Source organism: Dipteris shenzhenensis, chromosome 33, assembly GCF_047967505.1.
Source record: "Dipteris shenzhenensis isolate YYH24624 ecotype China chromosome 33, Dip_SZ_1.0, whole genome shotgun sequence".
NCBI classification, from domain to species: domain Eukaryota; kingdom Viridiplantae; phylum Streptophyta; class Polypodiopsida; order Gleicheniales; family Dipteridaceae; genus Dipteris; species Dipteris shenzhenensis.
Window position 1 is genome coordinate 33,934,736 of NC_141628.1, and position 72,089 is coordinate 34,006,824.

The 72,089-nt window shown below is 41.9% G+C and overlaps 1 protein-coding gene across 1 annotated transcript; it reads left to right on the plus strand.

Annotated features, from left to right (window-relative positions):
• The first annotated feature begins 2,502 nt into the window (after positions 1–2,502).
• On the plus strand, positions 2,503–34,225 carry LOC147880010 (B3 domain-containing protein Os11g0197600-like). Its single transcript, XM_087371638.1, has 5 exons — positions 2,503–2,568; positions 2,812–3,597; positions 3,681–3,926; positions 33,534–33,695; positions 34,127–34,225. Exons 1-5 carry the CDS (start codon positions 2,503–2,505, stop codon positions 34,223–34,225), a joined length of 1,359 nt encoding a protein of 452 aa, XP_087227764.1.
• Positions 34,226–72,089: the final 37,864 nt, after the last annotated feature.

Below are 72,089 nucleotides of genomic sequence, written 5' to 3' on the forward strand. Positions count from 1 at the left end.
AAAAACTAAAATTACTAAGTACCGTAGAATAAATGAACTCCAAAAATAAAAACAAACCTAAGAGCTAGAAAGACAATATGTATGGATGTAGCTTGCAAACCAAATCCAAAGGTGTTAGAGTTTCTTCCTCACCTTGCTCAAGTTGATTTCGATTGTTGATGCATAATAAATAGTAGTCGCTCAAATTTCTACAGGGATGTGAACTATATCTTGATGCATTTCTAAAGCATGGTGGGTAGGATTAATCTTACATATTTTAATATATGGGACATATAATTTATTTCAAGAGTCCAAGGACTCCCAAAGATGAAGTGGTCATTCTAATAGCCCAAAACCTAAGAGATTGTTCCCTGGTACAATGCTCCAAAAATGCCTAAAGGGATAATTCACATTCCTAATAGGAGGCGAGAAAGAGGGTAATCGTTGAGAGAGTGTTCATTGTGGTTGTCGAAGTAGTCAACTACTCCAATATCTAGCATATTGGGTAAGGGTGAACCACAACTACAAGCTAATGAATATGATAGAGATTATGGGAGGAGAGTGAGATTAGGAGATCTCGAAGAGATTTTCCCACCTCCTCCCATCTCTCCCACAACCCTTCCTTTTTTTTGGAATCTGAATCTTGGTACAACCTACATGTTGGCCATGCTTTATATTCATGTGAGGTGCTAGTTTTGTGGTTGTTATAATCCACCATGTGGACCTTTCGATGCCCTTGGCATTGCATCTCTAATGCTCCCATAACTAATTGTGGTCCATGTTATTTGACTATGGTAGGTGCATGAGCGATGGATTAAATCTTGCCAAATGAAGAGCACTCATGACACAAGCTGGGAAACCTAGTAAAATTATTATGTCGATACGTGTAGCCATAATACTACCAATAGTTATCATAATACCAATAATGTATAGGCTAGCATCATTGGTAATGATCAATGGCTCGCTAGTATCATAGCTATTACCACCCATATCATTTCCAATACTAATAGTAATAAACCCCAATATGTATAGACTATTAAGATCAATAATGATTAAGGGCCCATCATATCATAAGTATTACCATCGATATTATGTGATTACCTACTGATATCATGTCTATTAGCAATGGTGTACCTTATAAATTTTGCAGGTTGTTGACTTCGTGATGATATTTTGGACCAAAAGGGATGATGTGAATAAATCATTAATGCAAACATGAAAACATCAACAAAATCACTCTCAATAAAATGTACCCTTTTTCTATACAAATCTGTAACTTTTTTCCAAAACTAGTTTAAATATTCCCTTATGTAAATTATTATTTTTTAAATTAGGAATTAAAAATAACCTTTTGTTGAAATCACATGATAGGATTGCATATGTTGAGTGACAGCCCCGAGAGAGAAGAGTGAGTGAGAATAATGTTAATTATATATAGTATAAATAGATATAGATATGATATACACACACACACACAAGAGAGAGAGAGAGAGGGACATGGACGCAAGAACGAGTAAAAGTGTAAGTGCATGGGATTATCTCTTGGTCTTCACTCGGACGGGGAGCTAAGCTCAAATTGGTCGTCACTCAAATTGGGAGCTAAGCTCACTCATCACCCTCACCAAGTCCCTTGGATATCTTTGTATGTATGAGCTCTCCCACAACCTCCAAGACTCATGCAAACCAAGGACGAGAGAGCTAAGGAGGAGTAAGAGTGTGAGTGGATGGAATGATCTTTTGGTCGTGACTCAAATTGAGAGCTAAAGCTCAAATTGGTCTTCACTCAAATTGGGAGCTAAGCTCACTCCACGTAAGCTTCACTCATCACCCTCACTCTCACAAAGTCCTTCGCTATCTTTGTATGTATGAGCTCTCCCACAACCTCCAACACTCGAGGACGAGAGGGCTAAGAAGGAGTAAAAGTGTGACTGGATGGAATTATCTCTTCGTTTTATCTCAAATTGGGATCTAAGCTCAAATTGTCCTCACTCAAGTTGGGAGCTAAGCTCACTCCACTTGAGCGTCACTCATCACCCTCACTCTCACAAGTTAGTCTCTAGATATCTTTGTATTCTATGAGCTCTCTCACAACCTCGTGTATATTCCTGCATGTCTCCTCCCATGACCTCCGATATCCTCCACCTTCAATACATCGCCTGCCTCAAATGTACCCACCAATGCTTCTCTTCCTCCCATGCTCTCTCCTCCTCCCGCCCCAACATCGCTCCCAGCTTCTCCAAGCTCACATCCCACCTTATGCTTCCTTCCCACCCTGCATGCTCCTTGGTAAGTTTCTCAATCTTCGAATTCAGATAGAAATTGTTGATGCGTTGGCACACAAATTTTCGTAGATCGTAGATTGATTCAGATAGATAAGCTAATGGGTTGGCAAACAAATTTTCGTACTAGATCGTAGATTGATTCAGATAGATTTGTTAATGGGTTGGCAAACAAATTTTCGTAGATCGTAGATTGATTCAAGAGGGCTGGCAAACAAATTTTCGTAGATCGTCTCTCAGTCGGATGGATCCAAAACAATCCACTGGACTTCGTGCTAGATCAGTAGCGTATGCTCTGCAGTACATTCAAGTAATTACCGCATAGTTTGAAGTCCTGCCTCTTTCGGATTTGGAACAAAATTCAAAGATGGTCTTTGAGGGATTGTTTGAGCTCGCTGCTCATAATCCCTGGCTGTTCCAGGAGCATATGCACTCTTGTTTCGATTCGATGAAGCTGATAATTTGTCTCCGCTTGTGCGCAGGAAAATGTCTTATAATTTCCCCTTCTTAAACGAAATAGCAGAGCTCATACTTTACCTTGGCTTGTGCGCAGAAAATCCCACGTCGCTTTGCTCATCTTTTTCTCGGTAAGTGCGTTGGAGAAGTCCAACTGCAAGGGCCGAGCGGTTGGGTGTGGTACGCAGATATCCAACGTGACCGGACGACAATGCTTTTGGCGAGTCCAGGATGGAGCCAATTTTCTAAGGATCATCATCTCCAGATAGGCGACGTGCTGGTGCTCACCTACCTCGGGAGGAACCGATTCAAAGTTTCCTTATACGAAGCAAACGGGGGCTGTGAAAAGGGACAGCATTGCCTTCCCACCGTCACGAGGGTCGTCCATCCAAGTACAAAATCAATATCTAAGGATGACGAAGGCTTAGCCTTGGAGGACTCTGCTTCGTTTGGCAGCTCTCGGAGAAAGAGAATAGGGGAAAAGGAAACAATGGAAGCTGATAATTCATGCCAGGACTTAGTTCCGATAGATACTATCAGTCCAAGCTCTAGAACGAAGGATGCTGATCAGCAAGAGAACGCAGATAATGGAACGCAGGAGACAACACATCGGCCACGAGATTCTGAAGAAGCAGACTCTGAGGTAGAAATTACAGTAGAGAAGGAATATACAGGTCACAGGCCATCATCGTGCCTGCACACAGATTTCCATACGACCTACACAGCCGATCACCATTGTTACAATATTGAAGATCGAAGGCAGGCTTTTGCATTAAAGTTAGAAAGAGAACGACTCGCACGTGAGGCCAATGCCTTTAAAAGCGAATATCCTATTGCCAGAAAGATGATCACTCCTTCAAGCTTGTACAAAGATCTCAAGCTGGTAAGCTATCATCTGTATGCTGGGGTGCAGCGTGTGATAAATTCCTTCTAATCCCTCGTTTCTTTGTATTTGAGTGAGTCCAGGTCTTACCACACAACTTCGTAAAGCGTTATCTCCCAGGGAGGACCGTTATCGCTACGTTCGTGGATCCTCTTGGGAGACACTGGAATTGTAAGTGGTTGGGAGGTCTCCGGAAGTCTCGTGCCTTCTTCAGTGCCGGATGGTCTCCTTTCGCCAAAGCGCAAGGGCTGAAGCCGGATGACATTTGCATATTCGAGCTTGTTGATCCAGACATGGTGCAATTCAACGTCCACATCTTCAGGGCACGGGTGAATACTACAAATTCCTACTAACTTGCTAAAGAATCATGGCGCCTTTATTCTTGAAGAAGCTGAAAGGTATTTTTTGCTCACTAGAGAATTGACTGCGGGGTACTGTTGCTGAACAATATTATGAGCCGCAAAGCAAATGAAGCACAATATTAACCAAATGGAACATATGTATAACGACTGTCATCATCAGAAAGAACCTGCTACATAGACCACCATATGCGCTAGCTATTTCTTTTCTGCAGCCTGCTGGTACTCTCAGATTGTAGGAATCGCAGACTTCTGAAGTCACATTTTGTTTGCGAGGAGGACAGGCTTCTTATTTATCATGATTCTCCATCTACGATTGCTCGGATAACTGTCATAAAATCACAGGAAATAGAGTAGCTCTTGTTGAGGCTTTTGGAGGCCATTTTCGAAGGGTCGTTTGTTAATAATTACATTGATCACGCATCATTTTTGCTACCACTCTCCGAAAGTTAATAAGTCCATCAGATCTACGTAGAAGGGCACAACTACCACTTTTGATGGAGAGAGGGAGAGAGAGAGAGAGAGATGTTTGTGATGGTTGCCTTGAGACTCTTGATCTATGGATCCCTATCAATAAATAGTGATCTTTTACATCCCATGAAGTAAAATACTATAGACTTACTATGTAGGTAGTACTGATGTGCTAGCTTGTGTGCTAGCCCAAGAATCTTGTTGCAGTGTTCCAAATCTTCTTTTCGGTAGCTCCCTAGCTTTGTAGCTGGTTGCTCTAATAGAATTCTCAAGTTGCCTTGACATCTTTCTCTGATTTGAGCATAGGCTCGCCATCTTAGGAGTACATGCGGCTCATTTTCCACCTCCCCTGCAGGGCAAATTGTACATATTCTTTCTACTCTTGAGACTCTAGGTCTTGCCCATCTTCCTTTCTGCAATTCCACATCATGTGAAATGGTTCTCATTTTACATATGAGAGAGAGAGAGAGAGAGAGAATTGGGACCCTCATGTTAAATCATAGAGAGAGAGAGAGAGAGAGAGAGAGAGAGAGAAAATTGGGACCCTCATGTTAAATCATACACATTGCAAGTGCAATTGTGTTTCAGGAGTTCTTCAGCAGCCCTAGCTCCTGCATGTACTATCCTGTCATGGACACAGTTCCCTATGGTTAGCCTCAGACCCAAAGCAGGCAGTATGGGCTCAACCATGAACAGATTGCTTCATAGCCTCATCCTAGCCCTTCAGTGGGGACCAACATGTATGCCTTCATCGAGGGGTCGACATTTATACGAAAGGGTAATTCTGGCCATTGTCGGCGGGTCCCAACCTGAAGAGTAAAGATAGTAGTTATCATAACCCTAAGCTTTCATGATGTCTTTATGCATGACCACAATCTCTCTCTCTCTCTCTCTCTCTCTCTCTCACTCTCTCTCTCTCTCTCTCCACATAGCATTCCATGCTTCCACGCTCAGTAGTTAAGATGAGCATGGTTAATGAGAGAGTATTCCAAGCACCTTGCCCATTATGCATGTTGAGTACGAGCATTCATGTCCCATCTTCTAGCCAATTGTTATCGATTGGCCTCATTCAATCTCAACCTTGATGAGGTGGTCATGCATCGATGCCCCTTCCTTCCTCATCATGGCCAGCAACTAATTTTAGAAATTGAGAATCCTTGAAGAGTTACCTTGTCATCATTGAATGATCATGAACTCCTTTGGTGTCTTGACTTTGAATCCTTAACTTCATCTAGATCCTAGCAAGTATACTAATTCCTTGCAACTAGGTGGCTCTAGATCTTGACCTTCCATTATGGATAGTCAGTCCCATCCACCTTATTCCCTTCATCAAAGTTGGAGAGAAACCTGAAACTTGAAATGAAATATACACTGCCCAAACTGATAGAGCATGCACTACTACAAATAGGTGTTATTCCAACGGTTAAGCACCGAAGTTTAGTGTGTGCGGTGTGCTAATCATCGGTATTAAGGTGGGTTTAAAAATGTATCGCACGTTGGTATATAGCGACCTTTACCAGACTTGTAAAAAGGTCATTATATAATGACTCTAAGACACTTTCCTATGGCGACATTTTACAGAGAGTGTTTCTTCCCATACCGACCTTTAGAGATAGTTTTTCCCAATGACAAAAAAAAAAAAATCATTTCATGCTTGTTTGATCCTTTAAAAGAATAGAAGTACAAGAGCATGTACATTAAGTTTGAAGCTCATATATTCATGTCCAAGTTTGAGATGAAAAAAATCAATGAAGAGCATTTACATCAACGGCTTCATCATGAGCCAAGTCCAGCATGCTAAACAAGTCTATCTCCAACTCTATACCGAGTTGATCTCCTATATCGTACTCTAGCATTGTATGTTCACCTAAGATGATCTTCTTCAATAAAGTCAGGTGATTCTTGATGATCGTCATCTTCTTCCTCAATATAGTGATCTCCATCTTCCTCCCATATGATGTCATTATGCACATCTTCCTCTTGGCTCATATTATGATCTTCATCTTCTTCGCTAGATCCATCTAGATCCTCTCTAGATCAATTGGATCTGGAATTGGTAGTGGCATTTCTATATCCACATCTCTATCTTCAAAAATTTGCTTACTTTGTGATGCAACTTGGATCATGTACCACCATCTTGGATCAGAACGATCCAGATGAAAAACCACCTATATTGAAGATGGGTGCCAAATGCCATCAATTATATGAAATTATGTTTAAGTGCATGTACTAATTGATCTTTAAATGAAATCTTTGATTAATTAAATCATTAGTATGCACTTGCTCACAATGCTCGGGAAAATAAAAGTATCACTTTCATCGGTCCAAAGTTTGGTAGAGTCTATCTCAAAGAAACCACTGCTATCTTTTCTCATTATCACATGGGGACCATTGTAAATAGTTCTAAACCATTTTACATCAGGAATGAAAATACTAAATCGTCTAAAATCAATTTCATAGATTCCACGTATGGTCCCACAATAATCAAACTGTGAGGAGAGAAGATTGGTATCCGAAGCACTTGCTCGGCTATCTTGTGTGAAGTTAGCCATGACTCCACAATCATACGTGACTCTCTTTGAATCGATGCGTTCCATGCAAAAATGTCGTCCATATGACCATAATGCACTATACTTTTTGTACTATAAAAGAGCATTATTAAAACAATGAGGATGCATCTATTTTATAGCATATATTGCCACAAATAATTACTTAATTATGTCAAGAGGTAAGAAATGTACATGCATCATACATCCGGATGATAACTCTCGCTCATGCTCGTTTATTGTCTCTCCATCATTTCGACTTTACATAGAGCCAGTTGTAGCCAATCAAGTGACATGTGAGTGGGGAGAAGGGCAAGATCCTATGGATATGATTGCGCTTGCTTGTACATTACTCTGAATCTCCTCCTTGCATTTATTCTTTCTGCTTTGGTTGTTTCATATCTCTCGATCTACTTCTACATCTCCTTGCTATACAAAACTTATTAAATTTCTCCATTTGATGTTTGCTCATCTTTCTTTCAATACCTTTTCCTTAGGGAACCTTGCCAACGATGCAGAGAGAGGAGCTGTAGCAAGCAGACCAGAGCAAGAGGGAGCATTAAAAGTGGGGGAAGAGAAAAAATGCATGCGATTTGGTTCAAACGGAGTGATTTGGTAGGCTAGACCAGAACAGTGGGGAGCAGAGGCCCTAGAAAGAGGGAGGGGAGAAGAAAATTTTGCTAGAAGGACCCTACCATCCCATTGAAGGCAGTTTTGGGCTCGTGGGGGAGGTGCACCTGGTAGGAGGGTCAAACATGGGTTAAGAGGAGGGAGGGATCGTTTGGGTGGTCCCTAGTGTAAGGGGAGCAACCAATAGGGGCTCTCTACAAGCCTGCCCTATCACGTGCATTCAAGCCCTATATTTAAAGTCCCTTTTCTGTAAAAAATTTAATTAATAAAATGTACCCCTTTTTTATACAAATCTATAAATTTTTTCCAAAACTATTTTAAATAGTCCCTTATGTATATTTATTTTTGTAAATTTTAGAAATAAAAAAAATCCTTCTGTTGAACTCACGTGATAGGGTTACATATGATGAGTGACCCCCCCGAGGTCATTGGTACACCTTAAATCATTCTCTAATCCCTTGAAATTAGGAAACACTGATTGGAGGCCCTTTTGAGACCCCAATTCTCCCCTAATGCATAAATTGCAAAGTGTTGTTAGTCAGGCCAATGTGGTTGCGCTCCAACCAGCACGGTGGTCAGCACAACAAAAGATTTTGTTGTACAGTGGCAGATGCGAATCTGCGCAACGATAGATGGCAAGGCAAAGGCTGTGTGATATAGTCAGGCTAGAGGGAGAGAAACATTCTCTATGCTCATGAGTAATTGCACATAGTGCCATGTGTCCAGCCCTACGCTATTGAGAATGATAAGATTATGTCTCATTATTACACTAGTGCGGCAATCATGATGCTAGAAAAACTTCCAACGAGAGTGTGGGTCCATGTAAAATTCAAAATCTCACCCACCAACTCGTTGCATCGCGGCCTCAAAATGGCCCCGAAAATAGTTTCATGATTAACTACACCCAAGCAAACGTTGACCCAAGAGCTACACATCACTCATCCTCTCATGGGTTTCACATCGCAAGTTCATATGTTCAATCCTAGATATATAGTCTCTTAAGGACTCAGTGTCCTTATTCTTCACCTCATAAAGCTAGCTAATGAGGCTCCACTTGGGACCATTTGGGGCAAACCTCAAAATTAAAGATTTATGCAATCTATCCCAGTTTATTTTCTCCTCATAGTTTAAGGCTCTAAACCATTGTCTATCCTTGTCATCAAGGCTTAAGCCTTGCATTGGTCTTATCTAAACACTATTGTAGATGAAGTGAGAACTATTTCATATAAATGAGAACTAAATGGAATATTCTTTTTTATACTGTCAAAAATTGCCATTTTTTACTCATCTCTAAAAAAATGGCTTCTATTATATATCCCCAAAAGAAAAACATTGGAAAAATGGAGTTCTTGACTTAACTGGATTTGCATGAATACATAAAATTGAGCACATTCTCCATTAAACCGATGTACACACAAGGAAGAAAGTTAGCATGATTGCAATTTTATCATATGAAAATAAAAGAAGAATCTACCCATCATATACTTTGCATATTTTTTCTCCTCATCAAGCATGTATTTTGTAATTCCCAAATGATGCCAACATATATTGCATCCTCATCTATTTGTGGAAGTTTAAATTTGATATCCATCCTAGTATCTATAGGTCACGAGGAAAGTTGATACTATTATGACTCATAGCTTATGATAGAAGTTGATCATGTTATCAAGTTATGTCATAAGTTGAACCAAAATATCAATTAGCCATAATATGATTTTAATGTGGGCAATTAGAGCTATATCTATGCTAGGATTATTGTTTGGTGCTAGTAGGGTATATGTGTTGGTTAGATGAAATTTCTTTCTATAAGCAATTTTGTAGTAGATAATCACCCCCTTACATTGCACCCAATTTTTGAGGAAATTCAAATGCAATTTTGAAAAAAGTGCTAAAACATAATTGTAGAGCCACTCTTGCTCTAAATTTTGAGCCAGAAAGCTCCTAAAACGGAGTCCTGGTTCAAAAGTTATAGCTGTTTTACTATTTCTGTCATTGTTATGACAAAATTCGATGATGTTATCGGATTCTATCTCATAAATTATGACCAAATTCGATGATATCATGAATTTTTGTCATAACTTATGATAAAAATCGATGTTGTTATTGAGTTTTATCACAATCATGCCAAAATTTGATATTATCATCGACATCATTACCTTTGCTATAACTCAATGCCGTCATCGAATTTAGGGTTAGCTTTATGACATGGCTCGATGATCAATATCATCAAATTATGTCCTAATTTGTGATTTTTTAAAGGGTTTAGGGTACTTTGACATATGGAAGTATTTTAAGATATTTAAATGATGTGGTTTTCTATTTGTCATATGGATTTTCCATTTGGTACATATTTCACATGTACTTCATTTGGCTTCTTGGTTATAATATAAATAATAATATCTTTCATGCTCATTTGGTTTGAATTACATTTCTATACCATGAGTGATGATTAAATCTTAGCGTGACTTTGTGGATGTAAAATATTTCTTTCAACCATTAAGATAAAATTAATAATCTATCGATCATGTGTTTTGAAAATGATATTCATGTGTAGTCAAGTTTGAAAGCCTAAGTATATGTATCTAGTTCATCTAAAAAAGTTGTTCTGCAAAAATTTGTGCCTTTTTGTAGAATTAATTGTTTTTGGAGATGGACCTATGAGAAAATAAATTACTTTTAAAAAGTGGCCAATAGTCCTAGGATTTTGAGTAGAATCTTTTTTCGAGAAGCCATGCAATGTTCTCACTTTATCTGCAATAGTGTTTCTAGATCTCCAATACCACCAAAAGTCTTATAGATTTGTTCAAATCCCTCAACATGGGAGACTGGGTCTCCTCTGATAAAATTAGTGATTAGCTTGGAGATTGTGAAAGGCTTGCTCCTTGAGGGGAAGGTGGCATTGTGGCCCCCCTTCCGAGTGCTTGCACAATTGGATTCTCATATCTTCATCCTTAAGGACCATTTTTGATATAGGAGGAGGTTGTGGAACAGTGGGCCATGTCCCATACATTAGTGGTTCTAATGAAGGGTTCCATGGATTTGATGGCACAAGGTTGGGATGGGAGGATCGAGGACCACTAGGCATTTGCATTGTGACTTGGGTTAGGTTGGGCCTAACAAATTGGACTGAAGGTCCTTTATGAAGTGGTATGTTCCCTACAGGATTAGATCTATAAGGGCCAATTATTGGGTAGGGAATATCTCCCAAGTTTTGTTTCCAAGTAGGAACCATATGGGATTCTGAGGTGGAGGGTCTTAATTGTGGTCCTTCGATATTGCTCCTTTGTCCCCCTTGTTCTAACATTTGCGACCCTTGTGAGAATTTGGGTCCAAATCCATCCCCATAGGATTTGTCTATCATCAAAGAATTGGTACGATGGGGGTTGATTGGAAGTATCATAGGACTTGGTTCCCTGAGCATTGTTGGTGATATATGTGGTTGGGCCAACATTTGAGGCTATAATATTACCCTAGTCTGCCCAACAAATGGGTTTAGCAATTCTACTGGGTCTGTTAACCCAAACCTTCCCATGATATTGAAAAAGGTATCCCTTAATCTAGTTGTTGCTGTAGGTGGGATAGAAGAGTGGAGATCATTAGGGCTGGAGTTTAGAGCCACTGCGGCTCTATCATTAGAGGGTTTGCCCATGTCTCTATCCTGACTCATGGACTCTTCCGAGCTGGATAACTCACGTGGTGCAGGTTCTTACAAGGAGTGAGAACTGACTTTTGAGTTTGCTGACCCTGATGATGCCAAGCTAGGTATGGAGGTCGAAAACATGGAATTTGAGGCACTGTCTTCAAGCTCAAGGTGAGCTTGTAGGACTCTTCTTGATCTCAATATCATGCGTCACATTGGCACATTTAAGGCCCCAATTCTAGGTTGAGTCCACCCATGGTGGCTTCATTGATTTTTTTGTTCCCAGAGCTATATCTTCGGATGGGGGGATAGAGCTAAGGCATCGACCCAATGGGATAGAGCTAAGTCATCGATCTAACGGGATAGAGTTAAAGCACCGACCCGATGGGATATAGCTAGGGCATTGGCCTAGTAGGATAGAGCTAATGCATTGACCCAATGGGATAGAGTTAAAGCACCGACCCAGTGCGATAGAGTTAATGTTACAACACCGACTTGGCAGGATAGAGTTAGAACATCAACCCAATGGGATGATCAGTATGGCATCTTGCAAAGGGATATGGCTATAGCACTAGGTGGAGGGATGGTAGGCTATAGCACTAGGTCAACCCTCCCGTCAAACCATAAATTTGGTAGGTGGTTAGCAACCTGACACATGTAAGTCGACGGGATACCGAGCTAAGGCGATGGGTTGGTGGGATAGGTACTCATAGTTTTGCTGACTAGTTTTTATGGATTTTAAAGTAATTGTTCATGGTTTTTTGTGATAGTGGGATGTTAAACTATGTACTCTACCTACTCTATGCAAAAAACAAGAAAGAAAAATAACATTTGAATGCAAAATGAGAGGTTTCTTGAAGAGGTGACTGTCAACACTCAAAACCACTTCGATTTTCAACATGATTCCTTGTTATTTGTTATTTTTTGTGAGTTTTAACACCATACACTCCTTATAAATCTTCAAAACTATCTTTCTACGAACTCAAAAGATGAAAAAACATAAAAATCAAGCTTCAAAGGATTAAAAATTCTTTCCAAAAAGAAAATGAAGAAATGATCAATGGGTAGATGATGAGAAAAGGCAAGTGCAATGCAAAAGGATACCTTGAACTCCATGGAAATAGCACCAAAGATGTGTAGTCTTGATAGCAGTGACTCACATGTCTTGGCGATCTTGAGGGAATGCCGATGGAGCCTCTACTCCAAGATACTCCACTAGAGCAATGCATAGCATGAGCCATTCACAAGTGTGACTCAACAGGCTTTTGGATTGTTGCATTGTGTTTCCATGAGAGAAGGAGGGAAAGGGGGGAGGTAGGAAGAGAGGGAGAAGGGGAGGGGAAGAGGAGAATGAACGGGGATCATATTGGCAAACACAAAGGAAACAAGAGAACACCCAAAAAAACTCTTCGAAGAGAAGAGGGACTTGTATTCCATATTTGTGCATCCAACAATGAAGACCAAAGTCAACCACTTGGCCTTTTATACATCACCTTTTGAAGGGAGGCCCAACCCCTTATACCACTCTCTTTCCTCATTCTTAACTGTAATCAACTTGGGCCTATTTAGCACCAAGGAAAAATCCTAGCTCTACAAACTTGCCACTACATTGCCAACTATTGTAGTTAACACCCTAATAAAACCACCCCTCTTTACTTATGAACTAATGGGCTTTTCTCTAAAATTGAATTAAAAACCCCTCTTGTTATTGTAACCCTATAAAAATTTTCCATAAGTTGAATTAAAATACCCCTCCTTTTGAATGCACATGCTACACTAAAATTTTTTAAGGTGAACTCCAAGAGAATCCAATAGATCTAATATATTTTGTCAAGTTACACTTCTTGAGATAGTGCAGTAGCGACATAGCTAGCCATCTTGAGGGATTCATAACCTAGGTCTTGACTAATAGCCTACTATAGACTAGTTTGGGAGGTTTCAAGTGTAGGCTCATCAATTCCTGGTAGTACATTGTAGCATGGATGAGTCTGTGAGGGAATGGATGCAAGCTCCTCACTACCTAATAGTACATCTATTTTACTAGTTAGTACTACATCCTTAAGTACTCCACTTCCCTCTCCCTTCAAAATAATGTCCTTTTGAGATTTCGCTCTAGATTTGGAACTCCACTACCTTCCCGTTTCCTTCTAATGGCCTTCTACTGCAATGATTTGGATTTCTTCCTTGTTGCTGCCTTCCTTTATGACCAAAAGTAATCATAACATAGTCAAAATCCTTAGGCATTCTCTTAAAGAGCATAGCCATTGCATCATCTTCAATGACTAGAGAGCTGATTGAGGCCAATTATCTCATAAGACTCCTCATAGTGTTAACATGAGCTGCAATAGTGTCTCCATCCATCTTAAGTTCAATGAACTTAATTTTTAAATTCAACTTAGAAGTATGAGAGCTAGCACTAAATAGCACAACTAACTTATGCCAAGTCTCAGAATGAGATTCCAAATCTAAAATATGATGCACATAATCATCTCCCAAGCCTAATGCAATGATTTCATAGCTTTCTTAACCCTTTAGTTGTGGTGGATTCACCTTCTTGTGATGATTGATTCCCTGACTTGACCGAATCCCACAAGTTCTCCTTCATAAGCACAAATTTTATTCTCATTTTCCAAGAATGGAAACCTTGGCCATTCAATTTTTCTATCTTAAACGTGGCCATGAGAGGGTCTTACCTTTAAAATGGGTCATATGGTTAAAGACTACTATAAAAAGTAGAATGACATCATGACTGCAAAATTGCAGCAAGTCAATTATGCATCCTCTAGTAGACAGGGTGATGATAGAAATGAGCATCTATTTATGATGCAGCACATGACCAATTCTATGACAAGTGCATAAGAAATCAATGATGTGTGGTATGTTGACTCAGGTGCGTCAAACCACATGACAGGTCATGCAGAATGGATGCAAGATGCAAGGAAAATAGAAAGACCAGGATTTGTGGAGACTGGTGATGATACTGCACATCCTATTGTGCATATTGGTTAAATTCCTTTATCTATGCAGGATGGAAAAAAGAAATACCTGTCTTATGTATTTCATGTCCCGAATAGCGCCAAGAACCTAGTTTCTGTTGGTCAAATGGTTGAGCAAGGCTTGTAGGTCACATTTAATCCTCATGGATGCTTTGTTGAGGATACAAAAAATAAAGGTCGCTTGATAGCAAAAGGGAAGAAGAAGGGCAGAATGTTTACATTGGATGCGGACATGCTTGAATTGAGTGCAATAATGTTTGCACATGGGACCGATGTAGTTGTAGATATTGATATCTGGCATAAACGCATTGGTCATGTTAATGTACAATGACTTAAATTCATGCAAGCCCAAAATATTGTTGCAGGATTGCCTAAGTTCAAGGTTCCAAAAATGCATAAGGTATGTGAAGCCTATCGATTTGGAAAACAGGCAAGGAAACCATTTCCTAAACATGTTCAAGAGAGTAAGAGGCCATTGGAATTAATCCACTCTGATGTGTGGACTACTAAAGCTACATCTATTGGAGGCTGTCATTATTTTGTCACTTTTATTAATGACTACAACAGAGAAGTTTGGGTGTATTTTATGAAAAAGAAAAGTGAAGTGTTTGGGCATTTCAAAACTTTTGAAGCTATGGTTGAAAAAGAAATAGGCCTGCAAATAAAATGCCTAAGGTCAGATGGAGGGGGAGAGTACCTCTCAAATTAGTTTGCAAGTTTCCTACAGGAGCATGGCATAAAGTAGCAATAATCATGCAGTCATACCCCACAATAAAACTCCAACAAAATGGACTTGCAGAAAGGAAAAACAGGCATGTTGGAGAGGTATCTCGTGCCATGCTCAACGAAAAAGACCTGCCAGATTATTATTGGGCTAAAGCAGTTGCTATAGAAGTCTACATAATAAACAAGACTCCCACTGGAGCAATACATGGCATGACGTGGTAACTTTAGAGGCAGGGGGAGCCAAAGAGGTCGTGGTGGATGGCAGAGAGGCCAAAATGTAAACAACAATGTTGAATGCTACTACTGTGGTAAAATGGGTCATATGGTTAAATACTACTATAAAAAGCAAAATGACATCATGACTGCAAAATTGCAGCAAGTCAATTATGCATCCTCTAGTAGACAGGGTGATGACAGAAATCAGCATCTGTTTATGGTGTAGCACATGACCAATTCTGTGACAAGTGCATAAGAAATCAATGATGTGTGGTATGTTGACTCAAGTGTGTCAAACCACATGACAGGTCATGCAGAATGGATGCAAGATGCAAGGAAAATGGAAAGACCAGGATTTGTGGAGACTGGTGATGATACTGCACATCCTATTATGTAGATTGGTAAAATTCCTTTGTCTATGCAGGATGGAAAAAAGAAATACCTGTCTGATGTATTTCATGTCCCAAATAGCACCAAGAACCTGGTTTCTATTGGTCAAATGGTTGAGCAGGGCTTGTAGGTTAGATTTAATCCTCATGGATGCTTTGTTGAGGATATGAAAAATAAAGGTCGTTTGGTAGCAAAAGGGAAGAAGAAGGGCAGGATGTTTACGTTGGATGCGGACATGCTTGAATTGAGTGCAGCAATGTTTGCACATTGGACCGGTGTAGTTGCAGATATTGATATCTGGCATAAACTCATTGGTCATGTTAATCTATAGTGACTTAAATTCATGCAGGCCTAAAATATTGTTGCAGGATCGCCTAAGTTCAAGGTTCCAAAAATGCATAAGGTATGTGAAGCTTGTCAATTTGGAAAATAGGCAAGGAAACCATTTCCTAGACATGTTCAAGAGAGTAAGAGGCCATTGGAATTAATCCACTCTGATGTGTGGACTACTAAAGTTGCATCTATCGGAGGCTATCATTATTTTGTCACTTTTATTGATGACTACAACAGAGAAGTTTGGGTGTATTTTATGAAAAAGAAAAGTGAAGTGTTTGGGCATTTCAAAACTTTTAAAGCTATGGTTGAAAAAGAAACAAGCCTGCAAATAAAATGCCTAAGGTCAGATGGAGGGGGAGAGTACCTCTCAAATTAGTTTACAAGTTTCCTGTAGGAGCATGGCATAAAGTAGCAATATTCATGCAGTCATACCCCACAACAAAATGGACTTGCAAAAAGGAAAAACAGGCATGTTGGAGAGGTATCTCGTGCCATGCTCAACGAAAAAGACCTGCCATATTATTATTGGGTTGAAACAGTTGCTACAGCAGTCTATATAATAAGCAGGACTCCCACTAGAGCAATACATGGCATAACACCAGAGGAAAGGTATACTGGTAGGAAACCAGATATTTCTCATTTGAAAGTTTTTGGTTGCATTGCCTATGTTCATGTGCCAGATGAGTTGAGATCCAAGTTGAATCCAAAAGCTGAGAAGTGCATCTTTATTGGTTATTCTCTGTAGCAGAAAGGGTATAGATGCTATAACCCTTCTACTCATAAGTTTAGAGTGAGCAGAGATGTTGTTTTTGATGAGATGAGCAGCTAGTATAAACCAGTAAATGTGATTGATGATGTAGATGCACAAAATCCTCTAGTAGTGGTTCACATACTTCGCCATGGACATGCGGACTTGAGATCAGAAGGATCTCCTCAATGCAATGCAGATAGTGGTATGCAAGTATCACGAAAAGGAAAAGAGAAAGTAGATCAGCCCATGGTTGATGTGAATGCAGGTCACTCTTATGTGGATGGTGAATCCAGTGGCTCAGAACAGAGCCTTGATGATGAGTTGGGTATTCCTTCTGTTGTTACCCCTGGAGTAAGGAAGATAAGGGATGTTTTGAGAGCACCTCGTAGTGAGCCTATTTTGCGAAGGTTTACCAGAGCTAGGTATCCTGTGGATAGGCTAAAATATGATGGATTTACAGCCATTCACTATGCCTATATGGTCAAAGTGATACATGAACTGGAACCCACTTCTTTTGAGTAAGCCATGGGAAAAGAAAAATGGAAGAAAGCCATGGATGAAGAAATGGTGCCTTGGAAGAAATGCTACATGGGAATTGGTGCCTTTGCTTAAAGACAAGAATGCAATTGGCTGCAACTAGGTTTATAAGGTGAAGCACAATGCAGATGGTTCTGTGAACAAATACAAGGCAAGATTAGTTATCAAGGGGTATGCACAAATATATGGCATTGATTATGAAGAAACATTCAGACCGGTTGCAAGGATGGCAACCGTAAGAGTAGTGATTGCTATGGCTGCATCAAAGGGATGGTCTTTACATCAAATGGATGTAAAGAATGCCTTCTTGCATGGTGATTTGCAAGAAGAGGTCTATATGGAGCAGCCAACAGGTTATGTTCATGTTGTTCATCTTGAGTTTGTTTGTAGGTTGAAGAAAGCCTTATATGGCTTGAAGCAAGCACCCAGAGCATGGTCTGACAAGATAGGACAGTATCTTTTCACTATTGGCTTTCAGATTTCCAAGAACACCTATTTCATTAATTTTGTCCACTTTTTCTGTTGTTTTTGGACGAAGCCCAAAAATCCTTCCCAAATGAAAAGTTTACTTTGTGAAAATATCCTTCCCAAATCAAAATTTTACTTTCTGAAAATATTCTTCCCAAATCAAAAGTTCACTTTGTGGCACTATCATATTCTTGTTTTTTCAATCTATACTTTTGCACCAACATGCAAGAATTTGAAATAATCCTATTTTAGAAATTCTAGCTATACCTAAGTTATTTGTTAATTTAATTATTTTTAATATTTTTCCTTGACGTGATAAATTTATAAATCCATGAAAGGAGACTTAAATATTTCATGTAAATAACATTGTCACTTGCAATATGCACAAAATTTTTAAATCTTTTAATAAATAGAAAAAAGACATGATGCCATAAGACCCAAGTTTTGTATTGAACCAAAGAATTATAATAGCAATTATAGCTATCATTATATGTTTACATTGAGAGATGTTGCTCTTAGCTAGAGTCTTTGTATAAAATGATATAGATTGAACATATGTTACAATTTAAATTGTTGCTCTTAAAGAGACTAAATTCGTGCCATCTGCATAATTTGACTCCCCATTGTCTTATTGCTCAATGTGATAGTCCCTTGCGAGGTGTCATCTACATTAACTCCCACTTGTCTTGTCAAGCCTTGCCCCTTGGGTGCATTGACTCCCCATTGTCTTATCGCTCAATGTGACAATCCCTTGCCAAGTGCATTAACTCCCTATTGTCTTGCCAAGCCTTGACCCTTGGGTGACATCCAGTGCATATTTTGACTCTCATTTGACATAGGAGGTGATGACTCTGATTATAATTGTCAATTGGCTCCTTGCCTAATACCCGAATAAAATCCTTCAATGGACTTCAATACAAAACTTTAATCATGGACATTCTTCATTTGCACTGTCTCCTTCTACTTCCTCCATGGTGAGCATCCTTAAAAATTCGTGTTTATGCAAAATACTTTGCTGTGGTATTTTTATTTTTCCTTCTACCTCATATCCCATGTGCTTCTTTGATTTCTTTGCCCTTGAATGCCAAGACACTATGATTGTCTGCGTCGAAACTTGTGAGACCGCTTCATCATTTGGGACCCACTCCTTCATTATACAATTAGTATACAATGTGTTGTTATCCATATTCTCCTTCCTGCCCTTTGGCTCATAACATACCGCTGTAAATGTTGTAGCTCTCCCTTGATCATCTCTTTGCACATCAACTACTTTTGCAACCCAAAACTTCACATTCTCATATTCATCATCCGATGTCCGAACCACAACAAAACAATCGACCTCTCTACTTGTGGTATATAAACTCTCTCTTCTTCAGTCCACAATATAGATGTGGGAGTAATGATACAAATTCATTTTCAAAGACTGGAGCTGGGCGCAAATCGTTATGAACATTTGGCCAAAACATATTGCATTCTTCCTTGACATCCTTTGAGCCTCGCATTCTCTCAAGGTCCTTTATTAATTTTCATGTCTTGTTAATTACAGTGGTAGTGTGTTCTCTCCAAGTAGGATTCGAATCAGGATATCTACGGAGCATTTCCTCTTTGTATGTAATAAATGCTTTTAATCCGTCTATTTCACAGTTAGACCTCTCATTGAATTCTTGTATAGGAGCCCATGTTGGATACCTTTCCTTGCTGGGAATTGAAGTTAAGAGATTGTAAGGTTCTTCAGGTTCCCATTTTGTATCATGAGAATACTGTTGCCATTGTATTACGGGTTTTTCATCTTTTAAAAAAAAACGAAAGTAGTGTGGATTGGTATGACCTGTCAATGCATCACCACCCGTTTGTATGAAAGGTAGAATGAAGCTCTTCCAATCATACATTCTTTCGAGCCTCTCACATACTGTACTTTCCTTACGACCACTAACTTGCCTGCCACATCTTCTTACCAAGTCATCTATTGTCTCCACATCCTTGCATTTAAGCTCTCTTGAGACTGTGCTAAAAACCTGATCGATATCCTCATGCGTATGCCCAACATACAAAAATCCACATTCGACCTCATTGAAGATTTGATGAGCAACTAGCATGGAGCAAAATGCAAACATGAGTACATTCTTATTTTGTCGCCAGCAATTATCAGCTTGTATTCTCAAAGTCGATGGTAGGCGACCTTTTTCTGCATGTACATTGCAAATTGCCTTCATAATAGATGTTACAACTTGATTGCTATCATGTAGATGCAAGGAATCAATCCATATATCTGCAAAGAACTTAATTCCCTGCACTAACACTCTAGCTAGATGTGTCTTTATAAAACGAGGCAATGTTGTTGTATTCAGATCCATGCCATCTACAATAAGGCACATGTAGTCATCAGGATGTGAAATAGCTTGCTCCTTCCAAAATGCATATTTTTGTCTAGAATGTCGAATAAGGTCATGATGAGATTTTTGGTTTTTTTTGTATAATTCCCTTTGATTTGGACATGTTGCACTCTCAATCTCTTGCTTTAAATCATCACAGACATTACACTTTGACATTTCTTGCCTCCTTGGGATTTTAACATATCCAAAGTTCTTCTTCCAAAGAGTATACAAAGTATGAGAAGAAGCTACAGCATCCTCTCTTTGCCTTTGCTTTTTTGCAATAGAGTCAAATACTTCGAGCTTTGTCAAGCCCATTGGAAGGTGCATTTCAGTGATCGCGTCACCATTAGGGAGTTTGGTAGATATATGGGGTTGAGGTAAAGCATTTTCATGTATGAAGTCTTGCAAAATTGCTGCTGCCCTAATAGTTGAGATTCTTGATTTGGACCTTCCTCTATTACCGTGAATGCTAAATTTATTGCCGCCCTTTGCCTTGGTGACTAAATCCCAATATGTACCATGGGATAATCCAGTAATATTGCGATATGCCTTATTGCAAATCTTTTTTCCATTTACGAGAGGTTTTACCTTTTGTCTTGAACTTAGCCTTTTATTGCCATTCTGAAGAAAGCAAGAGAGACTTGTGAGAAGGTATTCATTTCTTTTGCTTCCTCTTCTTTGCCACACATGTCCTCTACATTCCCTGATGTCTACAAGATCAATGAAGTGCATATATCTTCGCTTGCAACATAGAGATCCCAATGCATTTAACATGCTCTCCTCCTTCATTACTCTCTTCTTCTTTGGTTGCTTTTGTGGATTCGCCTGGATTCGCTTTCTCTTCATGCATATGTATGACCGTTTTTGTTCCTCGTGCACGTTGTTATCTGTATTTATGCACTTCTTCTCCTCACATTTGTTTGTAACCAAGCATCCATGATTGGTCATTGCATCCTTGGCCATATCACCAAAGTTAAATATTGTATAGTCCTGTGTTGATCTCATCCTCGTTTTTAACATACTCTTAGGACCATTCAATGAATTCAATATTCTATGAGAGTATTAAGAACCTTGAAACTCTTCCACTCCTGAGAGAACATTGCTCATTGGGACATCTTGCATGGCTTTCACAAATCCACAAGCTTGATTGACACCAGGTTTGTTAATATGCATGAACTCATCCACACTTAACAAGACATCGCTATTGAAACCTTTGCCCTTCTCACTGTGCAAGAATTCATCCACCCCAGATAAGGCTTCGCTTCTAAAATCATTTTGTTTCTCGGAACGAATGAACTCATCCACTCCAAATAAGATGTCACTTCTATAATTGAGTACATTGAAATCATCCACATTTGAAGTGATAGAGCCTGGCACATGGGCACGCTTTTTAGGTCCTTTGATATTGTACTATACCTTGTCTTTATCATTGAAAACCACGTGCCTCTTTCTCATGTTTAAAAATTGCATGCTCCATCTCATATTCTTGCCTACCTCATAGTAGGGATCACATAAGGATGTTATGTTATCAACCATACCATCATCAGTGACTTTTAGAATCCTCATCTCTGCAAATGACCTTTGTTCCACTTGTTCAAATCCCAATACTTCACCTTCTTCTACAATCTTATTTGCAAATGATCTCATTTGTAAAATGTCCCCTATAGTAAAATCCAAGGTGGTGCACTTTGTATTCTTGATAATGTCTGTTGCATAAGTCGCATCTTGATAATGTTTGTTGGATGTATTGTAGGGCATAACATCTCCAAGTGTTTCCATATCTCCACATTTATACTTTAGCTCAACATGTGCGCTAAGAATCTTTGATACAGTAACTGCCACCTTATCTTCGCCAAGTCTTCGTAAGTGGCAAACTGAATTGGGATCACTATCATGGATTGTAGCAAATGCAACTACTTCTCTTTTGCTACATAAAATCACATCCATCCCTGGAACAAAATCTATAGCCATCTCCTTTGTGAGAGTCCTTTGCAAGCAAGCTACAGTAGCAACAATTACATAAATATTAGTCTCTTTTTAATAGTCTACTCATTTATTATTATTTTTAATGAGTTTTTAATTAGTACTTAATTTATTGGTGGGAATATTTATTTGATCAAGTACTCATCATATGGACATGCCACTTTGCATGCAACTTAATAACACCTACATTGAGGTGCGTGCAAAGTATTGTGCCCATCATCTATGCTATGCATGGTATGTCATGCATTAAACACCATTTGTGCCTCAGTGTCATACACAACCATAAAAAACACGGTCCTAGGTGTGTTATTCAAACAAGTACTTATCGGATGGGGGCTCCACTTTGCATGCAAGTCAGATATGCTTTGCATGGTCGATCATGCATTATACACCGTTTTCCCCCTGATGATATGCACATCCGTAAAAAAACACGCCCTTAGGTGTGTTATTTGACCAAGTACTTATTGGATGAGTGTGCCTCTTTGAAAACAAGTCAATACCACTAAGGTTGAGGCATAGGAAAATTCTTGTGCCCATTGGATATGCTTTGCATGGTCGATTGAGCATTAAATGCCATTTTTGCCTTAGTGTCATGCACATCTGTAAAAAAACATGCTGCTAGTTATGTTATCCGATCAAGTACTTAAGGGATGGGCATGCCACTTTGCATGTAAGTTAATCCCACCTAGCTTAAGGTGTGTGCAAAGTATTGTACCCATCGGATATGCTTTGCATTGTCGATCAAGCATAAAATACCATTTTTACCCTCTTTTTACCTTAGTGTCATGCACAACCATAAAAAAACATGGTCCTAGGTGTGTTATTCCAACAAGTACTTCTCAGATCAGGGCTCCACTTTGCATGCAACTCCATTTCAACTAGGTTGAGGTGTGTGCAAAGTATTGTGACCATCGGATATGCTTTGCATGTCGATCACGCATTATATACCGTTTTTTCCCTATTGATATGCACATCTGTAAAAAATAATGCCCTTAGGTGTGTTATCTAACCAAGTACTTATCGAATGGGTGTGCCTCTTTCAGAACATGTCAATACCACCTAGTTTGAGGCATAGGAAAAGTATTGTGCCCATCGAATATCCTTTCAATTGCCGATTGAGCATTAAATACCATTTTTGCTCTAATGTCATGCAAAAACACGCTGCTAGGTATGTTATCTGATCAAGTACTTATGGGATGGGTGCACCACTTTGCATGTAAGTTCATTACACCTAGTTGAAGGTTTGTGCAAATTATTGTGCCCATTTGATATGCTTTGCATTGTCGATCAAGCATAAAACACCGTTTTTGCCTTAGTGTCATACACAACCATAAAAAAACACGGTCCTAGGTGTGTTATTCAAACAAGTACTTCTCAAATGGGGGCTCCACTTTTACGCAAGTCCGTTCCAACTAGGATGAGGTGTGTGCAAATCATTGTAACCATCGGATATGCTTTGCATGGTCGATCATGCATTATCCACCATTTTCCCCGTAGTGATATACACATCCGCAAAAAAACACGCCCTTAGGTATGTTATCTGACCAAGTACTTATCAGATGGGTGTGCCTCTTTGAGAACATTTCAATACCACCTATTTTGAGGTTTAGGAAAAGGATTGTGCCCATCTAATATCCTTTGCATGGTCGATCGAGCATTAAATACTATTTTTTCTCTAGTGTCATGCACATCCATAAAAAAACACGCTGCTAGGTATGTTATCCAATCAAGTACTTATGGGATAGGCATGCCACTTTGCATGTAAGTGAATTACACTGAGTTGAAGGTGTGCGCAAAGTATTGTGCCCATTGGATATGCTTTGCATTGTCGATCAAGCATAAAACACCATTTTTGCCTTAGTGTCATGCACAACCAAAAAGAAACATGTCCCATCAGATATGCTTTGCATGGTCGATCACACATTATCCAACGTTTTTGCCGTAGTGATATGCACATCCACAAAAAAACACGCCCTTAGGTATGTTATCTGACCAAGTGCTTATCGGATGGGTATGCCTCTTTGAGAAAATTTCAATACCATCTATGTTGCAGTGTAGGAAAAGTATTATGCCCATCGGATATCCTTTGCATGGTTGATCGAGCATTACTGACAATAGTCTTCTGAGCCATATAACCTCACATGCACCTATAGTGAGTGCTCTATATTCTGCTTCAATCGAAGACAAAGAAACAGTTGGCTGTTTGTTTGACAACCATGATATAGCACCTTGACCAAGGAAAAATGCATATCCATGTGTCGATCTCCTGGTCTCATGATCTCCGGCATAGTCACTGTCACAGTATCCATGCAACCGTGATGACTTCCACTGTATTCTATCCCAAACTGTCTTGTACCTCTGATGTATCTTAAGACTCTTTTGGCTGCATTCTAGTGAGGCTGTTTTGGATTTGCCTTAAACTGTGCTAGTGAGCTTACTACATAACAAATATCTAGCCATGTGATTGTCAGATATATAAGAGATCCAATGAGCTACCTGTAGTATTTGTCATTGACTGCAGGCTTTTATGAATCTTTTGTAAGTTTTAAACTCTGTTCCATGGGAGTGGCTGCAATCTTGCAATCTGCCATATGAAACTTCTTCAGGAGACTATCAACATACTTGAGCTAACTCATGAATGTGCTATCTGAATCTCTCCAAAACTCAATTCCAAGACAATAGTGCATAAGTCCAAGATCTTTCATGTCGAACTCTGCAGATAAGTCTTGTTTTAGTTTTCTGATGAGGCTATCCTTGCTTCCTGTCACAATCAGATCATCTACGTACAAAAGTGCAATAGTAATGTCTTCCCCTTGAATTTTGTAGTAGAGAGTATGATCTGCATTGGACTTCATGTATCCCAGATCAGCAAAATACTTGTTGATTCTACTGTACCAACTTCTGGGTGCTTGTTTTAAGCCGTAGAGACTTTTCTTGAGATGGCAAACCTTATTCTCCTTTCTTGGTTCAACATAACTTGTTGGTTGTTGCATGTAGACTTCCTTGTCTAGATAACCATTGAGAAATGCATTCTTGACATTGAGCTGATACACATTCCATCTACTGAGTGTCACTAGTGATATCAAGAACCGTATGGAATCCATATTTGCTATTGGAGCATAAGTCTCATCACTGAATACTGCCATCTGGATTGTACTTCACTTTGTATACCCATTTTTTGCTATGGCCTTCTTTCCTGGTGAAAGGTCACATAATTCCCAAGTATTATTATTATACAAAGCATCCATTTCTTCATTCATAGAAATTTGCCATTCTGGCTTGTCTACTGCATCTTCGAAGTACACTGGCTCTTCTGTAGCCATGATGGTAGTCATAAGAGCATAATTGGCGGTTTCAACCTGAATTGCTTTGCCTTTCTGAGCATATGTCAATCTGGCTGGAGGTCTGCTTTCCCTAGTAGACCATCTGAGCTACTGTGGCTCTGCTTGGGGTGTTGCTGGTAATTCTTGGAGTCTTCTTCATCAACTTGTTCTATAGATGACTGTGAAGTTGATGCTTCTATCTCCTGTGTAGGTGAGGTTATCCATTTTGATTCCTCGTCAAAGATTACATCTCTGGAGATAATGACTTTGCGGTTGATGGGATCATACAATTTGTATGCTTTGCTTTCTTCACTGTAGCCAACCATGATGCATTTGCATGACTTTGCATCCAATTTCTTGTGATGATCATCATGTATGTGGGCATATACTATGCAACCAAATATGCGGAGATGCCCAATGTGTGGCTTGTGTCCAGTGAATGATTCATAAGGAGTCATACCCTATATCGGTTTGGTTGGAAGCCGATTAAGCAAGTAGTTTGCTATAGCTATTGCTTCTGCCCAATACTGATTTGGAAGATGCTTTTCACTAAGCATTGCTCTAGCACTGTCTGCTAAAGTCCCATTCTTCCTTTTAGCTCTTGCATTCTGCTGAGGAGTATCTGCACATGTGAATTGCCTTCAAATGCTGTGATCTTTGCAAAAGTTCATAAATGCTGAAGACATGTATTCACCTCCTCTATCTGATCTCATGACTTTGATCTTTCTGCCTGTCAGGTTTTCTACCATGGCTTTGAATTCTTGAAATCTAGAAAACACTTCAGATTTCTCTTTCAGAAAGTAGACCCAACAATATCAGCTGTAGTCGTCGATGAAAGTCAAGTAGTAAAGTAAACCATTGATGCTGCGGGTCTGGGCATAACCCCATACATCTGTATGTATCAAATCAAGAATACAAGAGGTACTTCTAACAAAGTTGGTTCGCTTTTGTTTGCCGAAGCAGCATGCTTTGCAAACTTTTCCAAGAAACTTTAGCTTCGGAATCCCAATTGCCATATTCAGATTCTTGAGATCTAATAAGTACTTGAAGTTGACATGACCATATCTCTTGTGCCATTTTGCAGATAGTGGCATCTGTTGCGGTTAAGCTGATATGGCATGCTTATCTGGTATTGTAGCTAGCATTGTGTATAAGCGTCCTTCCTTGACACCTTTTGCTACTAGCTGACATCTTTTGGATTTATCTCTGATAGTGCATTCATCACCGTCGAAGATGACTTTGTAATTGTGTTTTGTCATTTGACCTACTGACAAAAGGTTCTTGCTGAGCTTTGGAACATAGAGCAAATCTTTCACTAATCCTTTTGTACCATTGAAATTGTTCATAGGGATAATGCATGTCCCTCGAACTGGATTCGGTGTATTGTCTGCTGTGTAGATGACATTTTTCTGACCTTCTAATGGTTTCATCTCTGTGAACCATTCCTGATGATTTGTCATGTGAGATGATGCACTGCTGTCGATGTACCAAGGATCCTATTCCACTTGGTCGACTTAATAGCTGTAATCCTCTTTGGGATTGAAATCAATGTCTAGGTACACTGTATTAGTCTGATGCGATTCCTCGCTTGCAAGAAACATATTTCCATGTTCATTTGCAAAATTACTGTGACTAGAATGTCCACCAATGATTTCCTCTACCTCGGGAATTCCCTCGATTACTGCTAGATTGATCGCCTTGGTCGTACTGCTTCTTGCGGCAATCTCTTTCATAGTGTCCAAACTTGTGACAGTAGTTGCACTGGATGTTTGACACATTGGTGGATGCATTCCCTCATCCTTGAAATCTTCCTCAGTTGGAATGATTTCCTCTTTGCTGATTCTGATGTTGCTGAGGTTGATGCTAATGCTGACTTTGATTTTGTTGCTGATGATGACCACTTTTCTGACATGATCTACTCCACCTTTGCCTCTACCTCTGCTTCTATCTAAAGCTGTGAATGCTTGATCATTAGAATGACCTTTACGTGCTTGAATGGCCTGAGTCTTGAGTTCTTTACCAAGTAGGACTGGCTGAAGTTTTTCCAGTGTTAGAATTTGCCGTTGGATGGCAATACTCTAGACTAGATTCTCGTATCCCTCTCCTAGTCCATTCAGAATGACTTGAACCATTTCTGCGGGGATCATAATTTCTCCTACTGCTACAAGTTGATTGTGGTAGTCTTTTATGCGGAGTACATAAGCATGACCGGTTTCATTGTTGTTGTGAAAACTCTGATTGATCTGGTTTCTCAGGGTGAGAATCCTGGATGTGTTCTTGGACTCATAGAGAGCTACGAACATATCCCATGCTTCTTTCGATGTCTTGACTGTGTTGAGCTATCCTAGCATGACATCTTGCACATTCTGCTTGATCAAGTGATAGGTGTACTTGTCTTTCTTATCCCATTCTGCCTGATGATGAGCTCGGGCAATGGCAGGATCGGCTACTAGTGTGAAAACTATTTGCGTAGATGTAGATCCTATTGTAGATCCTGTTGCTGGTGCTGTGACAACAGATGGAGTAGAGCTACTTGTGGCAGGATCAGCCAATGGTCTAGGTGTAGACCCATCGACATACTCCCATTTGTCTTGAAGTACAAGAATGGTCTCCATTCGATATTTCCATGTACTACAATTGGAGTTGTCTAACTTAGTAGATGCCTCCAGATTGAGGTTGCTAGTCGTAGACATGGTGCAAGAGATCTACTCAAAAGTAACGTGAAAATCTCTGTATGAATCAACTGCAAATACACTGACTATGCCAAGTGAAATCTCCGAACCGTCGGTGAAGATAGAACTACATTATATAAAATCTGATATGTATTACAAGGCTTGTGGCAATGATGCCGGGAATAGCCAAGAGGCTTTACAAGGCTGAAATGATGTGCACGATGCCATGAGATAGCCGAATAGGCTTTACAATGGTGGCATGTGTGTGTGAAATCAAATGCTATCTGCCCACTGAAACAATCTGCAATGCCTCTGTACTCTGAAGTCTGCTCACTGAACTAATGAACATAAGGTTTCAAGTAATGTAATGATGTGAAACCGTATGTGAGCGTATGGACTCCGAGTAGGTACTAGTTGGGAATTTCAGGCATGGCTTAGATTGGCAACTTGGGGAAATTCAAAGCGTCCCCTCTATGGAGATCTGATTTATACCAACCGTCGATCGATACCAAAGATGACAGAGAGATGACACCATGTTTGACCCAAAACTGGCACTTGGAGGGAATTGAAGGATATGCCATATAAGAGGAACTTCTCGAGGATGAGCTTGAGGTACTTTAGATGGTCATCCCATTTTGAGTTTATGCATATGTCATCCAAGAAGACTTCCACAAAGTCCTGAACACCGTAATCATCATACGTTGGAAGGTGGCAGGGGCACTGGTTAATTCAAATATCATCACCCTAGTTGCATATACACCCCATTCGGTTGCAAAGGTGGCCTTATGTTGATCTTGTGGGGCAATCAACACTTGGTGCAGACACTCACTCGTGCTCCCCCATCCAGGATGGCTTCCACCTTCTAGTTTTGGTAGACTATGGGATAGAGGCATTTGTCTCATCACCCTCAAAGTACTGGCCTAGCTTGTTGATAGGAACCTTAGGTAGGTTCTGCCCCTTTTCTAGCATAGATTGGTTGGGCTTAGGGCTATTGGCAGGGTCTGAAGGTAAGAATGGTTTGTTCATCCAATTGGACGGATCACGCCATAGGATGGGATTTCCTCTAAGCAGCGAAGTGATCAGCATTTTCACCTCTGTTGATAGGAAGGTAGCCAACCCGACGCTGTGGTAGGGCTCTGGTGAAGCTTCTTCCTCCATGGACAACATGTCCTGGAAGCTGTACAAGTCTCCTTCCTCCTGGAGGTTATGCAACACTGGGTCTTCTTGCAACATCTTCTACATCAGATCTGGAGCTTTTGACTACTCAAGGCTGAGGTGTTTCTCTTCCTCCATCCTTTCCGACACCTTGAATGATTTATCCCCTCGGTGGCCCATCAGGTGGGTTGGATGAATCGTATCTAACCCCCTACTGGCCTTTAGTTGATGCTAGAACTTCTCTTTGAAATCCTGTACCAAGTTCTAGGCATCCTTTATGTATTGCTTTTCTAAGACTGGGCCGGGATAGGTCTCCTTATAAGTGGGTGAGGGTGCTAGGCCTTGGGCCTACACTAATTTGTTTACCTCTGGGATCAAGGGTACCTCAGGGTCACCTTGGGTGGAAGATTGTTTGAAAGTAGAGGAGGTGGCAAGAGTAGCTGTCTCCTCATCAGAACCGCCGTTGGATGAGCACCTAGTGAGAGCCGTCACCTACTCGAATGGCCTTCTTGGATCAGGTGGGGGAATCTCGGGGCCGAGCAATGGGGATCCCTTACCCTTCCTTTTGAGCTTCCTTATTGCCTTGCCTAATGCCTTGGCTTGCATCCTCGTAATGACTTGCAGTGGTACTGCAGCCACATGGCCCTGTTCGATGCTAAGTAGATCGAGGCTGGTGCTCTTTGGCAGAATGATGGGGTGGTTGGTCTCCCTATGGGAAAATCTTGGTATAAATGCTCAGTTCCACATCCCACACACAACGGGGTGGGGTTGGTCGTGGTACGGACAATCCTTCAAGAAGTGTAGGCCCTAGCATTTGAAAGAGGACACCAGAGGGTTTGAAGTACCTCGGTAGGGGCATTCACTTGCTCTATGGGGACCCTAGTAGGTGTAACATTGGAGCAGGGGTCTCCAAGCAATTGAGTTTAGATCTCTTGCCCTTGCATTTACAAGGGCAGTCTGGAATACGGGGACCTGTTGAGCCTCTGGCGGGAGGTAGTGGATCAGGGTACCACTTCCCTCCTCATAGGGGTAGTAATCATGAGGTCTAAGATCAGAGGTCCGTGATTAGCATCCGTCTCCTCCTAGTCGTCAGGCAATTCTTTAACCAACACTTGATTGACTAGGGCTATACGAGGTAGCAGGGGCTATAGACCTAATATGGGTGGTGGTAGCAGAGCTACTGCTATACTGGGGCAAGAGCTAGCCACAAGACCACCTTGAGAGATCTGGGGTTTAGGTGGGGCCGTTAGGGCTAATGGGGGTCTCATTTGATACATGGGTTGGGGAAGGGTCCTGGGAAATCGGCATTGGGAGGTATCATGATTTCCCCACCTATGGCAATGTGTGCAGTAGAGTGCCGGCCTTGCCCTTAGGTGTTGGCACTCATTGGAGGGGTGGTTGCCATTGCATACCCCACACCAAACATTGTCTCTCCATGGAAACAAGTGGGGGTTGCTCGGTGCCTCCTTGGAGGTTCGTGTCCTCCATTGCTGGCCTAGCTATGATCCAATAGATTGGAGGCCAGCTCACTCATATCCAAGCCTTTAGGTTCGTTAGCCTCCTTCTTGATTGACTCTACACTTGAGGACGTAACCGATTGAGCTATTTTTGAGGGAGCTGAGGCTTTGTACAAATTTACCTTGTCCATCATGTTGTCACATATATGGATGACCATCTTATTGCATAGGTCAAAGGAGGTAGGGTTCATCACCATGAGGTGGTCATGTAGCTTTGGGTCTGCCGACCTGATCAGGAAGCGAGGCAACAACACCATACAATTAGTTGATCGGGCTCCATTTATGGCCGTTGGGGGCGAACCCCACAATAAAAGCCTTTCTCAATGTCTCCCAGGTGATCTTTTCTTCTAGGGTGAGAGCCCTATACCATTGGCCTTTGCCATCCAGGCTGCGGCCAAACGCATTAGCCATCTCTAGGTCTCTGGGTGCACAAAAGGCTTCACAAATTTGTTCAAACCATTCCACATGGGAGACCTGGTCTCCTTCTCCTAGGAACTTGGTCATTAGCTTGAAGATGGCTATGGGATGGCTTCTCGAGGGATTCACCATCCTTGCACTTTCTTTCGGCGTCGGATCCTTTGGCAAAATCCTTCTGGACCACAAGTGCATATGGGATGCCCCTAGCTGGGCACACTCAGGCTGAACTGAGGTTCTGGAATTTTCTTTTAATTCTTTGGCTACCCCAGAGTTATCACGCCGGTCGGCGAGATAGCTCTATAGCAACGGTCGGAGGGATCTAATATCGCACCGAGTGGTGGGATATGGGTTTAGCAATGAGCGGTGGCATAAGCATACAGTTACGACAGTGGATTAAGAATAACAGCTGGCAGTGGGATAGATGTATCACAAAGATTGGTGGGATAGATCTTGCCATGTGGTCCGCAAGAACAACCACAAGTTCTATCCCTGTAGGCATAGGGATACAGTTAAGACAACGGGCGGAGGGATAGGGAATCAGTGGGAACTTACTAGCACGCTGATCGGTGGTATTGTTATCGTGATGGTTGTGGGGATCGAAATGGGGATGACGACGAAATAAGCATATCGTGACAACGGCAGAGTAAGCGTACAACACCGAGTGGCAGAATGAAAATAGCGACGATCGGCGTGATGGGCGTAAGGCGACGAGCGGAGGGATACAAATATGACCACGGGCATGGGGGTGGGTTCACTACACCGGTGGCATAGTAGCAAGATAGCAATGGTCAGCGGGATAGCCCTAAAGCGGCAGGTCAACGGTGACAGAGTGCGAATCATACTAACCTAATCTATCACTTAATGAACATAAAGATCATGGAGGATCAAACCAAATACAAAAAGCCATGGGGAGAGATAAATGAAGTATGAAACACTCAATCTATTGCAAATGTGCTATATTCAACCATACATGATAGGCTTCTTATATAGAGAGAGCCCTTAGAATAGTCAACCATGTGGGATCCTCTCATCCACATCTCTCCTTGTGGATACCCTCAATCCACATCTCCACATCATGTAATCCACATCTTAGGGTGGCTACTTTAATACATTCCTTATCACATACCTTTGCCCTTTAATCTATGTGCTCATGGCACCATATCTCAACACCTCCCCTTAGTGCCATGATCCTTTGGCTACTGCAAGGCAGTCAGATGTGAGTTACATTCCATGACCTCCCCTTAGTGCATGCATTGCTACTTAAGGTGGTCAAGTGTGGTCTTTACATGTCAATACCTCCCCTGGGTGCTTTCATAGCTACTCTCAGGTGGTCAGGTTTGATTTACAAACATGTGGGCTATAGGTGGAAAGGATGTTGCTTCTCAATGCTTGATGTCGATGGCATTCCCTTCTTCTTTGCTTCATGTAGCTTGATGCATGATGCTTTGTTCTTCCATGTGCCTTAATGCTTTATGTGTGGATGCCATGCTTCGTGCTATGGTCATCTCATGCACTTGTGCTTTTGGCATGCTTATGCTAGCGATGTGTGCATTCATGCTTTGATTTGTCATTTGTTGCAAAGTTCTTACCAATTGATTTCTTTCAATATTGGCAGTGTCTAATTGCATACAATGATTTTGACTTGATAGGCACGTAGAGCTTGAAAAGACAATCACTTTTCCTTTTTGGAGTGTGTCCAAATTCCTCCTGGATTGCAAGTTACGCTTTGTCGAAGTTTTTGTGAAGAAGAGGGGGCCTCGATGATGTGGCACATGAGTTCATATGCTGCATTCCAAACTGTGCTTAGTAAGGGCTATGTGCTTAGGTGGCATATTAACCAACCCTAACCACTTGCTGACCAAGGTTAATCCTACCCCGGTTAAGTTGACCAGCCACACCAAACTAACCAAGGTTCACTATGGTTGGATTTACTTAACCACAATTAAGCCTTATCCTGCCACATGGCTTTTTTTGAGAACCTTAGAAAAAGTGGAAGCTTTGAAGCTTCTCTGCAGGTGCCGCAGTCGGATTTTGACGACAGAGTTGGAGTCACTGCGACACAAAAAACTGGTGCACGAATATTTGCCATGGGGAGCCTCTCAGCTACGCTTCATGGCACTAAGACTTTTACAGATTCTGGCTTGGATTGGGGCTAACGGAGTTCTCTCAAGCTCTCTCGAGCTACGAGAGCAGCTCTTTCCCTCCCTCACTCGCAGAACCTTTGCCTCTTCCTTCCCCTCCTTGAATTGCAAGAGAAGCTCAAAGAGACTTGGAATTGGTGAGATCGCAGGCCTCACAGACGTCTATGACCTCATTGCAGACAATGCACAGTGATCATCATCAACGTTCCTTTCACAACAACAATAGATGGGAGCGGTCTGCCCCTCTTGCTTTTGCAGATGCTCATTGCATCTATTGGGAGTCGCAGTTGGAGGCCGGCTGCTTTTTGCTAAGCACGTTGGCTAGCTACATTTGGAGGGCTAGAGAGGGTATAGGTGACAACCCGTTTGCTATGGCTGTTGCGCCTTTTGCTTTGGCGGCAGAGCTTGTAGATGGTGCAGTAGGAGTTGAAGATGGCTGTCTAAGCGCTGTATGTTGGTGAGCCATGGCTAACTTGTGGGAGCATTCATTGAAGAGCAGTTAGAGCCGTGTCTACATATTTCATCATGACAGGGACGACAACAAAAGCAAAGGCCACCAGCCAAGTTATGGACGAGAGTCGACATGGGCTGGCATAGCACTTAGCTTAAGGTTGATGAAGCTTTGGCCGCCTTTGGCTGGAGATCGTTGAGGCAAGCTGCATCATTGGAGAGCGTTAAGCCTGCGCGTGAGGCTACTTGACCACTTGCAGCTGGCTGCCTTGCTGAGTTTCTTGGAGGCTTGTGGCTCTTTGCTTGATGCTCTTCTCGGCTATGCTATGAATAGCAACACATAGAGGCAGCAAACCTGTGGTTGATGAAGTCATAGGAGCCACTAGAGCTCGCTATGCTTGTTGTAAGGCTATGAGGCTTGTTGTTGCAGGTTGCTTTTGTAGGGGTTGCCGAAGCTATTGTTGTGGTGATGCCTCTTGTATGCTTGGCACAACTACTGCAAGAGTCGTTTGTTGAAGGATGGTTGTAGATAGAGCTTTTGGCTCTTTCTCCCTCTCTATTACTCACATGCAATGACATAAATATCTCAAAGCAATGAACGGAATTTTCATTCAATGGACGAAATTCCTTACTTAAGGTGGACGGAATTCTCTCATTCTAAAACTACAACTAACCTAGGAGAAAACATGTGCTCCTAAGGCAAGCCTTTAACTAATCTAGGAGACTAGACCTACGCTCTGATACCATGACAAAGTGTGGATCATACTAGCCTAATCTATCACTTAATGAACATAAAGATCATGGAGGATCAAACCAAATACAAAAAGCCATGGGGAGAGATAAACGAAGTATGAAACACTCAATCTATTGCAAATGTGCTATATTCAACCATACATGATAGGCTTCTTATATAGAGAGAGCCCTTAGAATATTCAACCATGTGGGATCCTCTCATCCACATCTCTCCTTGTGGATATCCTCAATCCACATCCCACATCATGTAGTCCACATCTTAGGGTGGCTACTTTAATACATTCCTTATCACATACCTTTGCCCTTTAATTTATGTGCTCATGGCACCATATCTCAACAAACGGTTGTCAAATCGATGGGATAGTAACTCTAACATGCATTAAATTGGGGTGGTGGGTTAGGCCGTGGTCAAAAGTTAGGTCGGTGGGTTAGCTCTATGGCATCGGGTCAACGTGGCTTGACCAACGAGTTACAACTAATGCACCGGTTGGTGGGATAGGTCTATGGCGCCAACTTGGCAGGATAGGAAAACATAGTGTCACCGGATGATTTTTGATGATTTTTGAAGGTTTAAATGTTTTTGTTCCTGATTTTTTGTGATGGGGGGATGCTAAACTACCTAATCTACCTACTCAATGACAAAAACTTGAAAACAAAACACTTTTTGAAAGCCAAAATGCAAAATTTCAGAAAGGGTGAGTTCTAAGACACAAAACTACTTCAAGATTTGGCAAGAATCCTCATTTTTGTTGTTTTTTGAGGTGTTTGGACCTCACACACACCTTATAAATCAAACCCACTAAGTGTTCAACATGAAATACTAAAAGGCATCAAAGACAAGTTTCAAATGCTCCAAAATGACTATCCAACAAAAAAAAATAGTTTTCCTACTTTTTCGTCCACACTCTCACTTCCTCCCTCTCTCCTCTTCTACAACTCCACTAACAAGCTCCAAGGTAGGCTTGAAGACCTGTGCAATGGGAATATATCGAAGGAAGACAAGTGCAAATGCAAAAGCATACCTTTTATCCCCGATAGCGGTGCAAAAAATGTTGTCTCAATGGTGACTCATGTGTCGTGGGGATGTTCAAGATATGCTGATGGAGCCTCCACTCCTAGCTACTCCTTGTGAGAGCAATGCATAGCACGAGTCATCTGCAAGTGTCACTCGAGCGGCCTCTGGATTTTTTGCAATGTGTCTCCATGCGAGAAAGAGGGAAGAGGAAGAGGGGAGAGAAGAGGGAAGAAAGGAAGGAGAGGGAGAAGGGATGAGGAGGATAAAGAGAAGAGGAGATTGAAGGGGGATGGAGTGGCAGACATAAGGGCACTACAATGGAAACAAGAGAACACCCAAAACACTCTCTTGGAAGAGAAGAGGGAGCTTGTATTTCAAACTTGTGCAAATAACAATTAAGACCAAAGTCAACCATTTGGCCTTTTATACAAGTCACCTTTTGAAGGGAGGGCCAACCCTTTTCCTTTTTAGCACTCTTCCTCTCTTTACAACCAAAGGCTCTTGGGCCCGTAGGGTGCCGGTGACAAGGCAGAAATAGCACTTGTGTTAACCATATTAAAGTGCTTGGGACAAGGCTGGAATTAGGAGGTGGTCCTAACCAGTTTCACTTGTATTCACCTTGCGCCTCCTAGGCTTAGGTGATTTGGGGCTCAAACTCCTTGAGTGCCCTCATGCCTCGAACCCCATTAACGCAGCTCAAAACCTAGAGTGGCGAGGCTTAACTTCCGTGAGACAACCCACGACAACCCTGCACGTTGCCTAGAATCCTTTGCTTCGGAATATTTGGGGATTAAACTCGTGAGTTTGAGCTGTACTCCTTTCATGTGGTTGTTTTCATTGGCATGGCTATTTCCATGGACGTAGACCTAAAATGTGCACGTTGCTTTGCACTCTTTGGTCGTTGGAACATACAACCTGTGCCTGGAATCCTTGAATCCTTAGACTTTGGAGTGGATTTTGGGTATTTGGGGATCAAACTTCTTGAGTTTGAGCTATACTCCTTCCGTGTGCTTGTCCGTTGTAGTAGATCATGCGGCCTGTGATCACCTTTAACCACTGATTACCCTGCATTTGGTGGCTATACTCTGTGGATGTTAATAGAGCCTCTAGTCCATTCTTGCTCCAAAATGCCACCTCATCATCCTCTTCTCCACCCTCCACCCTCTTCTTCATTTCGCTCCTCTTTCTCTCCAAAATTTACACAGCTCCATTCTCAATCCTCACGCAACCATTGCTCAAGCCCTCTAAATTGAAGAATCCCCTTTCAAGGGTGCACCTTTGAAACCAAGCATTCCTCTAAATTTTGCGTGTTCTGCCCGTGTCAACACTTTCATAAAATTCTTTGTGCTAGAGTGTGATATCATCAAATTTTAACATAATTTATGAGATATAATTCGATAACATCATCGAATTTTGTCATTGTGAAGATAGTGGGAGAGAGGGAAGGAGTCTCACTTGAGGCTTTCTCACAATCACAATGGGGGAATACACACAAAGGTGGAGGCTGAAAATAGTTTTCCTCTTCTTAGTTGTGTAAGCCAAAAGAACTCTAGTACAAAGAAATAGAAGAACCCTATATGTGGGTCTCAAACCAAACTCAACTAACTAAGGTGGCATACTAACTGAGCCACGAACTAGTGTAGATAAGGATAGCTGTCATCCAGCTATTATTCGTGGGCGGTGTACCAAACGCATCTCCAGCTAACAAGTCGGTGACATAAATACACAACGGTCACTTTGGCATATCGCGAGTGGAGCTCGATATCTCAACACTCCCCCTCGAGCTCAATCCCAATTCCTGCACACCAAGCAGGTCTCTGAACTTGCGCAGCTTCTCTGCGCCCAATGCTTTCGTGAATATGTCAGCTACCTGATCCTGTGTGCTGACATAAACTAGATCAATAAGACCTAGTAACACCTTCTCCCACACATAGTGATAATGCACCTCAATGTGCTTTGTTCTGGCATGAAAGACTGGGTTCTTTGCCAAGTGTATGCTGCTCATGTTGTCACAATAAATGACAACTGGCCCACCATCTGTAGACTGATGCATATCATAGAGTAGCTTATGCTGTTGAGAGTTGTGGTGCCATGAGCACTTGTAGAGCAAAGGTATGAGCAAAGGGTAAGCTGCCACATGGCATGGAGGACATATCCCACATGTGAGCAAGCAAATGGATGTAAGTACCCTCACCTATAAAAGGGAGGTTCATTTGAAGTAATTCAATCAAGCACTTTGCACTATCTCAAGATTCTTTTTATGAGTCCAAGCTAATCTATCTTGGAACCTAATTGACTTGAGATACATGTCATGAGCACTCTCTTCATCATGTTTCCACATAGGTTCCATCCACCTTAGAGTGCTCCATAGATCCTGAGGCACACATGTTTTGTCATGGTATCAGAGCTTAGGTCTAGGTCTTTTAGTTTAGCTCATTAGTAGTTCACTAGGATTGCTTCCATTCCTAGATTAGTTGTAGGTATGTCTTAGGAGCTCATGTTTTTTCTCCTAGGTTAGTTTAGTGGTAGATTGAGTACAAATTTCCGTCCCTTGAGAGAGAAATTTTCCATCCATTGTTCTTTCTTTGTGTGTGAGAAAGAGATAGGGAGAGAAAGAAAGGCTGAGTGTCAAGATATGAGGGTCTTTAGTTTTCAGCTTGAGAGGAGTCACAGAGCAGGAGATGACCTTCTACAAGCCTAGAATATTCTCTAGGCGCATGCAACCCTTGCAACTCTAGCCAGTACAGCAAGAAGCCACGACCTCAACAATGAGCTTCGATTTCGAGCTTCACAAGCAAGCTCCAGCACAACCACGACAAGCAAGAAAAAGGCAAGTACTCTCTAGCAAGCTGAGACTCCACAAGCAAGGCAAGAACAAGCTTATGCTCTACAATGGCCTCACGGGACCAGGAATGAGCTTCTGACCAAGCTCTCCAAATGACAATAGACCTCGCTGCTTCAGCCCTCCACCGGACTCGCCATCTACCTCCAAAATACTTCGAAGCGTTGCTGTAGTCGATTTGTCGGTGCAGTTGACCGTAAGCATCTGAGAAGACACGCCAGATGCGTCCGTCCCTTGTCCCATGTAGAGATTGTGGAAGATGACATTCTTCCCAGAAACGGCAGGACGCCAAGGCTTGCAAATGAGCCAAAAGACAAGGATGAAGAGGCCGAGGAAGAAGGCACAAGAGAGGAGGACTAGCAAGATCATGTAGATCTGTGAGGTGGTGCTGCTTCTGCGTGATTCTGGCTCTTCCTCGATAACAGAGCAAGTCGACCAGCCTGCGAGGCCCTTCTTGGAGCGACCATTGTCGAGGCTGGCCTGAGGTTGGCGCTATGCGAGCCCGAGTGAGGTTTCCCTCTGCTTGTTGACAGCCTGATCAAATTGCAATAGTAGCCGCCAGCTCCAACGACGAGCTTCTCCATCGAATAACAGCTCTCAGTCTTTCACCGTTCGATGTAAGCTTCTCCATCACAGCATCCGGGCTTCCATGAGCACCATGCAATGACCATTGAAGCTGATGAAGCCACTGCAAGCCTGAGAGGCCTTGCAGAGTGCGCAACAAAACTCCTGAGCACCTCCGTCGCCATCGTTGCAGAAGGCTCAAAGCTCTTCTTTCTTCCTTCTCCAAGGTCTCACCACAAAATGCCACGTGGCAGATAAATTTTAATTATGGTTAAGTTAACTGTTGAACCTTGGTCAGTTTAAGTAACTGTGGGTTAACTAAACTGGGGTAATAGGTCACCACAGTGCCACCTAAGCACATAGTACCATGTGAAGCACAGTTTGAATTCAACATGTGAATCCCTATGCCACATCATCAAGACCCCCTCTTCTTCACAAAAGCTTCAACAAGCCATAACTTGCAATCCAGGAAGAATTTGGACATGCTCCAAAAAGGAAAAGTGATCGTCTTTCTGAGCTCTACGCACCTGTCAGATCAGAATCATTGTATGCAATTAGACACTGCCAATATTGAAAGAATTCAATTGGTAAGACCTTTGCAACCATTGGAAAAGCAAAGCATGAATGCACACATTATTGTCATAAGCATGCCAAAAGCACAAGTGCATGAGATGACCATAGCAGGAAGCATGGCATCCACACATAAAGCATCAAGGCACATGGAAGAACAAAGCATCATGCAGGTAGCTACACCAAGCAAAGAAGCAAACGAGTCATCATCAAGCCATGAGCCAAAAGGTGACATCAATGGAATGTAATGAAAAGCAAAAACCTTGCCAACCTTGCCTATATTTTGTAAATCAAACCTGACCACCTGAGAGTAGCTATGAAAGCACCCAGGGGAGGTATTGACATGTAAAAGCCACACTTGACCACCTTAAGTAGCAATGCATGCACTAAGGGGAGGTGATGGAATGTAACTCACATTTGACCACCTTGCAGTAGCCAAAGGATCATGGCACCAAGGGGAGGTGTTGAGAGTTGTGGTGCCATGAGCACTTGTAGAGCAAAGGTATGAGCAAAGGGTAAGCTGCCACATGGCATGGAGGACATATCCCACATGTGAGCAAGCAAATGGATGTAAGTACCCTCACCTATAAAAGGGAGGTTCATTTGAAGTAATTCAATCAAGCACTTTGCACTATCTCAAGATTCTTTTTATGAGTCCAAGCTAATCTATCTTGGAACCTAATTGGCTTGAGATACATGTCATGAGCACTCTCTTCATCATGTTTCCACATAGGTTCCATCCACCTTAGAGTGCTCCATAGATCCTGAGGCACACATGTTTTGTCATATGCAACCAAGCTACCTCACATGCAGCCATTGCTGCACCCCTGTACTCAGCCTCTGTGCTCGACAAGGCAACTGTAGGCTGTTTCTTGCTGCTCCAAGTGACTGCAGCACTCCGAAAAGAGAACACATACCCACTGGTAGATCGTCTATCAGAAATACTACCAGCCCAATCAGCATCAGTGTATCCATGCAACTGTATCTGAACCCCAGCCTCATAAAATAGTCCATACTGTAATGTGGACTTCACATACCTGAGTATGCGTCTAGCTGCATCCAAATGCGGTTTCCTTGGAGCCTGCATAAACTGACTTACCAACCCAACAACATAGCTCAAATCTGGCCTAGTAATAGTCATGTAAATCAAACTTCCTATTATGCGTCTGTACATAGTAGGGTCCTCCAGAAGCTCACCTGCATCTGCGCTTAGCTTCACATTCTGCTCCAAAGGAACTGAAATAGGCTTACAGCCTGTCATCCCATATTTGGACAGCATGTCCAATCCATACTGCCTCTGCAAGAGCTGTATCCCACTTGGTGATCTAATCACCTCAATGCCCAAGAAATAACGCAGCTCTCCCAAATCCTTCATCTCAAACTTCTACCTCAATAGCATTTTCACATGAAGGATATCTTCATCACTATCTCTTGTGATGATCAAATCATCAACATAAATGACCAGCAGCATAATCCCTTTCTCTGTTTTTCTCACATAGAGTGAGAAATCTGCCTTGGAAATCTGAAAGCCAATAGTGACAAGATACTGTCATAACTCCAATAACCAGTGCGATGGTTTAGAACTATAATTGCAAGGAAACTTTAAAATAGGAGTATATTCTCCTTGGTTTTCAATGACCAACGCGGTGGTTTAGAACTATAATAACTCCAATAACCAATGCGGTGGTTGCAAGGAAACTATCATAAATTGCAAAGTGTTGTTAGTCAGGCCAATGTGGTTGTGCTCCAACCAGTACGGTGGTCAGCGCAACAAAAGATTTTGTTGCACAGTGATAGATGGTGAAGCTGTGCAATGATAGATGGCAAGGCAAAGTCTATGTGATGTAGTCAGGCTAGAGGGAGAGAATTCTCTGTGCTCATGAGTAAATGCACATAGTGCCATGTGTCTAGCCCTACGCTGTTGAGAATGATAAGATTGTGTCTCATTATTACACTAGTGCAGCAGTCATGATGCTAGAAAAACTTCCAGCGAGAGCATGGGTCCTTGCAAAATTCAAAATCTCACCCACCAACTCGTCGCATCGCAGCCTCAAAATGGCCCCGAAAATAGTTTTGTGATTGGCTACACCCAAGCAAACATTGACCCAAGAGCTACACATCACTCATCCTCTCATGGGGTTCACATTGTGAGTTTAGATGTTCAATCCTAGATATATAGTCTCTTAAGGACTCAGTGTCCTTCTTCTTCACCTCATAAAGCTGGCTAATGAGGCTCCACTTGGGACCACTGGGGGCAAACCTCAAAATTAAAGATTTACGCAATCTATCCCAGTTTATTTCCTCCTCATAGTTTAAGGCTCTAAACCATTGTCTATCCTTGCCATCAAGGCTTAAGCCAAAAGCATTGGTCTTTTCTAAACACTATTGCAAATGAAGTGAGAACTATTTCGTATAAATGAGAACTAAATGGAATATTCTTTTTTATACCATAAAAAATTTCCATTTTTTACTCCTCTAAAAAAATGGCTTCCTATTATACGTCCCCAAAGGAAAAACACTAGAAAAATGGAGTTCTTGACTTAACTGGATTTGCATGAATACATAAAATTGAGCACATTCTCCATTAAACAAATGTACACACAAGGAACAAAGTTAGCATGATTGCAATTTTATCGTATGAAAATGAAAGAAGAAACTACCCATCATATTCTCTGCATATTTTTGTCTCCTCATCAAGCATGTATTTTGTAATTCCTAGATGATGCCAGCATATATTGCATCCTCATCTATTTGTGGAAGTTTAAATTTAATATCCATCTCGGTATCTATAGGTCACAAGGAAAGTTGATGCTATTATGACTCATAGCTCATGATAGAAGTTGATGATGTTATCAAGTTATGTCACAAGTTGAACCAAAATAGAAATTAGCCATAATATGATTTGAACGTGGGCAATTAGAGCTATATCTATGCTAGGATTATTGTTAGGTGCTAGAAGGGTATATGTGTTGGTTAGATGGAATTTCTTTCTATAAGGAATTTTGTAGTAGATAATCACCCCCTTACATTGCACCCAATTTCTGAGGAAATTTAGATTTAAGTTTGAACAAAGTGCCAAAACATAATTGTAGAGCCTCCTACTCTAAATTTTGAGCTAGAAAGCTCCCAAAATGGAGTCTTGGTTCAAAAGTTACAGCCGTTTAACTATTTCTATCATTGTTATGACTGTTGAGATATCGAGCTCCACTCGCGATATGCCAGGGTGACCGTTGTGTATTTATGTCACCGACTTGTTAGCTGGAGATGCGGTTGGTACACTGCCCACGAATAATAGTTGGATGACAGCTATCCTTATCTACACTAGTTTGTGGCTCAGTTAGTATGTCACCTTAGTTAGTTGAGTTTGGTTTGAAACCCACATATAGGGTTCTTCTATTTCTTTGTACTAGAGTTCTTTTGGCTTACACAACTAAGAAGAGGAAAACTGTTTTCAGCCTCCACCTTTGTGTGTATTCCCCCATTGTGATTGTGAGAAAGCCTCAAGTGAGACTCCTTCCCTCTCTCCCACTATTTTCACATGGTATCAGAGCCTTGTTCGTGGTAAGGAGCTCAAGAAAGCAAGCCAAGTTCGTGGTGTCCTGGTAAGAGGACTAGTGTTGCTTTCCTATTTCGAGTTTGGGAGCAAATCTCTGCAGGTAGCACAGCCAGAAGTGCAGGAGTGCACTGTTTCAGATTGAGACGCCCTTCGCGGTGTGGCGAGAGCGCAATATATGCTGCGGGAAAGGGCAAAGCCCCGAGTGACTTTATTTTTCTGATTTGAGGCCGTTTCGGGGCCCGTTTTGAAGGCGGAAGTTCTTCGCAGGCACTCAGAAAAAGGCCCTATTATTTGCTGTGCGACCACGGCACGGTTAATCGGTGGAAAGGTGCCGCAGAAATTGCATCGTATGCCTGTGTGCAAGAGATATTAGGAGTTGCAGATTCATGCCTGTTGCCTGTTGATGCAAAATCGTCACTAGGAAGTGACTGTGTGGTGAAATACCACTTTTGTCAGTTTTGCAGATCTGCCCGTGTGAGGCAAAAAGCTGTGTTTTTTGCAGTGACAGAATATTTTGCAGTGTTCTGTAATGGCATCTGATTCTCTTTCACAGATTGTCTTTGAAAAGCTTGACAAGGACAACTTCCAAGCATGGAAGTTTAGAATGACGAATTTCTTGATGGGAAAAGGCTATTGGGAGTTCATTACAGGAAATGAAGAAGAACCTGTTCTTCCTAATGTTCCCAGTCAACAGGAAATGCAGGCATTCAAAGGATGGCATGAGAGAGCCAGGAAAGTTATGTACTGGCTGTCTATCAGTATTTCGGACTCCATGATTGTGCATATTCGGGATGCAAATACGCCAAAGGAGGCATGGGATACTTTGGCAAAAATGTATAGCACAAATACGCAAGCCAGGAAAATGCAACTCAAACAGGAGTTGCACAATGTGCAGAGAGAAAATTTGAGCATAAATGACTGTAAGAAAATAGTACGCAGTGGAAGATAACAACAAAACGCAAGTACACGAAGGAAAGCTGGAGAGAATACAAAAATTTTGATATACCAAACTGCTGATACAACTGATGGTTGACTGTCCACCCGTGCGCTCTACAGACAGAGCTTCGATGGTGATCTAGACAGATGCTGGACGGAGGACTATGAGCGTGAAGAACTGGTGATCTGATGATAGGGGGTGGCCACTATTATATAGTGTAAGTTGGTTGACGGTCGGCCTTGTAATAGGCAGTCGGCCTAATAGACAGTCGGCGTGGAAGACCAGCCGACCCTTCAGAAAACATGCCGGCGGGCAGATGAAGGATCGCGCATAGGTCATACCCTGCCGCTGGGGGCTTTGCCCCCAGACCCCCACCGAGGGCCTGCGCCCCCCGGACCCCCTGCTATCGGGGGGGCTATCGCCCCCCCGAACCCCCCCTTTTTGTACACGGGTATCTACTCTTGGCTCCTAAGCCGTCTCATAACCATCTGGTCTACTCTAAGACCCCTTCCAGTGTCTAAACTGGGGATCCCTCCCAATATCCGATACCCATCATGGCTTCTCCTCATATGGGGGGCTTACAACATTGGGTACACAGAATATTGGTGGGTTACATGAGAGGTGGACATTTGAGCTAACTCTAACAATGACTACCACATGAAAGTGAAGAAAATTGCAGATGCACTTGCTTCCATTGGGTCGCCAGTGGATGATGATGATTTGGTTTTTGTGACTTTGAATGGTCTAGGAAAGGATTATGCATAGTTCCGGACATCCATTGCCGTCCGTGAAAAATTTCCTGGTTTTGAGGAGCTGATTGCTCTTCTAATTTCTGAAGAGCAGAGAAATGGTGGTGCATCTTCTTCAGCAGGAACTTCAAAAGAAACTGTCTTCTACTCAAATGCTGGCAGAGGTAGAGGCAGAGGTAGAGAGGACGTGGTAACTCTAGAGGCAGGGGGAGCCAAAGAGGCCGTGGTGGATGGCAGAGAGGCCAAAATGCAAACAACAATGTTGAATGCTACTATTGTGGCAAAATGGGTCATATGGCTAAGGATTGCTATAAAAAGCAGAATGACATTATGACTGGAAAATTGGAGCAAGGCAATTATGCATGTTCTAGTAGGTAGGGTGATGACAGAAATGAGCATCTATTTATGGTGCAGCATATGACCAATTCTGTGAGAAGTGCAGAAGAACAAAATGATGTGTGGTATGTTGACTCAGGTGTGTCAAACCACATGACAGGTCATGCAGAATGGATGCAAGATGCAAGGAAAATGGAAAAGCCAGGATTTGTGGAGACTGGTGATGATACTGCACATCCTATTGTGCAGATTGGCAAAATTCCTTTGTCTATGCAGGATGGGAAAAAGAAATACTTGTCTGATGTATTTCATGTCCCGAACATCACCAAGAACCTGGTTTCTGTTGGGCAGATGGTTGAGCAGGGCTTGCAGGTTAGATTTAATCCTCATGAATGCTTTGTTGAGGATATGAAAAATAACGGTCGCTTGATAGCAAAAGGAAAGAAGTAGGGCAGGATGTTTACGTTGGATGCGGACATGCCTGAATTGAGTGCAGCAATGTTTGCACATGGGACCGGTGTAGTTGCAGATATTGATATCTGGCACAAACGCATTGGTCATGTTAATATACAGCGAATTAAATCAATGCAAGCCCAAAGTATTGTTGCAGGATTGCCTAAATTCAAGGTTGCAGAAATGCACAAGGTTTATGAAGCCTGTCAATTTGGGAAACAGGCAAGGAAACCTTTTCCTAGGCATGTTCAAGAGAGTAAAAAGCCATTGGAATTAATCCACTCTGATGTGTGGACTACAAAAGCTGCATCTATTGGAGGCTGTCACTATTTTGTCACATTTATTGATGACTTCAGCAGAAAACTGTGGGTGTATTTTATGAAAAAGAAAAGTGAAGTGTTTGGGCACTTCAAAGCTTTCAAAGCTATGGTGGAAAAAGAAACAGGCCTGCAAATAAAATGCCTAAGGTCAGATGGAGGGGGAGAGTACCTCTCAAATGAGTTTGCAAGGTTCTTGCAGGAGCATGGTATAAAGCAGCAATATTCATGCAGTCATACCCCACAGCAAAATGGAATTGCAGAAAGGAAAAACAGGCATATTGGAGAGGTATCTCGGGCTATGCTAAATGAAAAAGATCTACCAGATTATTATTGGGCTGAAGTAGTTGCTACAGCAGTCTATATAATGAACAGGACTCCCACTGTAGCAATACATGGTAGGAAACCAGATATATCTCATTTGAAGATTTTTGGTTGCATTGCCTATGTCCATGTGCCAGATGAGTTGAGGTCCAAGTTGGATCCAAAAGCTGAGAAGTGCGTCTTTATTGGTTATTCTCTACAGCAGAAAGGGTATAGATGCCTCCAAGAAACTCAGCAAGGCAGCCAGCTGGTTATGTTCATGCTATTCATCCTGAGTTTGTTTGCAGGTTGAAGAAAGCCTTGTATGGCTTGACGCAACCACCTAGAGCATGGTCTGACAATAGTTTTGGTGATAATGGTACTACATTGAAATTCAAACAAAAGAAATTACATCCGATAGTTTTTGCGATAATAGTATTACATCGAAATTGAAACAAAATAAATTACATCCAAAGCAAACATTTAACAAAATAGATTACATCCAAAGATGCTAGCATTTTTTCTTTGAGACAATTCTTACACTTTTAGTACTTGTCAACACCACTGTGGCAGGACTTGGTGTCACTTTTTGCCCTTGTTAGCACTTTCTTACACTTTTGACCTAGCACCTCATATGCAGGGGAAAATATGAGCACCTCATAGTGCTATTGTAGTTACGACTTTCTTACAATTTTTACCCGGAACTCCTCATATGGACGGGACAATACAAACACCTCGTAATTGAACATAACCTTCTTCATAGCGACTTATTTCAAGGCACTAGCAGAGAGAACTCAACTTGGCGGTGAGATCAATCAAGTGCAACATTCGACAATGGATAAGGAACTCAATCTGGTGGTGAGCTCTAGCACACTGACACATGCTCTCAGTGTGTTACGGCTTATCACCAAGTTGAGTTCTCCTTCCCCAGTGCCGAAAGCTATGCTCAATTAGGAGAGGCTCATCACCAAGTTGAGTTCTCTCCCAATGCCTTACGGAACAATGACAACCCATTTCCCTTGGCTCCCCACCATCCTGCAAGTCCCTTCGTCATGGCTATGGCTGGTGGAGTGTTGCAGGATGGAGAGCCAAAACAATGAATCCCATGTCTTGGACAACATTATGAAGTAGAAGATTCATCACAGGTGTGGAAGGGGGCTTGGAGAGAGCATGGAAGGGGGTAGGAGAGGGATTTTCCTAGGTTGGTGAATTGTTTCTCTACCCCTAAGGCCTTTATATAGCTAGACTTTCCTCCCTCCCACTCTTTTCCCCTTCATTTCTTATGTCAAATTGTGTGACTCTGGGTGCCTATCACTGCTAAGTGCACACAATCCACCTACTGAATTTTGTTGGTAGCCCAGCCTAGCGCAGGGCGGTCATATACATCATCGTCTAGCCATGATGTGCGATTAGATGGTTGTCATGGGAGAATTTCTTGATCATCAGAGCCAAGATCATAACAATTCAGTAGGATGAGGGGGGGTGAGCAGTGGCACATACACCCAGCTTACTGGTAGCCTAGCCTAGCATAGGCGATCATTTACGTCATCGTCTAGCCATGATGTGTGATTAGATGAATGCCATGGGAGAATTTATTGGTCATCCGAGCCAAGATCATAATAATTCAATGGGATGAGGGGGAGGAGCTCTGGCACATACACCCAACTTGCTGGTAGCCTAGCCTAGCGTAGGCAGTCATATACATAATTGTCTAGCCATGACGTGCAATGAGATGGTTGCCATTGGAGAATTTCTTGGTCATCAAAAAATTCTAATAGTTTGATATGTTCTTATAGTCTATCTCTAGCTCAATGCTAATCTAACCGTGCAAATTAGATGGTCCCTCATGAGAAGTCATTATTATTATAGTTTGATTCTGACTCAATGCTAATTTGAGCGTGTGAACTAGATGGACCCTCATGCAAAGTCATTGTTATTACAGTCAACTGAAGAAAGTCAAGATCAAAATAGGACATCAGATTAGCATTGAGTTGGTTCATCAGACTGTAATAAAAATAGTTCTCAATCATAAGAATGAGAACTATTACTATTATAGCTCGATGAGCCGATTGAATGCTAATCTAAGTTTGTGAACTAGATGGTCCCCCATGCAAAGTAATTGTTATTACAGTCTAAGTCTAGCTCAATGCTAATCTGAGCCTATGAATTAGATGGTCCCTCATGAGAAGTCATTATTATTATAGTCTAATTCTTACTCAATGCTAATCTGAGCCTGTGAACTAGATGGACCCTCATGCAAAGTCATTGTTATTACAGTCAACTGAAGAAAGTCAAGACCAAAATAGGACATCAGATTAGCATTGAGTTGGTTCATCAGACTGTAATAAAAATAGTTCTCAGTCATAAGAACGAGAACTATTACTATTATAGCTCGATGAGCTGACTGAATGCTAATCTAAGTTTGTGAGCTAGATGGTCCCTCATGCAAAGTAATTGTTATTATAGTTCAATTTTGGCTCAATGCTAATCTGAGTCTATGAATTAGATGGTCCCTCATGCACAATCATTGTTATCACAGTCTGATTTTGACTGAATGCTAATCTGAACCTATGAATTAGATAGTCCCTCATGCATAGTCACAGTCACTAAAACACGCTCAATGGTTGTTTGGGATTAGTATACTATTTGGGATTTACATTTCCCCTTGTTTGGGATTTATTGATTGGGATTTACTGAAACAAGCATGGTGGTTGTTTGGGATTTACTAAAGGCTATATTTTGTGGGGGTTGCAGTTAGTTCTAAACCAACAAAAATGTATTTCCTTGCTTGCCTACCTCCTCTAGCCAGTGCTGCCTACCTCCTCTTGCCTTAACTATCATACAATTAACCTGTCATATTCATCAATGTAATGTGTGGGGAATCTATTCGTACATGGGTCTTCAAAGATGGTAAAGATCACACTAGATTACATTGTTGAGCATATCAAGACTACTTGATTTGATAGATTAGAATATGTGAACAATTATAGCAGGAGAGCAAACTAGTTAAAAACCCAACAAGTCTCGAGGGAAGGAACAGTGGAGGAACAGAGTTGGAAAGCCATAGAGGCAATGGCACTTTTTCTGCTTGATGAAGCCATTTTGCAAGGGGTCCCTCGGCAACCCAAGATTGTCGTAGATGAGATTGATCGCTTGGAGGAGGAACATAGAGTTCCCAAGGGTGTCATTCACAAGATGGTCATATTGCAAGAGGAACGGTAGGAAGGCCTTCAATACTATAAGAACCCACAGTTTGCGAAGTATGTTGCTGAAGGCTCCCACTGTGCAAAGTGCAGAGCCCTTGTGTAAATATAAAGTTCTTCAAAGATCTCAGAATTGATCTCTTGTAATCTTGGATATATATTACCCGAGACTTTTATAGGGATTGACCACCCCCCTAATATAGTTGGCTTTTCAATAGAACTTGAGTTAAGTAGTAAATTGTCTTCTTTGAAAAAAAAGAGTAGTAAATTGTCTTTGTATTTATCCCTCCTTAGATACGATGGTGGTCTCTTTTCGAAATGTAGAAGAGTAAAACTTGGTCATATACTACCCAGGTATACAACTTTAGGGGCTGACTATACATTTGGCTTTTCTATATAACTTTAGTTTTACAGTAATAATTAGCCATTTATCTGTCCTTGGATATGACTGCTTCACTCAGCTAGACTTTATAATTTGAAAATGTTGCATTAAGTTGGATTCAAAGGTTCTATTTTCTTATTAGTGCTTCACTTAGTTGGACTTTATAATTAGAAAATGTTTCCCTGAGTTGGACTTTATGATTTGATGAACATTTTTCAATAATACAGTACGACTCTATAGCTTGCAATTCATTTAGGATTTGTGGTCACCAGCCTGGTGGCTAAATTCTGATAATAGATAAAGAGAACCTGCCTAAAGGGGACTGTTTTAGTATAGCACTTTGCAACAATACAATCCATTTTAGGATAGCAGGGTGGTAGTGCAGGATAAGTGGTTTGGAGAAGTGTTCGCTAGCGTAGTGGTTGGTTGTACACTAGGATATTAATTACCACTAGTGTGGTGGTTTGCTTCTATTATTGCAAGATGAATGGAATGCAATTCATTCATTTAGGATTTGTGGTCACCCATGGATTTGTGGTCATAGCCCGATGGCTGAAATTTGAGAATAGTTGAAGAGAACTAGCCTAAAGGGGATGCCAACAACAAATGCATTTTCTAAAATTTCACCAACCCAGTGGTTGAAATATGACAATAGTTATAGAGAACCATCCTATTTATGGGAGCTGTGCAACCAAGGAAAATGCAATTGGATCCCATGACCAACCATCAGATGACTAAAAACAAGCACAGTGGTTGTATGGCATATACTACAAACAAGTGTGGGGTTAATTTATTGTTTGGGATTTAAAAAAACAAGCATGGCAATTTTTTGGGACACATGATGAGGATCCAAGTGTCCTTTCTTGCAACAAATGATGAGGATCCAGGTGGCCTACAGACTGCACATTCATCGGGGAGACATAGGCATCGATCCCATGGAGCAATGATCTAATACGACCAAAACTTAAGTCATTCATAGCTTTCCTGCATAGGTCAAAGCCTATGTGTGTTTGACAAATTGGCAACAATAAACATTCTTGTCTTTGAGTTTCATAATGTACTAGGGCTTCCAATGCTCAAAGCTTCTCTGCCTGATTGAAATGTTAGGATTCTGATCCATAAAATTGAGATATAATCCATCTGCTGACCCAACATGCAGGCCCCCTTTTTGCACTATGAGGAAAACAAAACAAAATACAGTATGTGCAAATTAAATTTAACTAATTTAAGTACTAAGAAATAGAGTAATTTCAACCATCGAGCTGGTCAATAACTAATGTATGTTCAACCACACTGGTGTTTTAGCTGAACCAGCCACGGTTGCATGACATTCCAACCACGGGGCTGGTTTAGTAAAATAACAATATATTCCAACCACCGGGCTAGTTTAGGACAATCACATTATGTCCAAGCTAGCCTTGTAAACTGTCCCAAAGCTCAATCACAAACAACCATCAGGTTGGTTCAGGCAACCACTGACGTGAGTTGTATCAAGAAATGAAACAAGTAAACTATCCCAAAGCTCAATCACAAAAAACCACTGGGATGGTTTAGACAACCACTGACATGCGTTGTATCCAACATGTGTATGATGTGCTCATCAAACATCTTGCATCCCATCTGCTTTCTACAGATGTCCTTGTTATTTGGAGAAACTCTCGTATTTTTATGCCAAAATGTCACCATTATTGCAATGACTTCCACACTCAGGTTGTCTCTCCTCTTCTTGTGTTCTATTGAAGCCCATAGACTACTCAGATTGGGATGATCGGGCATTTCTTCTGCTCTGTGTGCATCTCTCAAGGTGTTGGTAGGGTTGTCACTCTATGAACTTTAGGGTGCGGGCTAAAGCTTGTGAAGACTCGAGACTTGTATTTACTTGAATGGCCTGATGTTTCTTCCTCGAATGCTACCACCAATCATGACATCATGGCTTGTCTTCTTTGCTCTAATGGCAATGATCGAATGTGTGTATCTGCCTGCTGCTTCTTTATAAGTAGTCTTTTATTCCTTATACCTTGACCAAGCTTTTCAGTTTTTCTGTCTTGTAGCCTCTGTTTGCTTTTCTTCCAAGCCATGGCAAGCTGCATGTTGCCATGGTGACAATCAGTGAAATATGATAATGCTAAACCAAAATAGAGAGAAGCTAGCTTGTGGGGCCAGCAAAGAATAGAAGACAATTTACCCAAAAGATGACAATGCCAAACCAAAGATGGCACAAGGTCACATCGAGGTGTGTGCGGGTTGCAAGGTGGGGTTGGGGGCAAGTTGCGGGTACTTAATCTTCTAAGATTTGACAGGCGACATGTGTGAAACTTCAAAATTTGTGGGAGTAGCAAAATTTTCAACCACCAGTTTTCCCCCCTCCGGCAATACATGTTAGCAGAATTGGATATCCCAAACAAGCCTCAATGTGTAGGCCAAAGGGCACACAGCTATCGGGTTTGATGCTGCGTATTATGAAATGCAATGACCTTTGACATGCTTATGAGCCATATAGCAAGCAAGTGCATGGAAAGGGAAACAATTCAAAATTGTAAATAGTGTTGGATTTATTAAAAGATCTTTTGCATGTCATGCACAAATTGCACATTTTCAACTTCTTCCATTTTAGCATGAATCTATATACCAATACCAGTAACTATGAATGTTTTAAGACCACCATGTAGTAGTCCCACTAGTTTGGATTCCACTCTACAAATCAAAAAATAGTTATGGAGCATGCCCTCAAATGGGTGTGCATCATTTTAGCAAAACATTGGAGGCCCATTAATCCATGCCTAATGTTCTCATTTAGGTGTGTCCTTGGGTTGATGAGAAGCTCACGTAGTGTACTTTCGAATGATTACTTGGTTGCATATATATACAAGACAAAATTTTAACGTTTTTGAATAAATTATTATATCCTATAGTATTCAAGATGCATGCTTCACATGCAACATAGCACTTGTAATGCTTTAACGATCTTGTTTCAAATCCTTATTCCATAATTTTTTGGTTTCATGTTTAAGTTTAAATGTGTACTACAACTTGAAGACAAAGCTTAGCGAATTCCGTTGAGCAATGCATACGTTATGGGTCATGCAAAATACCTATATATAGAAGAGTCCCTGAACCTCACCAAAAATGGCTACAGCCAAGCAAACAATGACCCTTCTACCATGCTTCCTCATAGGTCTAGGGGATGCTAAGCTGCATGATCATCTGTTTGCTATGAATCCCACCTTGTTCGAGCTATGTAGCAGGATGGCGATATGCCTAAGGGATAACATGAGGGAGAATCCCCAAAAAGATAAATCCTTAGGTTCATTTAATATGTCCCAAAGAGTAAAGGCTTCAACCTTATAAGTAGCTAGGGATGCAAGCATGATGCCTGATGTGCTAAACATGGAAGAGTTGGCCACCGATCTATTACATGAGTTGGGCTAGCAATGGAAGGCAAAAATATTAAAAGATTCTCCTAGCAACCCCTATCTATTTCCACAAAGAGATAACATATGGTGTGGGGTATGCAATGGAAATCATCCCACTAATGAGAGCCAGGCCAGCACTCTTGTTGAGAGTTCATGCTCAACATCATGTGATCATGTGTGCATAGCACCATCACGTGATCATATGTGCATAGCACTAAGCTTATAGAGTGCTATAAAGGAAAGGGTTAGATCACCTAACCCTAACCCTAAAAGGGTTTACAAGTATATATTCTATTTTTTCAACTAAATCTAGTGTACAGTTAGTCATTTGTGGTGTGCTCTCTAGCTGTGCCCTCTCTCCTTATCTCCACTCTTCTCCTCTCCCCTCTTCATATTTTGTCATGGTATCAGAGCTCCCTTGCCTTCCGCTGAAACATTGCGATCCTTGAGAGTGCGAGAGAGATTGTGAGATTGAGAGTTCTCTTGAGTGATCATGAGTTTCTTCCGTTCACTTCCGTTGAGAGAATTCCCATTGATTCATTTGATTGTGAGAGAGAGATTTCATTGAGATAGGAATCCATTGCTTGTGAGAGAGATTCTAAGAGGAAATCTATTGCTTGAGAGAGGAAGAGTTCCTGAGATTTAGTTTCAAGAGCTCTATTGTGAAAATATTCATCTCTTGTCAGAGAGGTTCTATTCCATCTCTTGTCACAGACGGAGAGGCTCACGGTTAGCCAGCAGCTCTAAGGCTTCGATTGCCACCAAGGTCCAAGGCCTTAAGGCAAGGCGGCCTACTACGACCTCTACGAGCTTGAACGACCTCCAAGCAACAATAAGCACATGAGCCGCCTCCATTGATAGCTCATCCATACGGGGCGCCTCCATTGCCATTTGCTTCCAAAGCAAACGACCAGCTCATCCTTAGAGCACGCTCCCTCGACGAGCCTCCCTAAGGCAACTCCAAGCGCCAACGAAGGTCCAAACGGGCTCCCTCCAGTGCATCACCTCCTTTGACGCTTCAACAAGCGCTTCATTAGTAGAGCGGCTGCTCCTTAGCAGCCCACAAGCCAACGAGTGCTCATCATCGACCTCCAATGAGTGCTAATCATCGCCTCCTCCAACAGCGTCTACAGCTTCCAAAACAAGCCGCGACTCCCGACGGACTTCCGTTCATGAGCAACGACCTCACAAGACTCTACCATAGCGCATGCACGCTACCGACGGACATCCACACTCCTCTCCAGCCGCTCTTGCAAAGCCATCTAGCAGCCTTCTCTAAGGATCCGCGGCTCTATAGTCCTCCAAAGGTAAGGTTGTGCCACCCGACGGTCGAATCTACACCAACAGCAAAATTAAGGCCTGCATACTGGCTATCTCAATGTAGCGACAACGCCAAGAGCCCCGACTCCATCACAAAGTATGCTCACCGTGAATATGGGTAGGCTGAGGCAACTCCAATGAATGCTCAACACGCCACCGAATCTGCTCCAGCTCACGGGCTCTAAGCTCATGCCAGCGCTCCAGTAGCTTCTACACTTCCAACATCCTTACACCGCATGCTCCAACACCTCGGCTGGACTCTACCAACCACCGCCATAGCCACCTCCAAAGATAGCATCCGCGCTGGCACCATCCAAGCCTCAGCAAAGCAGCACCTCTGCTTCCGTCAACAAAAGGTCAAGGGCGACGGATTCCCTAGATCCCAAACGGAATCTCTTCAGATTTTGGTAGCTCAAGAATCACCACATGTCCACCTTATCCTCAAGGATTGATAGGGTTACTCAGCATAACCTTGGTCAGATTACCTTGGGTCAGGTAAACTTTAATTGGGTCACCATAGCTATGTTTGTTCAAGGTTGATCCACGTCATGATCTTATCCTCAGGGTCACCACACCAAGGCTTGGTCAAGGACCCCAGCCACGTGGCAGACCTTATCTGCCACATCACCCCTACCAGCTCACCAGGCCACGTCAACAATCCACATCATCATTGACTACCATGTCATCATCGGTTGCCACATCATCAAGGACATGTCATCAGTGCCACATCACCTTGCTGACATCATCTGTGCCACCTCAGCACTGACCCTTGCAGTCACAGTCCCTTGCCAGGCACACTGTGCACACACTGCATGTGCACACTCCTACCACCTCAGCATAGAGCTTCACAGGCACACCTCTTGCTAAGCACAATGCCACATCATCACTGCATGTGACTCACAATGACACATCATCATTGAGCACCACTTGCACTCCTTTTGCCCCTCCACCTAGATCAAGTCGTATCTCTTGATCCAGGAAGAATTTGAGGGCGCTCCAAAAAGGAAAGTCGCTCGTTTTTTTGTGCTCTACGTGCTCGTCATATCACATGCACATTTTGGTGCAAGTTACACTCACATTTGAGCCTCGCCAACAAAACCACTTCCTTCATGCACATTTGCCTCTACATCGACGCATCTGACCCAGCACTTAAAAAGAACAATAGAAAAGGAATTATTTGCCGTTCTTTCATTGATCGACGGTTGGTTTAGATCTAGATCAGAGTAGACTAGATCGCCATAGAGGGGACGCTTTGAATTTCCCCAAGTTGCCAATCTAAGCCATGTCCGAAATTCCCGACTAGTACCTACTTGAAGTCAGTCCATACGCTCACATACAGTTTCACATCATTACATTACTTGAAACCTTACGTTCATCAGTTCACTGAGCAGACTTCAGAGTTTAGAGGCATTGCAGATTGATTCAGTGGGCAGATAGCACTTGATTTCACACACACATGCCACCATTGTAAAGCCTATTCGGCTATCTCACAACATCATGCACATCATTTCAGCGTTGTAAAGCCTCTTGGCTATTCTCGGCATCATTTTTACAAGCCTTGTAATATAGATCAGATCTTATATACTGCAGTACTATCTTCACCGATGGTACAGAGATTTCACTTGGCATCTTCAGTTTATTTGCAGTTGATTCATATAAAGATCTTCACGACACTTTTTTGAGTACATTTCTTGCACCATGTTGACTAGCAACCTCAATCTGGAGGCATCTGCTAAGTTAGACAACTCCAATTATGGTACATGGAAATACCAAATCTCGTACCAAATGGAGACCATTCTTGTGCTTCAGGACAAATGGGAGTATGTCGATGGGTCTACACCTAGACCATTGGCCGATCCAGCCACCAGTAGCTCTACTCCATCTATTGTCACAGCACCAACAACGAAATTTACATCAGGATCTACATCTACACAAACAGTTTTTGCACCAATAGCAGATCCTACCATTGCCCGAGCTCAAGCAGAATGGGATAAGAAAGACAAGTATGCCTATCACCTGATCAAGCAGAATGTACAAGATGTCATGCTAGGATAACTCAGCACAGTCAAGACATCAAAAGAAGCATGGGATATGTTCATAGCTCTCTATGAGTCCAAGAACACATCCAAGATTCTCACCCTGAGAAACCAGATCAACCAGAGTTTCTGCAACAGCAGTGAAACCGATCATGCTTATGTACTCCACATAAAAGACTACAACAATCAACTTGCAGCAGTAGGAGAGACTATGAACCCCGCAAAAATGGTTCAAGTAATCCTGAATGGACTAGGAGAGGGATGCGAGAATCTAGTCCAGATTATTGCCATCCAATGGCAAATTTCGACACTAGAAGAACTTCAGTCAGTCCTACTTGGTGAAGAACTCAGGACTCAGGCCATCCAAGCACGTAAAGGTCATTCTAATGATCAGGCATTCATAGCTTCAAATAGAAGTAGAGGCAAAGGCAGAAACAGAGGTAGATCATACTAGAAAAGTGGTCATCATTAACAAAATCAGCATCAGCATCATCCTCAGCAAAATCAGAATCAGCAAAGAGGAAATCATTCCAACCGAGGAAGATTTCAAGGACGAGGGAATGCATCCACCAATGTGTCAAACATTCAGTGCAACTACTGTCACAAGTTTGGACACTATGAAAGAGATTTCCACAAGAAGCAGTACAACCAAGGCGGTCAATCCAGCAGTAATCGAGGGAATTCCCAAGGAAGAGGAAATCATCGTGGTGGACATTCTAGTCACAGTAATTTTGCAAATGAACATGGAAATATGTTTCTTGCGAGCGAGGAATTGCATCAGACTGATACAATGCACCTAGACACTGATTTCATTCCCAAAGAGGATTTCAGCTATCAAGTCGACCAAGTGGAATAGGATCCTTAGTACATCGACAGCGGTGCATCATCTCATATGACAAATCATCAGGAATGGTTCACAGAAATGAAACCATTAGAAGGACAGAAAAATGTCATCTACATAGCAGACAATACACCGAATCCAGTTCAAGGGACAGGTGTTATCCCTATGAACAATTTCACTGGTACAAAAGGATTAGTCAAAGATGTGCTCTATGTTCCGAAGCTCAGCAAAAACCTTTTGTCAATAGGTCAAATGACGGAACACAATTACAAAGTCATCTTCAATGGTGATGAATACACTATCAGAGACAAATCCAAAAGATGTCAGCTAGTAGCAAAAGGTGTCAAGGAAGGATGCTTATATAGAATGCTAGCTACAGTACCAGATAAGCATGCCATGTCAGCTCAAATGCAACAGATGCCACTATCTGCAAAATGGCACAAGAGATATGGTCATGTAAATTTCAAGTACTTGTTAGATCTAAGGAATCAAAATATGGCAATTGGGATTCCGAAGCTACAATTTCTTGGAAAAGTTTGCAAAGCATGCTGCTTTGGCAAACAAAAGCGAACCAACTTTGTTAGAAGTACCTCTCGTGCACGAGGTATTCTTGATTTGATTCATACAGATGTATGGGGTTATGCCCAGACTCGCAGCATCAATGGTTCACTTTACTACTTGACCTTCATTGATGACTACAGTAGATATTGTTGGGTCTACTTTCTGAAAGAGAAATCTGAAGTGTTTGCCAGATTTCAAGAATTCAAAGCCATGGTAGAAAACCAAAAAGGTAGAAAGATCAAGGTCATGAGATCAGATAGAGGAGGTGAATACATGTCTTTAGCATTCATGAACTTTTGCAGAAATCATGGCATTCGAAGACAATTCACATGTGTAGATACTCCTCACCAAAATGCAAGAGCTGAAAGGAATAGCAGATAGTGCTAGAGCAATGCTTAGTGAAAAGAATCTTCCGAATCAGTATTGGGCAGAAGTAATAGCTACAGCTAACTACTTGCTTAATCGGCTTCCTATTGAACCCATACAAGGTATGACTCCTTATGAAGCATTCATTGGACACAAGCCACACATTGGGCATCTCCGCATATTTGGTTGCGTAGCATATGCCCACATACGTGATGATCATCGCAGGAAATTGGATGCGAAGTCATGCAAATGCATCATGGTTGGCTACAGTGAAGAAAGCAAAGCATACAAATTGTATGATGCCATCAACCACAAAGTCATTATCTCCAGAGATGTAATCTTTGATGAGGAATCAGAATGGAAAACCTCACCTACACAAGAGATAGAAGCATCGACTTCACAGTCATCTCTAGAACAGGTTGATGAAGAAGAGCAAGAATTGCCAGCAACACCCTGAGTAGAGCCACAGTAGCTCAAAAACACCCTGACCACCAGCCAGATTGACATATGCTCAGAAAGGCAAAGCAATTCAGGTTGAAACCACCAACTATGCTCTTATGACTACCATTATGGCTACAGAAGAGCCAGTGTACTTTGAAGACGCAATAGACAAGCCAAAATGGCAAACTGCTATGAATGAAGAAATGGATGCTTTGTATAAGAATAGTACTTGGGAATTATGCGACCTTCCACCAAGAAAGAAGGCCATAGCAAACAAATGGGTATACAAAGTGAAGTACAATCCAGATGGAAGTATTCAAAGATACAAAGCCAGACTAGTTGCAAAAGGATTTGCACAACAATATGGTCAAGACTATGATGAGACTTATGCTCTAGTAGCAAAGATGGATTCCATACGGTTCTTGATATCACTAGCGACAATCAGTAAATGGAATGTGTATCAGCTCGATGTCAAGAATGCATTTCTCAATGGTTATCTAGACGAGGAAGTCTACATGCAACAACCAGCAGGTTATGTTGAACCAAGAAAGGAGAATAAGGTTTGCCATCTCAAGAAAAGTCTCTACGGTTTAAAGCAAGCACCCAGAAGTTGGTACAGCAGAATTGACAAGTATTTTGCTGATCTGGGATACATGAAGTCCAATGCAGATCATACTCTCTACTACAAAGTTCAAGGGGAAGACATTACTATTGCACTTTTGTACGTAGATGATCTGATTGTGACAGGAAGCAAGGATAGCTTCATCAGAAAACTAAAACAGGACTTATCTGTAGAGTTCGACATGAAAGATCTTGGACTTATGCACTATTGTCTTGGAATGGAGTTCTGGAGAGATTCAGATAGCACATTCATGAGTCAGCTCAAGTATGTTGACAGTCTCCTGAAGAAGTTTCATATGGTAGATTGCAAGATTGCAGCCACTCCCATGGAACGGAGTTTGAAACTTACTAAAGATTCAGAAAATCCTACAGTCAATGACAGATACTACAGGCAACTCATCGGATCTCTTATATATCTGACAATCACATGGCCAGATATTTGTTATGCAGTAAGCTCACTAGCACAGTTTATGGCAAATCCAAAACAGTCTCACTAGAATGTATCCAAAAGAGTCTTGCGATACATCAGAGGTACAAGACAATTTGGGATACTGTGACAGTGACTATGCTGGAGATCATGAGACCAGGAGATCGACACAGGGATATGCATTTTTCCTTGGTCAAGGTCCTATATCATGGTTGTCAAACAAATAGCCAACTGTTTCTTTGTCTTCGACTAAAGCAAAATATAGAGCACTCACTACAGGTGCATGTGAGGCTATATGGCTCAAAAGACTATTGTCCGAAATAGATTACTTTGGTGAGTCAAAGCCAACAACAATATACTGTGATAATCAATCGGCTCAAGCATTGGCAAAAAATCTAGTGTATCACTCCATGACAAATCACATTGATGTCAGAGAGCACTTCATCAGAGAAAGAGTGTTACTTAGTGACATCACTCTGCAGCATTGTGATAGCAAAGAGAATGTTGCAGACATCTTTACCAAACCACTCGGTAAAGAGCTATTTGAGAAACACCGACTAGCTCTTGGTTTGACGCAGAGGAAGGACATTCCCATTAAAGGGTGTGATGGAATGTAAGCATAGTCCTTCTTCGATTCCCCAGAATCATCATCTTGAGGGAAGGCCTACTTCATGATGTTGGTCTTGAGGGAAGGTGTTGAGAGTTCACGCTCAACATCATGTGATCATGTGTGCATAGCACCATCACGTGATCATATGTGCATAGCACTAATCTTATAGAGTGCTATAAAGGAAAGGGTTAGATCACCTAACCCTAACCCTAAAAGGGTTTGTATATATTCTAGTTTTTCAACTAAATCTAGTGTACAGTTAGTCATTTGTGGTGTGCTCTCTAGCTGTGCCCTCTCTCCTCATCTCCACTCTTCTTCTCTCCCCTCTTCATATTTTGTCAACTCTATTATGCCCATTGTGTTTGTTGGGGAAGCCATGACACATCCCAATGTCTAAGAGATGTCTAATCAGGCACAATTGGCAATACAAGGAGCCACATCAGCCAATCAAGGGCCATTTAGGGCTCAAAATATTACATTACCCCAGCCAATATTGGGACCTCAACAACCACCACCACTAATTACTCTATTGTATCAAGTATTGGTGGGAGAGCTACCTAGTGATTGGGGAGACCCCAAACCAATCTTTAGTGGAAATGACTATCCCCCAAATGATGACAATGCTAGTAGGTCTAGCACTTAGGGGGTGCACTACTAAGAAATCCTAGTTGGTATCATGTGCGTTCAAGGGGTATTAAAAAAACCCCTCAACTAATTTTTCTCCCTAATAAAACCAGCCCTCTTTACTTTATGAACTAATGGATTTTTTTCTAAAGTTGAATTTAAAAAACCCTCTTGTTGTAATCTTGTTAAATTTTTCCAAAAAGTGGGATTAAAATACCCCTCCTTTTGAATACACGTGGTACACTAAAACTTTTGGAGGTGAACCCCCCGAGGTATCACAACAAGACAAAGCACCCATAGACGTGCGCACACACGCGTTTCATGAACTAAATAAAAAACTTACGGGCGCGTCTATTTGCGCGTCAGGAGACCCGCGTCTATTAGCGTGTCTATATATCAGACTTATGCGCATATAGACGCACTCATACACGTGTAAATAGACGTGCATATAAATGCTTTGATAGACGCACGTATAGACGCAGATTGAACAGACAGACGTGAATATAAACGCGTTTGTAAACGCATTGATAGACGCGCCTTTTTTTTTATTTTAAATTTTACAGAATACTGTGTATGTTGTGTATGCTATATTGTTACAAGAATCCCATATCCACATTCTGTAATTCAATTCTTACAGCCAACCTCATTTTAATTACAATTCCAAATAAAATATTACAACTCCAAAACGCAATAAAATTGAAAGCTCAAAAAGTGCTTGTATATACATATAGCACAAAGCTAAGCCACGTCATGTGGCTCCAAGTACAAAAAATAAGGAAGCTAAGCCATGTCATGTGGCTTCAAGTATAAAAAATAAGAGGAGTCTATATACAAGAGGCACGAAGCCAAGCCAATGGCTTTAAGTACAAAAAAGAATAGTAGCACTACTTCTACAACTAATCCTCGCTGCCTTCCACGCTCCCTTCTGCGCTGCCTTCTGCGCTCCCTTCTGCACCTCCTTCCTCGTCTTCCTCGTCGTCTTGTGCAAGGGCGCCCTGTAAACAAGGGACAACATATATCAATGTATGAAAAATCAAATCTTTACTTATAATTTTGGCATTATTTAATTACTTTCAAATACCTGGGGGGCCTGTCCAGTAGCTCGGGTATACTGCTCCTCAGTAATCACCCCGTCATCATAGAAGTGCCTCCATGTATCTCCTCTGCGATGGTGGCGGTGGTAGGCTGTCTCCACTGGAGTAGGGTATCTGCCCACGATCTCAAGCTGCATGACCGCAATACACTTTGTGGAGGGATTAGTACAAAGAAACAACCAACCTCCTAATAAACTACATAAGCAATATAATTTGAGATCGATACTTACAAATTGGGCCTCCCATGATTCAACACCCCCTGCTCCAAAATGCGTGCTCCCATACTCCTCCATCTGGATCCTCCGTGCCTCCACGTGCTGCAGACTGGGCTCCTCCCTCGCTGACTTCATTGCCTTCTTCCACTCACGCTTCTGAGCGGTGTGGGGCGGGCCCCTTGGAGGTTGACCTGCCTCAAGTCTGGCAAGCTCCGCTAGTGCCTGCGTCTTAAGGGAAGATCTTTTATTGCTAAGTATCGTAACAATCTTTGACTTCCCCCATTTATCTATGAACTGGCGATTGGGGGGGTTAGGATACCTAGAGCGAACAGTAGCGAGGGTCTCATCAGCCAACCTCTTTGGGTGGTCTTTATAGTGGATAAAGCAATCTCTGTAATTGTTAGCAATTACAGAGCGCATGAAGGCCATTACATCCTTCCCTCGCGCATCCATCAAGATGCCTCCTGTCTGGGTGATGTCATAATAAATCGTACCATCACCCAGAGGCACGTCTAAACCATCGGAATCATCATCCTCCTCATCGCCACATGGCCCAAAGCACTGTGCCATGCATCCGCCACCGCTCTCCCTGCTACTACGCCTGCCACCCTGTCGTGTCGAGCTCGTACGCTGGCCACTCGTAGCTGGGGACTGCGCGGGACTACGCTGACCACTCGTAGCTGGAGTACCGAGTCTCAACGGCTGGGGAGTACGTCGACGGCTCGCTGAGGCAGAAGGACCTCCTGAAGGCATGGGGGAAGGGGCATAAGACGGGATGGCAGAAGGGACATAAGACGGCATGGGGGAAGGGGCATAAGACGGTACGGGGGAAGGGGCATAAGACGGCTCTGCGGACTCCGCTGGGGTGATCTCAGGCGGTGTGGGGTGGCTCGGAGTCTGTAGTGCCAACTCCTGGGGAGTGTTAAGGGTACCCGTCATGTACCCGTATAACTCCGCAGGACTAGGAGGGTGCCCTAAAATATTATATAAATCCTTCCATATCGATTCACGCGGATCAGGTGAGCTAGAAGCACTTCCTGGCCACATGTTGAACTGGAAAAAAATAAACAAATCTATTACTTTGGGAGCTGAGAAGAAAGGGGGGGAAAAAAAAAAAGGCTCTGTCAGAGCGCGTCTATAGACCCGTCTATTCTTCGCATCTATAAACGCGTCTAACAGAGCGTTTAACAGTTCAAGTAAAAGCGCGTCTACCACCGCATCTAACAGTCCGTCAAAGCATCCGTCTAACAGTGCGTTGGAAAGCGCGTCTCACAGTCCGTCAAAACATCCGTCTAACAGTCCGTCCAAACGTCCGTCTAACAGCGCGTCTAAAAGCATGTCTAACAATTCGTTTAAAACTCCGTTTAACAAGTCGTCTATTTGGGCGTCTATATACGCGTCTGTATGTGTCTGTAACAAGCCAGACGCGCATATAGACGTGCCTGTAGATGTGCGTTTAGACGCACCCTCAGATGCCTCTATACACGCGCTCCTACAGTCGAGAATACTCAAAAGTGGAAAAGGACATTTCGCCCGACAAAAGAACGTGTCGCTCATACCTAGATGCTGCGTTTCGTGGATGCGAAAAAGTACAAAACTGGAAAGAGCAAGCAAGAACAACTTCAAAAGGACTTACTTGGAAAAAGGTATGGAAGGATCTTTCTTTTCCAAACTTGTTTCTTCTCCTTGTTCGTACTCCTCCTCTTCTTTAGACTTGGAAGCAAGCTGTGTAGGTACGGTCTCTTTGTCTTGAGTGAAAGCTTGGAACTGTGTATGGGAGGCTCTCTCTTAAGCTTCGAATCTATAGAACTACTAATAAAGAAGGAAGAAAGCCGCTCACGAACTTTAAGTAGTTAAAAGAAAAGCAAAGCGAGCGGCGCGCCGAAAAGCAGGTTTAAAAGTCGCGGGTATAGTCGCGTCTATTAGTGCGTCTATAGTCGCGTCTATTAGCACGTCTACGGGCGCGTTTAAATACACAGAGTAGACGGGCATTTAGACGCGCAAGTAGATGCAAGATTAGACGCGATGATAGACGCAGCGATAGACGCGACACAGAGTTTTTAAGTTAAGCATTTGAAGAAGAGCAAATTTGGTGGTTGTTTGTTTGTAGGATGTCTCCATCTTCAACAAGCAGCTCCAGTGAGGATGAATCCCTCCGTATCCACCATCGCGAAATGTGGTTGGAGCAAAAAATCAAATGTCTGTGTGATCGATGTCGAGGAAACATGTATCGTGCACGTAGGATTACGCTCAATCATATCTCAAAGTATGGAGAATGGGATGTGACCATAAACAAGGTAAGGATTTGTAAGTTAAGGTTGATTGAGATACCTATGGGTGTTCATATGTTTGAGTTATAATGATCCCGTTTTAATTTGATACAGGATGCAGTGCCACACCCGCACATGTTACCCTATGCCCGTCGTGAGGAGGCGAAGCGTCGGCGATATGAGGTGGGATCTTCAGGAGGGACCGTTACGGATGCATGAAGTGATGGTGATAGTAGCCCTCCACCATCACCTCATGAAGCCGTGGAGGAGGAGGTGTTTGATGATATGGTGCGGGATTTATATGTCCATCAAGGGAGGGATAATAGCATGGAGTAGGATGATCTTTTTACCGCAGCATCGACTCCACTGTTTGAGGGGTGCACATTCTTTGTTCTACGTGCCTCCCTTGAGTTACTAAACTTGCAAACCATCTATGGATGGAGCAATGCAAGTTTGAATGCATTACTCAAGTAAGCTTTAATTTAAGGTCGATTTTGCAAACATGGTGAATTATGCGCGTGGGTCAATTACTCGAATGCTTTTCCTCATTTATGGTCTTCACGTGCAGGCTATTGTGTAAAATGCTTCCAAGGGAGAATAAATTACCGACCTCAAGAGATATGGCAAGGCAACATGTGACCTCTCTTGGAGGATTAGATTATAAGCGCATCCATGCATGTGTCAACGATTGCGTTTTGTTTCGTGGACTACATAAGGATGCAAGAGAGTGTCCTACTTGTGGAGAGGCAAGATATAGAGTAGATCTCAAAACCTTGGACGTGCCTCGTAAGGTATTGCGACATTTTCCCATAATCCCTCGCATCCAACATATGTTCAAGTGCAAATCTATTGCAGAGCTCATGTCATGGCATTCCTCCCATCGATCAACCGATGGCAAGTGGAGAACTCCCGCGAACTCTCCTGCGTGGAAGCATATTGAAGACACATGGCCAAGCTTCAAGGAAGAACCTAGGAGCTTGAGACTTGGATTCGGTATGGACGGTGTGAACCCATTTGGTCTCAAAAGCACGTCTTACAGTGTATGGCCAGTGGTATTGGTGAATTACAATCTTCCACCCTCTATGGCTATTAAGAAAGGACATGTCATGCTATCCCTTCTAATTCCAGGGAAACATAAAGTCAAAAACCCTGATGTTTATTTGGAGCCTTTGATTGATGAGCTAGAGATACTTTGGAGAGGTATCGAGGTGCATGATGTGAGCAGGCCTCCCTCATCACGAGACTTCAACTGCAAAGCAGTCTTGATGTGGACGATGCATGACTTCCGAGGCTATGGCGAGTGTTCAGGTAAGCATTGCATTTTTAAATTATGAATAGGCAAGGACGTGGCACCCTAAACCCACCTTCCACTCTTAATTGCATCTATTGTTTCAGGTCTCACTACATCGGGTTACCATGCATGTCCTGTTTGTGGTCCTTCGCTAGTTGCCTCACGGGCAGACGCATTGAATAAGGTCATCTATGAGAATCACCATCGATTTCTCCCACCTGATCATCCTAGATATGTTGCCCCTTAGAATGAAGTCCTCCCACAATCACTCACCGCAGGAGATTGGATGAGAATTTGGGACGGTTCCACGACTCCTCCACCACTTGGCATGAGCCGGTAAGGATTTGTAACTATTGGCTGGAAGTAAAGATTGGCTATATTGGTTGAAAGTGAGGATTGCACGCTAACACTTTATTTTGTTTAGATACTCCATCTTTTATCGTTTACCATATTGGTCCCACCTCAAGATCAATCACCTGCTCGATCCCATGCATATCTTCAAGAATGTGGCATCTACCATTTGGGAGCATTTGAATGGGACACGAGATTCGGCAGGCATAAGGGAGGATCTACGTACCACAGGGAGGATGCGTGAAGCTTGGCCTCAAGAGAGACCAAATGGGCGTGTTTTTTTACCTCGTGCACCGTGGATGTTATCAAAGCTAGAGATGGCGACGGTGAAGCGCGCTATTACTACAATTCGTACTCCCACTGGATGCATGAGGTGTTTGAAGGGAGCCTTTACAAAGAGCAAGAAAAGAGGTGTAGAGCAATTATATGGCTTGAAATCTCATGATTGGCACAAGATGCTCCAAGTAAGTATTTTATATGCATAATATCTTTTTCCTTTCAAATTTGTGAGTGAATAGCTATAAGAAACTAATCAACCACCTCCTCGTGGGTTCAGTTCATACTACCTACTAGCATTTCACATAGTGCATCAAAGGACGTGAAAGATTGTATTTACAAGATGGGCGAGGTTGTGAGGTATGTGAGCTCAAAGGAAATAGATCCCACCACGCTTGAGAATGCTCGAGTTATGTCAGTGGAGGCGGTTTGTTTAGTGGAGGAGACATTTCCACGTTCTATTCTCACAAGCGAACTACATCTCATAGTGCATTTGGTGGATGAGATTGCTATATGCGGTACTATACATGCACGATGGTTGTTCTTCCTCGAGCGCTTCATGAAGACCTTGAAGGGCTTCGTGAGACAAAATGCAAGACCCGAAGGTAGCATGGCCCAGGGTTGGTTGGTACAAGAGTCACTTGTATATATTTCTGAGTTTCTTGTTGATGTGGATAGCTCTCTCCCACGACTATGGAGAGATGATGAAGACCTAAGGATGACCTCTATTGTGCCTCAAGGAAAAGGACGCAACAAAGTAATAGACACGGAGTTGCATAATAGTATCAACCTCTTTTGCGTGCTTAATAGTGATGTGATGAAAAGATGGGTGACAAGATACGAGGATGCAAAGGCAAGAAGACAAGAAGAAAGGGCCCTCTTTCGTACACACCACGGATCTCGTGTGCCATACCCTCAGCGTCTAAGAGTAGTTCCAAAGGATATTCATGTGGATTGGCTACTTGATGAAATGGAGAAAGCAGAGAAAGACGAGGGGATGCATATCACAATGGAAGAATGGGAGTATGCTAGGGGATGCATGAGCAAGGTCGGTATATAGAATGTTATGCATAAGTTAGGAGGTTTTTATAATTTAGATTGCTTATTTCATTGATTTTTTCTTGGTGTAGTGCACTATGTTCAATGCTATATGGTGTGAGGGCAAGCATTTTCGAACACAACGGATTGATGATAAGAGAAACACACAAGATTGCGGCGTCATTGCTAGCTTTGAGGGAGCCAATGGAGTCATGGATGATTATTGTGGCATAATCCAAGATATCATTATGCTTGACTTTTGACGCTTCTTTGTGTATGTTTTGGATGTAAAGTGGTTTAAGGACGTGGTGGAAAGAGGCCCTAATGCAACAATCAAACGCCATGCAAGTGGCTTTGTAACTATTGACTCCACAAAGTTTTGAGGAAGGACACACTAATACTACCGCAACAATGTGAACAGGTACTGTGCACACACATAAAAATACTCGCTTTTAAATATTTGATGCAAGAAAAGTAACATGATTGTATTTGTGTTTGAATTAGGTTGTCTATCAACCAATGGTGGATAATAATAGGTGCTGGCATGTCATACCTATTATGCCACGTTCCAAAGTGATGTATAGTACATTTACTAATATGGAGCGTATGGAGGATGATCATGGCCATGGACGTGATGATGACCGTGATACAAGAGAGGAGGATGATCATGAGATAGGAGATATAGATATTGAGGCCGGCATTACCTGTGAGGACGAGCCTACCATTGGAGATCTTGATTTCGATGAGCACATGAGTGGCACAAGTAGTAGTGGGTTGAATGTATTTGTAGATCTAAACACTTGTTTGGATTTTGAAGTAGATAGTTTGGCAAGGGTTGATCTCATTGAGGATGGGATTGAACCGTAGCCCCACAATTGATATTGGCAAAACTATTTTACATATTGTCTCATTCTCCTCATTTCCCTTAATTCTTGTATATGTGGGCTTGCAAAAAATTATGTGCTTTGGTAATCATGGGCAATGTTTGGAAAGCAATGATGCACACCAAAATCTCACTTTCTGTATTCTCTGGAGCGCGTCTAACCACACGTCTAAATGCGCGTCTGATTCTCAATGTAAACGCGCAAATAAACGTGCAAATACATGCGCAAATAGACGCGCTAATAGACGCGATGTTAGACGGGCCCGTATTTTCTCAGGTCTAACGCGCAAATAAACGCGGTGATTGACGCGCAAATAGATGAGCATTTAGCCACGCTAATAGACGCGCCCGTAATTTCTCTACTAGAGCAACGCCTATAGACGCACCCGCTATTTTGCGCGTCTATCAAGCGCGTCTATAGTTGCTTTGTGTTGTTGTGTATAACATTATAAGTGACTACATTATACAAGATGACCAATACATTCCAATCTATCAAATGGCACCGATTCTGAAACAACAGGAGATAGGAACAACTTGACCAAGACACAAGCCATTCGATGCCGTATGTGTCAAGGGACACACCCAACCAATGAGTGTCCATATAAGAGGCAATCTAATCAGCTGATCACATGTGCACTAGTGCCTAATATACCACCACCATTGTGCACTAGGTGTGATGTTGACTATCCTTTTAAGGATTGCTCAATGAGAAGGTCATCTAAGTCCACAAGCCTTAACTTGTTAAGCGTTGAGAGAGGCCAAGTGTTATCAATATCCTTGAATGCAATCACAAGGTTGCAAGCTAAATACCTTAATAAAGAGCTTCATTGAACAAGCCAAAAGGGATAAAGCTATCACATCATAGCCTAGGGAGGCAATTGAATCATCACGAGTAACCACCAAGGGTGCAAAAAAGATTGGGAAGGGACAAAATAAGGTCATCATCCAAGATTGGTCGGATGAAGACACGACCTCCCTAGCAACATCATCTTCCTCTCATGGTACTCTCTCAAACGGTAGCAGCAATAAGCACCTGCATGAGGCAACTATGATGGAATTATAAGGGCTTCATCCTATGGCTAGGCCACAACACTTGAGGGTCACAATGAATATCCCAACCCATGGGTGGGGAAACAAATTCTTGCCAAGGTGTAGAAATTGGTATGCAAGTGCCAAGAGGAATGTGAGAAGAGGCTTAAGGCAAGCAAGAGTACTGATACAATTCATCCAAGACACAAGATAAAAGCTCAATCTACTCTATGGAGAGACCTTGCAGATTGGATGAATGGGAAAATAGTGACACCCCAGTCCGCTATTCTTGAAAATGTTGAATCTCCCAATCAAGCTCAAGACCTTCCAAGGGCACCAGTCAACAAATTGGGCCAATACTTTGGTCTTGAAGACTCTTGGTGTGCTCCTAAACTTGAGTTATAAGAATCACTAAATTGGATGCATACACTGGCAGTAATAGATCTGCCAAGTATGAAAAGAACTCAATGTATGCACCTTGACAATGATCAACCTACCACCGTTACACCTTTTTACACCATAAGGGTGGTACTACCTCTGCATCATCTTCAGGGCAAATAATAGTTACATGTGAAGGACCTGTCTTGAAAAAAGAGATAGGTATACAAGGACCTACCAAGACAAAAAATGAATCCACTTTGAGATCCACACAAGAACCTTCCATATTGAGAAATTTGATGGCAATGATTAGGGTAGCTATGCAAGAATGGGCCATGCTAGTGATTCCCAGAGGAAGTCCCACAAGAACCTTCCATTGTGACCGATGGATTATCTTCACCGACAACTTTCTCAGCAAAAACTTAGGCCCAAAAAAAACAAAAGATCTTTTAGACATTGTGATCCTACTCCCATCTAATACATAGAACGTACATCACTTTATTATAGTGGGTATCATAGAAGTGATACATGTGGGGGATTGGCATGTTCAATGGTGCAACACCGACAAAACGGTACACCTCCGTAATAGATCCACAAGAATGTAATCCTAAAAATGGAGTAGCTCCACAAGAATTTGCTGCAATGAAAGATATCAAAGGACTTTAAGCAATGTTGCTGCCAACGGGAAGACAATTACCCACCCACAAGATCTCCATTGGTGTCTTGGTGACACTTCTTCCCAGTGATTATCAAACTAATATGAAGACCCAAATAGTGATAGACTAATATGAAACCCAAATGGTTATACAATTCACATTCCTTACGGTGATCTAGATACAAGGTGATGTCCTTCCTAGATCTAGATCACAATTGGTCAATGTCTCACACACTGTCATTATAATGCACTCATGAGTACAAAGGTCATTTAGGTTTATAGGAACTCAGTTCCAAGTGCTAGGACTTTGTGTGTCCCTAAAGAATCAATAAAGATATAATATGTGGGAGTCCTGCGTCTCTACTTGCTTTAGGGCAAGTCCTAGGTGAAAATAGGTAGTCCCTCCTCTTCAGCTCCTCAGACACTTAGCAAATCACATCTACATCAGCCCAAGGGCTTCTTGTTTGAGAAGATAATTTGCAAACATTATGGAAAGTCAGCACACCATTCAGGATCAACAACAGGTCCCATCAACAACACCAAAAAAGAATAGGGCACTGACTTATGCCTAAGTCACTAGGGTCTTGAATTTGAGTTCACACATGGAACAACAAGTGGTTCTCCATAAGCAGATGTAGATAATGTATTCAACTACAGGGTGAAGGTGGATGAGTTTCTTGTTATCCTCAAAGCTTTTGTCCACATTCCCTTACTAACACCATTAACTATCTAACTCCGAATCATCCTCTTCTCTTTATTTTTATTTTCTCTTTTTCTTATTACTTCTAGATTAGAAGCCTTTCTTAGATCCCAGACTCTGCAAACCTCTCAGAACCATAGTCCTCAAGTATTGCATTTTTGTCTGCCACTCCATCCCCATTCGGTCTCTCTTCCCCTCCCCTTCTCCCTCTCTTCTTCCCTCCCCCTTTCCCTCCTCTCATGGAAACACATTGCAACAGTCTGAGAGCCACTTGAGTGACACTTGCAGATGGCTCATACTTTGCATTGCTTTCACAAGGAGTAGCTTCGAGTGGAGGCTCCATCGACATTCCTTCAAGATCCCTAATGACAAGTGAGTGACTATCAAGACTACACATAGGGAGAAATCTTTAGTTGAGGGGGTTTTTTGATACCCCGTGAACACATGCGATACATAAGATTTCTTAGTAGTACACCTCTTAAGGTTGGATGCAAGCTATAGTGTAGAAGAAGCAAAGGAGGAAGTTGAATGTCTTAGGCAAGAGAAGCTTGGGAAATGTGAAGAAGGAAAGAATGCAAACTAGAGTGTCTTTCTTATATGTAAATCCTATTTTTTAATAATTTGCTTTCATAATGACTAAATGGTGGCTAAGTGAAATAGTTGTTTTAAATTTTTTGCCTTGAATATATTAAACACCAAAATGGTGTACATATGCTTCATCTCTTAATGAATTAAAAGACCAAATTAAAAAGGTGTAAATGTATACTAGCTGTCACTAAGACACTTATCTTCCTGTTTGTCCAAGGATGAAAATCACTCTATGCAAGTAGATGTCTAAGTTTCAAGAAATATTGTAATATTCATTTTCAGGCTATATATGTACACCACCTCTCTCTGAGAACACCTCTCTTCTCATTTTTTCAAGGATCAAAATCACTCTATGCATTGCCATGCACATACATTGCCATGTACA

What these genes read in the sequence shown, in the direction of transcription:
- LOC147880010 (XM_087371638.1), top strand. Translation starts at nt 2,503, where the DNA reads ATGGATCCAAAACAATCCACTGGACTTCGTGCTAGATCAGTAGCGTAT. An exon ending in TGTACAAAGATCTCAAGCTG is followed by an intron (nt 3,598 to 3,680) that starts GTAAGCTATCAT and finishes GAGTGAGTCCAG; the next exon opens with GTCTTACCACACAACTTCGT. An exon ending in AAGATGGCTGTCTAAGCGCT is followed by an intron (nt 33,696 to 34,126) that starts GTATGTTGGTGA and finishes TTGTTGTTGCAG; the next exon opens with GTTGCTTTTGTAGGGGTTGC.